At 47.8% G+C, this 70,993-nt stretch overlaps 1 protein-coding gene, 2 long non-coding RNA genes, 1 other non-coding gene and 1 pseudogene across 5 annotated transcripts; 2 read left to right on the top strand and 3 right to left on the bottom strand.

Annotated features, from left to right (window-relative positions):
• Positions 1–5,611: 5,611 nt before the first annotated feature.
• LOC116274640 (putative uncharacterized protein FLJ44672) lies at positions 5,612–6,450 on the bottom strand. Its single transcript, XM_031665872.1, has 2 exons — positions 6,260–6,450; positions 5,612–5,897 (listed from the first exon to the last, which is right to left on the bottom strand). The coding sequence occupies exons 1-2, from the start codon at positions 6,448–6,450 to the stop codon at positions 5,741–5,743; spliced, it is 348 nt and encodes a 115-aa protein (XP_031521732.1). The 3' UTR covers positions 5,612–5,740.
• An 11,041-nt stretch (positions 6,451–17,491) lies between these two features.
• On the bottom strand, positions 17,492–25,637 carry LOC103881295. Of its 2 annotated transcripts, XR_002519842.2 has the most exons (4): positions 25,587–25,637; positions 21,798–21,958; positions 19,869–20,276; positions 17,492–18,604 (listed from the first exon to the last, which is right to left on the bottom strand). It is a non-coding gene; the product is annotated as an uncharacterized LOC103881295 (long non-coding RNA). The 2 variants fall into 2 exon arrangements; XR_642691.4 differs by lacking the exon at positions 19,869–20,276.
• Positions 21,101–21,204, top strand: LOC116274719. Its single transcript, XR_004183501.1, has one exon. It is a non-coding gene; the product is annotated as a U6 spliceosomal RNA (small nuclear RNA).
• A 25,491-nt stretch (positions 25,638–51,128) lies between the features above and the next one.
• On the top strand, positions 51,129–58,047 carry LOC103882782. Its single transcript, XR_644720.1, has 2 exons — positions 51,129–51,286; positions 57,894–58,047. It is a non-coding gene; the product is annotated as an uncharacterized LOC103882782 (long non-coding RNA).
• Positions 58,048–60,236: 2,189 nt separating this feature from the next.
• LOC101003940 lies at positions 60,237–61,938 on the bottom strand (annotated as a pseudogene).
• Positions 61,939–70,993: the final 9,055 nt, after the last annotated feature.

Below are 70,993 nucleotides of genomic sequence, written 5' to 3'. Positions count from 1 at the left end.
GAGAGAGGGAGGCAGGGAGGGACGGACGGAGAGAGAGCAGGAGAGAGGGAAGGAGGGAAAGGAGGGAGAGAGGGAGGGAGGGAGGGACAGAGAGAGAGAGCAGGAGAGAGGGAGGGAGGGAAAGGAGGGAGAGAGGGACGGAGAGAGAGAGGGAGGGAAGGAGGGAAGGAGGAAGGGAGAAAGAAAAGAAAAAGGAATAAACTACTAAGGAAGGCAAGAAAGAAAAGGAAAAAAGAAAGCAAAGAGAAAGAAAAAGAAGAAAGAGAAGAAGGAAGGGAGGGAGGGAGGAAGAAAGAAAGAAAAAGAATGATTGCATGCGGAGATTGAAAAGTACATAGTCAGTAGTCAAAGGACACACCGTACACCTGGATGAACTAATACAGAATGACTGGCCTAGGGCCGACCCTGGCTAAACTGTTGAATTTCAATGATAAAGAAAGTACTCTACTGGCCTTTGAGTAGGAAAATAAAACGTACATGTGAGAAGAACCTCTAGCCAGCCTCAGACCTTCCCATAGCCCCAGCTAGAGCCAGATGACAATAGAGTCAGAACTTAAAGAAAGAACTGAAGAAAAGGAAAATGAATCAAGAATATTCTCCCATGCCAGGTGCGGTGACTCACGCCTGTAATCCCAGCACTTTGAGAGGCTGAGGCAGGAGGATCACCTATGGTCAGAAGTTTGAGACCACCCTGGCCAAGATGGTGAAATCCCATCTCTACTAAAAATACAAAAATTAGCTGGGTGTAGTAGTGTGCGCCTGTAATCCCAGCTACTCAGGAGGTTGAGGCAGCAGAATCGATTGAACCTGGGAGGCAGAGATTGCAGTTAGCGGAGATCGCACCACTGCACTCCAATGTGGGCGACAGAGCAAGACTCTCTCTCTCAAAAAAATAATTAAAAAATAAAAAAGAATGGTCATCCAAAGGCCAGGTGTGGTGGCTCACGCCTATAATCCCAGAACTTTGGGAAGCCCAGGTGGGCAGATCACGAGGTCAGGAGATTGAGACCATCCTGGCTAACACGGTGAAACCCTATCTCTACTAAAAATACAAAAAATTAGCAGGGCGTGGTGGCAGGCTCCTGTAGTCCCAGCTACTAGGGAGGCTGAGGCAGGAAAATGGCGTGAACCCAGGAGGTGGAGATTGCAGTGAGCCAAGATCATGCCACTGCACTCCAGCCTGGGTGACAGAGGGAGACTTCATCTCAAATAAATACATACATACATACATACATACATAAAAAAAAAGAATGGTCATCCAAGTAGAAACCCATTAAACAGAAACCCTCAAATATGGACCATTTCCAAAAATACACCCGCTCTGGGTGAAAATAGAAACTGCAGGTTAAAAAGAATCATGATACTTTTATCTTTTTTCATTTTAATGAATGTTGAATAAAAATACATCACTTGCACATAGGCATTTATCTGAAGTTCAGAAATTCTCTCACCTTAGTTTCTTCAGCTGCTGTTGTATCAAGCAAAATGAAAGTTACATATATTTAAACTAAAACACATATAAAATACATAAAGCTATTTATTTATTATTTATTTATTTATTTAGAGATGGAGTCTCGCTCTGTCGCCAGGCTGAAGTGCAGTGGTGTGATCTCACTCACTGCAACCTCCACCTCCCAGGTTCAAGCGATTCTCCTGCCTCAGCCTCCCAAGTAGCTGGGATTACAGGTGCCCGCCACCACACCCAGCTAATTTTTGTATTTTCAGTAGAGACAGGGTTTCACCGTGTTGGCCAGGATTGTCTCCATCTCCGGACCTCGTGATCCGCCTGCTTCACCCTCCCAAAGTGCTGGGATTACAGGCATGAGCCATAGCGCCTGGCAGTTATTTTTAATCCATTAATCTATCTACTTCGGTAAGTACCTATTTGCACAAAAAGAGGTATGAATTAATTACTGCCTAATTTTTTTTTTGAGACAGAGTCTCTCTCTGTTTTCCAGGCTACAGTGGAATGGTGCGATCTTGGCTCACTGCAACCTCCGCCTCCCAGGCTCAAGCGAGTCTCGTGCCTCAGCCTCTCGAGTAGTTGGGATTACAGGTGCCCAGCACGCCCAGCTAATTTTTGTATTTTTAGTAGAGACGGGGTTTCATCATGTTTGCCAGGCTGGTCTCAAACTCCTGACTTCAAGTAAGCCACCTGCCTTGGCCTCCCAAAGTGCTAAAATTACAAGCATGAGCTATCACGCCTGGCCATACCACCTAATGTTGAGAGTTATTTCTTGGTGGTTGAAAATTTCTTGATTTGTTACTTGCTTCTTTGTAGTTTTCTTTTCTCTCCTCTCTCTCTCTTTCCACCTCCCTCTCTCTGACAAGGTCTCACTCTGTTGCCCAGGCTACAGTCTCAAACTCCTGGGTTTTAGTGATCTACCTGCCTCAGCCTCCCGAGTCGCTGGGACTATAGGTGTGCGTTACCATAACTAGTTTTTAATTTTTTAGAGATGGGATCTTGCTATGTTGCTCATGCTGGTCTCAAACTCCTGGCCTTGAGCAATCCTCCTGCCCTGCCTTCACAAAGTGCTGGGATTACAGGTGTAATCCGGCCTGCTTTGTACTTTTCTATAGGACTTAGATTTTATGAATAATTACAAATAATTTTTATAAAAGCAGTAAACTTTTTAAAATTAAGCAGTGATAAAGAATGAGCTACAGAAAGTAGTATTAGTTCAGCGCCTATTACATACTAGATATTTTGCATATAGTGAATCACCTAATCCACGCATCAAGGCAGGAACTATAATCTTTATTTTTCAGGAGAGAAAACTGAGGCTTACAAGCATTTGTTAATTCTAGAGTTACACAGCTGCTGCCAAAACAAGTTCCCTCTTCCCAGAAGCCTGCCCACTGCTGGTTTCATCAAATTCAACCCCACTACTTCCATCCCCATATCTGTGCGCAAGAATGTATACACACACACACACACACACACACACACACACAAAAACACAAGCACACTTCTGCAATATTTCATCTGCCTAGGCCAGGAATTTACCATGACGAACCAAATGCAATACCTGTTTCCTGACCAAAGCTGTTACTCAATATCTCCATGATTTGAGAAACAGTTTGATTTCAAGCTGACAAGGGTCATACTGAGGTCTTAATAATTACAAAGCATCCTAGTGTATGTGAAAGGATGTGATGTTCAGATATATCCAGCCCTTTGAGATGCTCTGCTGGAAGGTGGTTGAGGTGCAAAGTACTACTGACTCATGGTCATCTTGGTCCATGGTCATTAATAATGATACTTTGTATTTCTTTTGTGTTTGTGCTAAGGGTGGTTTCAAAACCTGGAAGAAGCTTATCAGTTTCTAGGTATTCAAATATCTCTTTTCACAATGTATATGTGTGTGTGTATGCTATGAAAATATATACACACATATATTCACATATGAATAGATAACACACATATACATACATATATAGTTACAGTACACTAATCAAAAAGCAAATTCTTCTTTTTTCTTTCTTCTGGATAGAGTTTAACTCTGTCGCCCAGGCTGGAGTGCAGTGGCACTATCTTGGTTCACTGCCACCTCCACCCCCCCCCCGTGTTCAAGCGATTCTCCTGCCTCAGCCTCCTGAACAGCTGGGATTACACCACACATGGCTAATTTTGGTATTTTTAGTAGATACAGGGTTTCACCATCTTGGCCAGGCTGGTCTTGAACTCCTGACCTCATGATCCACCCACCTCGTCCTCTTAAGAGTGCTGGGATTACAGGCGTGAGCCACTGTGCCCGGCTTAAAGTAAATTCTTAATGATCCATGAAAAGAAAAAGGCAGGCCAGGTGTGGCTCCCACCTGTAATCCCAGCACTGTGGGAAGCTGATGTGGGAGTATCACTTGAGCCCAGGAGTTTGAAACCAGTCTGGGAAACATGGTGAGACTTCCTCTGTAGAACAAATGTAAAAATTACCTGGGCATGACAGCTTATACCTGGGGTCCCATCTACTCAGGAGGCTGAGGTGGGAGGATCACAACTCAAAAAAGCAGTTTGCAGTGAGCTGAGATCACACCACTGCACTCCATCCTGAATGACAAAGCAGTACCTTGCCTCAAAAAAAAAAAGGAAAAAATTGGTATCAAAGAAAAATTTAATGTATCTATATATACATAAATGTATATAGTCATAGTATATTAATCAAAAAGTAAATTCTTAATAGTTCATGACAAGTAAATGGCAGGCCAGGCATGGTGGCTCACGCTTGTAATCTCAGCACTTTGGAAGGCCCAGGCAAAAGGATTGCTTATGTCCAAAAGTTTGGGACCAGCCTGGGCAACCTAGTGAGAACCAACCTCTCAGAAAAAAACAGAAATTAGCCAGGCATATTGGCATGTGCCTGTAGCCTCAGCTACTCAAGATGCTGAGTTGGGAGGATCACTTGAGGCCAAAAGGCCAAGGCTGCAGTGAGCCATAATCACATGACTACACTCCAGCCTGGGTGACAGAGCAAGACCCTAAGGAAAAAAAAAAAAAAAGAAAACTGTAAAAAATATAAAAATAGAAGACATGAAGTGAGAAGCTACCAAGTCCAGGGCAAATATAAAGGGCCCAAGGTTCATTCCAATCCTTACCCCCAGAAGACAAGAAAAGCCATGAAACACTAAATAAAACAGAAATCATTGTGAAACCACACAGGCAGAATTTACTATCGATTTGTCAGAAATCCACTCTTAAGGTTAAAAAAAGAGACGGCTTTTGCTAAATCACTCTGCTGTGAACAAATAAGAGTCCAGGGAAGCTTTAGGCTCCTTGATGCTGTTGACATCAAAGACTTAAAGCTGGATCTGGAAGAGGCAACTGTGAGGCAAGAGCAAAACCAGAAGAGGCCACCATGAGGCAGAAGATGGGCCCTGAGTGGCCACTGTGAGGCAGAAGATGGGCCAGATGAGGCCATGGTGAGGAAGGAGCTGGTGTAAGAGAGACCACAGCGAGACAGGAGCTGGGTTATGGGAGGCAGTCGTGAGGCAGGAGATGGGCCTGGTGAGGCCAGTGTGAGGCAGCAGCTGGGCCTAGAGATGCCAGTGTGAGGCATTAGCTGGGCCTGTTGAGGCTGCCAGGAGGCAGGAAGAAACATGGCTGGGGAAGGCCACCATGATGAAAGAGCTGGGGCTGGAAAGGCCTCTGCAAGGAAACAGGTGGGCCTGGAGAGGCCATTGTCAGGCAGCAACTGGGCCAGTTCAGGCTGCCACGAGGCAGACTGTGGGCCTAGACAGCTTAACTTGAAAAAGTTTCAGGGCTACAAAGGATTCCAGGAGCTGGGCAACAGCTGAGGCCCAAGAGTTTGTTGTGAGGCAGGAACTGGGCCTACAGATGCAGCCAGAGGAAGAGCTGGGACTGGAGACGAGGCCGGGAGGCAGCAGCTGGGACTGGAGAGGCTGATTTGAGGAAGTTCTGGGCCTGAAGAGGCAGCCAAAAGTCAAGACCAAGGTCTGGGGAAAACAGCCGTGAGGCATGAATTGGACCTGGAGAGGCCTCTGGTAGGCAAGAGCAGGACGTGCAGAGGCTGTTCTTAAGCGAGAGCTGGGTCTGTACAGGCCACCGGGAGGCAGAAGGTGGGACTAAAGGGCTTGCCTGGAAAAAGTTTGGGGCCCAGAAAGGCTGGCAGGAGCTGGGTGGGAGCTGAGTCCAAAGAGGTTGTTGTGAGGCAGGAGTTGGGCATGTAGACGCAGCCAGAAGGAAGAACTAGGCCTGGAGAGGCCACCGTAAGAAAGGCAAAGGCTAGGCCTGTAGAGGCCGACTTGAGACTGCAGAGAGGCCGGCAGGAGCATGGCCGGGGAAGGCTGCCAGAAGGCAAGAGCTGGGCCTGGAAAGGCTGCTGCGAGGTAAGAGGTGGGCCTGGACAGCTGAACTGGAGGAGGTTTCGGGCCTACGAAGGCTGCTGGGAGCTGGGCAGGAGTCGAGTCAAAGGAGGCTGTTTGGAGGTAGGAATTGAGTCTACAGGCGCAGCCATGAGAAAAGAGCTGGGCCTGGAGAGAAGGCTGGGAGGCAGCAAGCAACTGGGCTGGGGGAGGCCAACTTGAGGAAGTTCTGGGTCTGGAGAGGCTGCCAGAAGGGAAAAGCTGGGCCTAAAGAGGCCACGGTGAGGCATGAGCTGGGCCTAAAGAGGCCATTGGGACACAGGAGCCGGGTCTGCAGAGGCTGCTGAAAAGCAGGAGGGTGGCCTGGGGAGACCGCGGTGAAGCATGAGATGAGCCTAAAAAGGACCTCGCAGGCGGGAGCTGGGCCTGTCAAGGCTGCTGCGAGGCAGGCACAAACGTGGCCTGGGGAGGCCGATGTGAGGCAAGAGCTGGGCCTGGAGAGGCCCTTGTCAGGCAGGAGCTGGGTCTCCCCAGGCCACCAGGAAGCTGAAGGTGGACCTGGAAGGCCTGACGTAGAGAAGCCTGGGGTCTACAAAGGCTGCCAGGAGCTGGGCCAAATGTGGTTGTCATGTGGCAGGAGGTGGGCCAGCAGACACGGCCGGGAGGGAGAGCCAGGCCTGGAGAGGCCGACTAGAAACAGTTCTGGGCCTGGAGAGGATGCTGAGAGGCAAGAGCCGGGCCTGGAGAGGCCGCCAAAAGGCAGGAGCTTGGCCTGAGGTGGCCACGCTGAGGCAAGAGCTGGGCCTGGAGGCTCCACTGTGAGGCAGAGGCTGTGGTTGTTGGGGCCCCCAACACACACGCACTGGGCCTGGCGAGGATGACTTCAGGACGATTGGAGCCTGCAGAATCCATATCAGGAGGCAATAGCTTGGCCTGTAGAGGCTGAGAAAAGGTAAGCACTTGACCTGCGGAGGCCATGGTCAGGCAACAGCTGGGCCTGGAGGGTCCACTTTGAAGCAGCAGCTCAGCCTGAAGGGGCCTACAACAGGCAGGATCTCGGCCTGTGGAGAGGCATGACCTGATCTTAAACACGCCAGTGTGAGGGATGACCTGGCCCATAGAATCCTGTGTGAGGCCGGATCGTGGCCTGCAGAGTCCAGGAGAGGCATGAGATGGGCCTAAACAGGCCAGTGCAATTGAGCACCTGGGCCTATAGAGGCCAGTGTGAGGCAGGAGCTTGGCCCGGAGAGGCCGCAAGACATATGAGCTTGTCCTAAATAGTCCAGTGTAAGGCAGGAGCTGGGTCTGTCGAGGCTGTCGGGTGGCAGGCTATAACTTGGACTGGGGAAGCTGCTGTGAGGCAAGAGCTGGGCCTGGGGGAGCTGGGAAAAGGCAAGACCTGGGCCTGGAGTGGCCATCGTCAGGCAGTAGCTGGGCCTGTCAAGGCCACTGTGAGGCATGATCTGGGTCTGGAAATCTTGACTTAAAGAAGCTTTACGCCTACAAAGGCTGCCAGGTGCTGGGCAGGAGCTGAGCCAAAATAGGTTGTTGTGAGTCAGGAGTTGGGACTGTAGACACAGCTGGGAGGAAAAACTGGGCCTGGAGAGGGTATAGGGAGGCAGCAACTCCACCTTGAGAGGCCGAACTGAGGAATTTCTGGGCCTGGAGAAGTCACCAAAGGGAAAAGCTGGTCGTAGAAAGTCCATTTTGAGGAATGAGCTGGGCCTCAGGAGGCCATGAGATGCAGGAGCTGGGCCTCTAGAGGCTGCCAAAAGGCAGGAGCTTCACCTGGGGTGGCCGCCTTGAGGCATAAGATGAGCCTAAAGAGGCCACTGGGAGGCAGGAGCTGGGCCTGTCGGAGCCTGCCATGACGCAGGCAGAAACTTGGTGTGGGGAGGCTGCTGTTAAGGCAAGAGTTGGGTCCATCAAGACTACCGCAATGCAGGCAGAAACCTGGCATTGGGAAGCTGCCATGAGGCAAGAGCTGGGCCTGTCAAGGCTGCTGGGAGGCCAAAGGTGGGCCTGGCAAAGTTGACTTTAAGAAGTCTGGAGTTGGGTGTGTCCAGGCCAGTAGGAGGCAGAAGGTGGGCCTAGAGAGTCTGAATTGAGGAATTTTCAGGCCTACAATGGCCGCCGTGAGCTGGACAGGAGCTGGGCAGAAGAGTTTATCTGAGGCAAGTGTTGGGCCTGTAGATGGAGCCAGGAGGAGGAGCTCGACCTGGAGAGGCAGTCATGAGGCAGAAGCTTGGCCTGTATAGGCCGACAGGAGACAGGAACTGGGCCAGGAGTGGCTCACTTGAAGATGATATTGGAGAAAGTGACAGATCATCAGGCATTAGATTCTCACAGGGACAGCGCAACGTAGATCCCTCACATGCACAGTTCACAATGGGGTGCTTGCTTTCATGGGAATCTAATGCTGCTGCTGATCTGAGAGAAGGTGGAGCTCAGGGGAATGTGAGCAATGGGGAGTGGCTGTAAATAAAGATGCAGCTTCCCTCACTCAACACTATTCACCTGCTGTATGGCTCCTTACAGCTCCATGGCTCCACTCAACACCTGCTGTGTGGCTCCTTACAGCTCCGTGGCTCAGGCGTTGGGGGCCCCTGCTCAAGTACATCCAAAAGGACCCTTCTCACAACAGTCTTCATAGTGGTCAAGTGCAGCAGCCACTTAGCTCCCAAGGCATGTGCCTCAGCTGGCATTTCATCACAATCAACAGTAAGTGGTAGCTTGAGTCATTGTGAGGTCACTTCCCGGAAATCACCAGCATCCCATATCCCATTGGCAAGGAGCTCCACACAGTCCCTTGGATAACCAAACCTATGCCCAAATGCCATCTGTGTGGGTCTGTCTCCTGGGACCCTTCCTAGTAGCAACTCTGTATTAGTCAGGGTCCAATCAGGACACGTAAACCACTCAAAAGTCCAAAGTGCTAGAATTTAATACAGAGAATTATTCATTATAACAGGGAAACAGTATGACAGATTGGCTAGCACAAAGTAAAGAGAATTCTAGTGAATGTAGGACTAGCCAAGGTCAGGCATGGTGGCTCATGCCTGAAATTCCAGCAATTTAAGAAGCCAACACAGGAGGACTGCTTGAGGCCAGGAGCTAGAGACCAGCCAGAGCAACACGGTGAGACCCTGTCTCTATCCAAAAAAAGAAAAAAATTAGCTGGGTGTGGTGGTGCACACTTACAATCCCAGCTACTCGGGAAGCTGAAGTGGGAGGGTAGTTTGAGCCTGTGAGGTCAAGGCTGCAGTGAGTCATGATTATGGCACTACAGTCAAGCCTGGGTGACACAGCAAGACCCTGTCTCAAGGAACAAAACAACAACAACAACCATTTACAGACAGAAAAGAAATAGGGCTAATAAGGTATGATGTTGAAATGTGACAAATAAAGTAATATAAGGGCTTTTATCCATTTAAAATCATCAAACAAAAAATAACCTATTAAATTATAATACCCTGTGCTGGCAAAGGTGCAGTGAAATGGGCACTTTCTTATACAATGAGGGGTGTTTAAATTGTGTATGAGCCTTTCAGGGTAAAGCTTTGCAATTTTTTTTTTTTTTTTTGAGATGGAGTTTCACTCTTGTTGCCCAGGCTGGAGTGCAATGGTGCAATCTTGGCTCACCGCAACTTCCACCTCCTAGGTTCAAGCGATTCTCCCGCCTCAGCCTCTGAATAGCTGGAATCACAGGTGTGTGCCATCACACCCAGCTAATTTTGTATTTTTAGTAGCGATGGGGTTTCTCCATGTTGGTCAGGCTGGTCTTGAACTCCAGACCTCAGGTGATCCACCCACTTCAGCCTCCCAAAGTGTTGGGATTACAGGCTTGAGCCACCACGCCTGGCCGACAATTTTTTTTTTTAATAATAGAGACACTGTCTCACCACACTCTCCTCCAAGTCCTGACATCAAGCAATCCTCCTGCCTCAACTTCCCAAAGTGCTGGGATTATACCTGGGAGGCACCCAAAACCTTGTCAATTTACATCAAGGGCAATGAGAATGTCCATTCACCATGACTCACAGTAATCTCACTTCTGGAAATACCTTGGGAGATAACTGAATCTAAACAAAAGGTCATCTGCTCAAACTGAAAATCTGGGAGTAACTGAAGACAGAGTGGTTAAGCGAAATAAGAAACAGTTATAAGAAATTAAACTATCTATGGTATTTACAGGCACCTGGTCAGTTCATGTTAGCTGCTACTTTTTTGTTGTTTACCCAGGCTGGAGTGCAGAGGCCTGATCATGACTCACTGCAGTCTCAGCCTCCCTGGGCTCAAGTGATCCTCCCACAGCAGCCTCCCAAGTAGCTGGGACTACAGGAACATGCCACCACACTAGGCTAATTTATGTATATTTCTGTAGGGATGGTAACTCCCTTGGTTTCTGAGGCCTGTCTCAAACTCTTGGCCTCAAGCCATCCTCCTGCCTCAGCCTCCCAAAGTGTTGTGATTACCAGTGTGAGCCACCACACCTGTCCACCTGCTACTTTTATTATATTATATCACTAAATTCAAAATTATTTGTCATTAAAAATTATCATTTTCAAGGCTGTGGAACAATATGTGTCCTACAGCATAATTGTAAAAACATATACAGTTGTCCCTCGGTATACAGAGAGGATTCGTTCCAGCCCCTCCATCTCTGCATATACCAAAGTCCATGCATACTCATGTTTTGCAGTCAGCCCTTTGGAACCCACGTATAGGAAAAGTCCAAATATTACTTGGGCATCATGGCAAGCACGTACAGTCTCAGTCACTTGAAAGGCTGAGGTGGGAGGCATGCTTGAGCCTGAAAGGTCGAGGATGCAGTCAGCTGTGATAGCACCACTGCCACTCCAGCCTGGACAACAGAGCAAGACCCTGTCTCAGAAAAAAAAAAAAAAGGTTAGAAATTGTAATGACGTCTGTTGGGCAAAATTCCATATAAGCAAAGTATAGATTAATGAAGCAATTGGTGATCAATTAGTACGATTGACTTTCTGGAGTTTCTGACAGTAAAGGTAAGAAAAATGCAAAACACAGAGACAGAGGGTTAGGGAAGGATTCTACGTGTTTAACAGGATGACACTGGCCATGTTCGTGCAGCAGCAGTATGTCACCATATGACAGACCTTGGAGAGAAGTTAGCAGATGAGGAAGTTGATAAAAATGATGAGAGAAGCAAAATACTGATAGCGATAGTGAAGTAAACCACGAAGAATTTCCATAACTGACATCAGCAAAGTGGGAATATTGTACAGTGTGTGTTTAAGTTCCTGTATAACATTGTATTTGCTTTCTGTTTGTTTGTAAGGAATGTATCTACTAAAAGTTCTTATTGCTGTCAAAAGAATATGTGTAAGTCATTAGAACTTATTCTTCTGTTTTTCTACTTTGATCTTCCGGCCATCATCCCATAGCCTTACTTTAGAAATTTTTTATTTTTTTAGAAATTTGAACAAGTGCTTGTTGTGGTGGCTCATACCTCTAGGATGGGAGGCAGGGGTGGAAGGGTCACTCGAGGCCAGGAGTTTGACACCAGCCTGGCCAACAAAGTGAGACCCCATGTCTACAAAACAATTTAAAAATTAGCCAGGTGTCATCATGTATACCTACAGTCCCAGCTACTCAGGAGGCTGAGGCAGAAGGAGCCTTAGCCCCAGAGTTCAAGGCTGCAGTGAGTTGTGATTGCAGCACTGTACTCCAGCTGGGTTGCAGAGGAGACCCCATCTCCTAAAACAAAAAAAACAACAAAAAAAGAAAGAAAATAGGTAAAGTAGCAAGTTGTATGTAGCTTACTCTGAATACGTCTAAACTACATGTTTTCAATCTTTTGGGGTCTAGCATCTCTTTACATTTTTTAACTCTACTGAAGATCTTTTAAGACTTTTTCTTTATATAAATAATTATATTAAAATTAGAAAATAAGACAAAATTTTGAAAATATTATTCATTACATATTAATAAAACCATTTCATGTTGTTATAATGCAGGACAAATTTTTAACATAGATACATTCATTACATATGAATAATAAAACCAGTACATGTTGACGTAAGTACTACTGGTTTTTTTTGGAAACAAAGTCTACTTTCACCCACGCTGGAGTGAAGTGGCACGATCTTGACTCACTGCAACCTCCACCACCTGGGTTCAAGCAATTCTCCTGGCTCAGCCTCCCAAGTAGCTGGGATTACTGGCGCCTACCACCATGCCTGGCTCATTTTTGTGTATTTTTAGTAGAGATGTGGTTTCACCATGTTGGCCAGGCTGGTCTTGAAATCCTGACCTCAGGTGATCACCTCGGTCTCCCAAAGTGCTGAGATTACAGGCGTGAGCCATTGCACCCAAACCAATTAATATAAATGTATTAATGTATATATATTTATATATATATATGTTTTTTGGTTTTTTTTTTTTTTTTTGAGATGGAGTCTCGCTCTGTCCCCCAAGCTGGAGTCTCGCTCTGTCCCCCAAGCTGGAGTGCAGTGGCGCAATCTCGGCTCACTGCAAGCTCCGTCTCCCAGGTTCACGCCATTCTCCTGCCTCAGCCTCCCCAGCAGCTGGGACTACAGACGCCCGCTGCCATTCCCGGATAATTTTTTTGTATTTTTATTAGAGATAGGGTTTCACCGTGTTAGCCAGGATGGTCTAGATCTCCTGACCTCGTGATCTGCCCACCTCGGCCTCCCAACAGATTAATATATTTTTTAAAACACTGATTAGTCAGGCAACAACACTGGGCAGGGGTCTCCTCATTCCCAGCGATGCAAACCCCACTGCACAGCTCCGGGGTTGCAAGGGCTACAGCGCCAAAAGGCTCTAACTTGTGAGTTCATATTTTATTTGTATTCTATTTGTATTGTGAGACAGGGTCCTGCTCTGTCGCCCAGACTGGAATGCAGTTGTGTGTGCACTTATAGCTCACTGCAGCCTCGACCTTCTGGGCTCAAGCCATCTTCCTGCCTCAGCTCCCCACTGACTGGTGCCACAGTTGAGTGCCACCATACCTGGCTATTTTTTTAATTTTTTGTAGAGTGAGGGGTCTTGTTCTGTTGCCCAAGCTGGCCTCAAACGCCTGACCTCAAGAGATCTGCCCACCTCAGCCTCCTGAGTAGCTGGGACTATAAGTACACATCACCATACCTAGCTACATTTATTTAATTTTGAAAAATATTTTTATAGAGAGGAGGTCTTGCTATGTTGCCCAGGCTGGTCTCAAATTCCTGCCCTTAAAAGATACTCCCATCTCTGCCTCCCAAACAACTGTGACTACAGGCATGAGCCACCGCAATGAGCCTGAAGAGATTTCTTTAATCTAGCATCCCATACTTGATAGGATTGAGAAAGGCAGTAGTGTTTTTTAAAATTACTTAATAATTCAGTAAGAATCAATCTCAGCCTTGACCTCTGCCTTCTCTCACATCCAGTCTGTCAGGAAATCCTGTTGACTGTCTTCAACATGTGTTGAAGATCTCCACCCAGCAACCCCCTAGCCTCCTCCCCTGCTTCTCTCCTCTGACCATCTCTCACCACCACTATGACCCTGGTCAGGACCACTATCATCTCCCGCCTGGATGTTGCCGCAGCTTGGCCCCCACGCTTCTACCCAAATCTTCCCACAGTCTTTCTCAACTCAGCAGCCAGAGAATGCTTTTAAATCGGGAGACAGATCATGTCGCCTCTCTGCTCAGAACCCTCCGACAGTTCCCATCTCAGTCAGAGTAAAAGCCAAAGCCCCAGCAATAACCTCCCAGGGCTTACACGATCTGTGCTGATCCCAGCCCAGCAACTCCCTGGCCTCCTGCCCTAATTCTCTCCCTCTCTCCTTCTGCTCCACTGACCTCCTTCCAGAGCCTCAGACACACCTCAGACGTTGTTTCTGCCTACAATCCTCTTCCCTCAGCACCTCGGCCAGCTCCTTCCCCTCCTTCAAGTCTTGGCTTAATTTTCACTTAGGAGGCCATCCCTGACCATTCTATTTAACATTGCCATCTGTCCCCATGCCCACCATGCTCATTTATTCTTTCTTTTCTTTTCTTTTCTTTTTTTTTTTTTTTTTTTTTTTGTGGAGACAAGATCTTACTTTGCCACCAAGGCTGGAGTGCAGTGGTACAATCATAGCTCACTGCCACCTCCAATTCCCAGGCTCAAGCAATCCTCCCACCTCAGCCTCCCTAGTAGCTGGGACTACAGGGGCATGTCGTCATGCCTGCCTGATTTCTTTTATTATTTTATTTTATTTGAAGATGGAGTTTCACTCTTCTTGACCAGACTGGAGTGCAGTGGTGCAATCCTGACTCACTACAACTTCCACCTCCCAGTTTCAAGGATATCTCCTGCCTCAGCCTTCCTAGTAGCTGGGATTACAGGCGCGTGCCACCATACCTGGCTAATTTTTGTATTTTCAGTAGATATGGGGTTTTGCCATGTTGGCCAGGCTGGTCTCAAACTCCTGACAGGTGATCTGCCTGCCTCAGCCTCCCAAAGTGCTGAAATTACAGACGCGAGCCACTGCGCCCAGCCATTTTTAAAATTTTTTTTATAGAGACAGGGTCTCACTATGTTGCCTAGGCTGGTCTTGAACTCCTGGCTTCAAGTGATTCTCCTGCCTGGATTCCTAAAGTGCTGAGATTACAGGCATGAGCCACCATGCCTGGCTTCATGTTTATTTCTTCTTGTGGCTGCAACAAACTTTCCTACATTTAGTGGCTAAAAACACCACAAATCAACCATCTTACAATTCTGGGGGCCAGAAGCCCAAACTAGGTTTATTAAGGCTAAAGTCAAGGTTTCAGCAGGGCTGCATTCCTTCTGGATGCTCTACCATGTTCTCTTGGCTTTTCCAGCTTCTAGAAGCCACCCCCATTTCTTGGATCATGGCCCCTGACTCCATCTTCAAAGCCAGAAGTGAAGCATCTTCAAATCTCCCTCTCTGACCTCGGCTTCCATAACCACCTCTCCTGTTCCAATTCTGACTCTCCTACCCTCTTTCTTTTATAAAGATCCTTGTGATTCACCTGAGGTCAGGAGTTCAAGACCAGCCTGACCAACAGAGAGAAACTCCATCTCTACTAAAAACACAAAAATTAGCCGGGTGTAGTGGCGCATGCCTGTATTCCCAGCTACTCTGGAGGCTGAGGCAGGAGAATTGCTTGAACCCAGGAGGCGGAGGCTGCGGTAAGCCAAGATCGCACCATTGCACTCCAGCCTGGGCAACAAGAGCGAAACTCCGTCTCAAAAAAAAATCCTTGTAATTGCTGGGCATAGTGGCTTCCACACATAATTCCAACACTTGGGGAGGTCAAAGCAGGAGGAAAACTTGAGGCCCAGAGTTTGAAACTAGCCTGGACAACATAGTGAGACCCCCACCTCTAGAAAAAAATAAAAATAAATATCAGCCAGACATGGTGGTATGTGCCTGTACTCCCAGCTACTTGAGAGGCTGACGTGAGATGATCGCTTTAGCCCAGGAGTTTCAGATCAGCCTGGGCGACATAACTAAATTTCACCTCTACAAAAATGAGCTGGGCATGGGTGACATGCATGTGTAGTCCCAGCTACTTGGGAGACTGAGGTGGGAGGATCGCTTGAGCTTAGGAGGTCAAAGCTATAGTGAGCTATGATCATATCACTGCACTCCAGCCTGGATGACACGGGCAGATTTTGTCTCAAGAAAAGAAAATAAAAATATATTTGGTCTCTGTCCCTGGTTCCTGGTACAGAGCTTCTAAAGCTTTTATAAAGACCTCAGTGATAGAGGTGATAGGAGCATCTTTTGTTTTAATATTTGGTCTTGGTCCCAGGTTTCTAACACAAGAGCCTCTAAGAACTCTGGGATCTCTAGCATGATAAGAATGCATTTGGGGATGTTGTCGAGATGAATGGGTGGCTGCAAGCTCCTAGATTTCTTCAGGAGGAGGGCTAATTGCCAGAGGAAGCAACCACATGATTAGAGGCTTGGAACTTTCAGCCTCACCCGCTTAACTCCAGGAGGCAAGTGGGGCTGGAGATTGACTTAATCACCAATAGCCAAGGATTGTATCAATCGTGCTTGCATAATAAAGCCTCCATAAACACCCTGAACAACAGGACTGCAGAGCTTCCGGGTTACTGAACACAGGAGATGCTGGGAGTGTAGCATGTTCAACAGTGCATGTGAGCTCTGTGCCCCCTCCCCACTTACCTTGCCCTGGGCAACCTTTTTTTTTTTTTTTTTTTTTTTTGAGAAAGGGTCTGGCTCTTTTATCCAGGCTAGAGTGCAGTGGCACAGGTTAGAGTGCAGTAGCACAATCTTAGCTCACTGCAACCTAAGCTTCCCCAGTCCCCAGATCAAAACATCCTCCCACCTCAGCTTCCCTAGTAACTGGAACTACAGGTGCACACCACTGTGCACTCGGTTATTTATTTATTTATTTATTGAGACGGAGTCTAGTTCTTAGTAACTGGAACCGAGGAAAGAGAGACCCTCTCATATTGTTTTATACTCAGTACCTGTTTTAAGAAAAAACAAGGAAGTAAAACCAAAGACAGGCAGCCCGGTGCCAGGCCCGAAACCAGGCCTGGGCCTGCCTGGCCTAAACCCAGTAGTTAAAAATCAACTCATAACTTAGAAACCGATGTTATTCATAGATTCCAGACATTGTATAGAAAAACATTGTGAAACTCCCTGCCCTGTTCTGTTTCTCTCTGACCACCGGTGCATGCAGTCCCTGTCACATACCCCCTGCTTGCTCAAATCAGTCATGACCCTTTCATGTGAAATCTTTAGTGCTGTGAGCCTTAAAAGGGACAGAAATTGTGCACTCAGGGAGCTCGGATTTTAAGGCAGTAGCTTGCCGATGCTCCCAGCTGAATAAAGCCCTTCCTTCTACAACTCGGTGTCTGAGAGGTTTTGTCTGCGGCTCGTCCTGCTACAGAACTACAGGTGCACACCACTGCACTCGGTTATTTATTTATTGAGACACAGTCTAGTTCTGTCACCCAGGCTAAAGTGCAGTGATGTGATCTCAGCTCACTGCAACCTCCACCCCCAGGTTCAAGCGATTCTCCTGCCTCAACCTCCTGAGTAGCTGGAATTACAGGTGCGCACCACCACGCCTGGCTAATGTTTGCATTTTTAGTAGACGGGGTTTCACCATGTTGGTCAGACTGGTCTCGAACTCCTGACCTCGTGATTCGTCCACCTTGGCCTCTCAAAGTGCTGGGATTGCAAGGCTTGAGCCACTGTGCTCAGCTTTTTAAAAATATTTTACAGAGACAGGGTTTCACCATGTTGCCCAGGCTGGTCTCAAACCCCTGAGTTTAAGCAATCCTCCCACCTCGGCCTCCCAAGTGTTGGGATTACAGCGTGAGCCACTGCATCTGGCATGTACATCTCTTTCATTGGCTGTTTCTGCAATGCATCCTTTACAATGAACCAGTAATAGGAAATGAACTGGCCCGATGTGGTGGCTCACATCTGTAATCCCAGCACTTCAAAGATGCTGAGGTGGGAGGATTGCTTGGGCCCAGGAATTTGTGGCCAACCTGTGCAACATAACAAGACCCCAACTCTACAAAAAATAAATTAGCCAGATATAATGGTGCAGACGTGTAGTCTCAGCTACTAGGGAGGCTGAGGTGGGAGCACCACTTGAGCCCAGGCAGTCGAGGCTGCAGTGAGCTATGACTGCACCACTGCACAACAGCCTGGGCAACAAAATGAGACCCTGTCTCTCAGAAAAAAAGAAAATAAACTGTTTTTGTGAGTTCTGTAAGCTGTTCTAGCAAATGATTAAACCCAAGAAGGTGGTCATGGGAACCCCTGATTTGTGACAGGTTGGTCAAAAGTACAGGTGACAACCTAGGACTTGCCATTGGCATCTGAAATGAGGGTGGTCTCGTGGGACTGAGCCCCTCATCTGGGGGGTCTGTGCCAACTCCAGGTAGTGTCAGAATAAAATTGTGGGATACCCAGTTAATATCCAGAGCATTGGAGAATTTGGTGTACAAACTCCACACACACATTCAGTCAGAAGTGTGTGAGGAGAGACAAACACGGGCTTTTCTTTCACCTGTCTACCTGCTTAACTGCATAGGAGAGGCAACACGTGGTGCTCATGAACAAAGCAAGCATTAAAGTCAGACCAGACCCAACATTTGACTCAGTCTTAATATCCAGGTGAGCTTGGGCAAATCACTCATTATCCCTAAGTCTTCATCACTTCATTCATAAAATGGGGATAACTGTGGCACCTGCCTGTGATTTTATGAGAACTAATGAAATACTATGCTTGGTGTTAGTGTGATCATTATACCTATTCCAAACTATCTGACAAGGACAGTAATATATGATAACATCAACAGATTAGAAATTGTAATGAGTTCTCTCAGGCAAAATTCCATACAAGCAAATTACTGTCTCTCCAAAGCATTCCCCCCACACTTAATTCATCATTCCCTGAACAAAATGTGCCATCTTCATTGTCCAGGTCTTTACAGTGCTGGTTTCCCTGCCTGAGCAGCTCCCTCCATCCCATCCCAGCCCATTCCCCATCCCTCCACCTCCCCCTTCCCTCCTGACTCTCATACAACTCTTCCTCATCTTTCAGGACCTGGCTTCAATGTCACCTTAACTGGAAGCTTCTCTCACCCTCCGGAAGAGCTTCCCATTGCATGTGATGCATGTACTGTTATTTGACCATTTTTGAGTCATAGGCCAAGTCTTTTTGTACCTGAATAACATGCTGCCCAGTCAGTCTCTCTTCCTGGACTCTGAAGTCTTTCATGGTAGATCCAGCTGGAAATGACAAAAAGACATTCTTTAAAAAAAAAAGGGGGATGATATAAACAGACACAAGTTCTTAAACGTTTTAAACGGTATGTGAAAAGCAAACAAAAATCAAAGGCTTATGGGAAACAGGAAGGAAAGAATTACTGGGAACTTCATCAAGGGTTAATATTTTGTTTGGTTTTTTGTTTGTTTTTTTTTTTGAGACGGAGTCTCGCTCTGTCGCCAGGCTGGAGTGCAGTGGCGCGATCTCGGCTCACTGCAAGCTCCGAATTTCCCAGGTTTACCCCATTCTCCTGCCTCAGCCTCCCGAGTAGCTGGGAGTACAGGCACCCGCCACCACGCCTGGTTAATTTTTTGTACTTTTAGTACAGACGGGGTTTCATCGTGTTACCCAGGATGGTCTCAATCTCCTGACCTTGTGATCTGCCTGCCTCAGCCTCCCAAAGTGCTGGGATTACAGGCATGAGCCACCGTGCCTGGTCTAATTCACTTAAATTATTTTATTTTATTTTATTTATTTTTTGAGACAGAGTCTCATTCTGTTACCTAGGCTGGAGTGCAGTGGTGCAATCAGGGCTCATTGCAGCCTCGACCTCCTGGGTTCAAGTAATCTCACCTAATTTTTATTTGGTTTAAGAAACTCAGTCTTGGTTGAGCATGGTGGCTTACGCCTATAATCTCAACACTTTGGGAGGCTGAGAGGGGTGGATTACTTGAGGCCAGCAGTTTGAGATCAGCCTGGGTAACATATTAAGACCCTGTCTCCACACAAAAAACAGTGAATTTGTGAAAGGCAATTTTTTCCACAGACTGGGGGTGGAGGGAATGATTTCAGGATGATTGAACTGCATTACCTATATTGTGCACTTTATTTCTATTATTATTGCATTGTAATATACAATGAAATAATTCTACAACTCATGATAATGTACAATCAGTGGGATCTCTGAACTTATTTTCCTGCAACTAGAAGGTCCCCCTGGAGCGATGGGAGAAACAGGCACTAGATTCTCATAAGGAGCACGCAACCTAGATCCCTCACATGCACAGTTCACAACAGGGTTCATGCTCCTATGAGAATCTAATGCTGCCGCTGATCTGACAGGCCATGGTGCTCAGGTGGTCATGTGAGCGATGGGAGGGGCTGTAAATACAGATGAAGTTTCCCCTCACTCTCCTGCTGCTCACCTCCGGCTCTGTGGCCCTGTGGTTGGAGACCCTGCTCGACTGCATTCGAAAGTACCCATCCCATACCATTCTTCAGACTCACCTATACTGCCGCAGTCGTCAAGTGTAGCACTCCTTAGCTTGCATGGCATATGCCTCGGCTGGCATTTCATCACAATCAACAGTAAGTGGTAGCTTGAGTCATTATGAGATCACTTCCTAGAAATCACCAGCATCCCATGTCCCACTGGCAAGGAGCTCAGCACCACTCCTTGGATAACCAAACCTATGCCCAAATCCAATCTGTGTGAGTCTATCTCCTGGTATCCTTCCAGGCAACAATTCTGTATTTCTAGGAGTCGAATCAGGAGATGTAAACCACTCAGAGGTTTAAACTGAAATGGGCACAGTGGCTCACACCTGTAATCCCAGCACTTTGGGAGGCCAAGGCGGGTGATCACTTTGAGCTCAGGAGTTTGAGACCAGCCTGGAAAACATGGCGAAACACCGTCTAAACAAAAAAACACAAAAATTAGCCAGGTGTGGTGGCACATACCTGTAATCCTAGTTACTCGGGAGGCTGAGGAAGGAGAATTGCTTGAGCCCGGAAAATTCGGAGGTAGCAGTGAGCAGAGATCGTGCCACTGCACTTTAGCCCGGGTGATCGAGTGCGACCCAGTACCAAAAAAAAAGTAAAAAAAAAATACGTAAATTGAATATAAAAAGTATTAATTATAACAGAGGATCGGCGTAATGAGTGACACACTAGCACAAACTAAAGACAACGCTAGAGAATACAAAACTAGCAGAGGCCAGGCATGGTGGCTCATGCCTGTAATCCCAGAAGTTTGGGAAGCCTAGGCAGGAGGATCGCTTGAGGACAGGAGTTGGAGACCAGCCTGGGCAACGTAGTGAGACCCCGTGTCTACTAAACAAAAGAAAAAAATCAGCCAGGTGTGGTGGTGGTGCACACCTGTAGTTCCAGCTACTTTGGAGTCTGGCATGGGAAGATCCCTTGAACCTGAAAATTCTAGGCTGCAGTGAGTATGGGTGGATTTTGGTGTACACAGAAACGGGGGACCTGGAACTAATCCCCCCCATATACCAAGGGACAAATTATATCTGTTTTTACAATTATACTGTAGGATACATTATGTTCCATGACAATGGTAATTTTTAATGCCAGTTTTTAATTGAGTGGAATTAACATAAAAAATAAAAAAAGTAGCAGCTAATATTTACTGAGCTGTTACTAGGTGCCTATAAATACCACAGATTTTTAAATTCCCCATAACTCTTCCTTATTCCACGTAATCACTCTATCTTAAATTACTCATGCTTGCTTCGGTAGCACATATACTAAAGTTGGAACAATAGAGAGATTGGCATGGCCTCTGTGCAAGAAAGACATGCAAATTTGTGAAGCATTCCTTTTTTTAAAAAAAAAAAGAGAAACAAAATTACACCCGGATTTTCACTGTGTGCATATGACCTTTTGTTTAGGTTGAATTATATCCAAAGATGGTATTTCCAAAAGTGAGATTACTGTGAGTCACAGGGCATGAGCATTCTTATTACACTTGATGTAAATTGTCGAGCTTTCAGGCATGGTGGCTGTCTGCTTATAATTCCAGCACTTTGGGAGGCTGAGGTGGGAGGATTGCTTGTGCCTAGGAAGTTGTGGCTGCAGTGAGCCACAATTGCACCACTGCACTCCAGTCTGGGCAACAGAGTGAGACAGAAGATTGACTTTTTAATAGAATTTTTCTGTTCACTTGAAGATTTGGCCAGGACTGTGCTATATGAAAATTCTTCATAAAATAATCATCTCATCCAATAAATGTTGGAATTGGGAAGAGAAAATGTTTTGGTGACTATTTATTCCTTCACTTGCTGTTATATAAAATATTGCCAGTGGGCATTTAACAACCAAAAGTGTCATCTCAGAGCTACCCACAATGAAAGGTGATGTCTGGGGCCCAGGTGTGTTGAGGTCCCCATGTCTGGGCTATGGGTGCTGAGTGGGACTTACTTGTCCATCCGTTTTCTATATTCCAGCACTGGGAAACTTGGGTTTATCCATCTTGATAAGAGGTCACTTAAATTCCACTTGGCAAGAACCACAAATGGAAGAAAGGCCATGAAACCACAGGCTTGCCCTCGTTCTCAAGGGAATCTTCAGCTTAGCTGGTTCTGTAAAAGAGGAATCACATTGTTGAAAAATCACCGCAGGTCAGCTGAGGTGGTCCATACCTATAATCCCAGCCCATCGGGAAACTAAGGCAGGAGGATCCTGTGAGGCCAGGAGTTCAAGACCAGCCTGGGCAACACAGTGAAATCTCTACAAAAAATTAGAAAATGAGCCGGGTGCGGTGGCACTTTCCTATAGTCCCAGCTACTCTGCAGGCTGAAGTGGGAGGATGAAAGTGGAAGCTGCAGAAGTGGAAGCTACAGTGAGCTCTGATCTCACCACTGCACTCCAGCCTGGGTGACAGAGTGAGACCCTGTCTCAACACACGCACACACACCCCCTTGTCCCAGTCTGCCCAGCCTGGACTAGTGAAAAGTCTTCTGGTTACAGAAGAAGTATGCTCTTTTTTAGGACAGGGAGGGACCAGCAAGCTTGTTCACAGCCTTTCCCTCATCCTCTGCTTAGTTTTCCAAGAACATTTATATGGAAAGGCAGTCTCTAGGGAAAAGACCTAAATCATCAGGTTACCAAAGGAGAAATATGCCTCCTTTGTCAATTAATAAATGGAATGCCCCCTTAAAAACCAGGGAGTTCTGCTACGATGATTGATTCACTCCCTACGACCCTGACCTATGCAGGGAATGTAAAACCCTGGAGTTTGGGGACCTATAATATTGAAGGCCACATTGCAGATGTGGAGACTCTGCCAAAGTACAGCCTTTCCACAAGGCACTACCAAACACCAGCTGGATGTCTCCATGAGGCACCACTGTATCTCTGGCTCTCGTTTCCCCTGGAGATGCTCTATTCCAGCCTTCTCTTACATTTTGTATCCCGCACAGTTCCTGGCATGAGGACTCACAACATAGCAGGCTGCTGAGTTAATGGTGACCTACTGCAGATCCAACTTGAGATTCTGGCAGGGTGCTTTGTGTTTGAGAAATTAAAGAGGGAGAGAATGGACCCAGCCTGCTAGAATATAAAATATTTAAAGAAAAAAAAATTTTAAAGCACACTCCCACCAATGCTGGATCTATTTCTTTCTTGCTTTTTTTTTATTTTTCTGAGATAGGGTCTTGCTCTGTCACTCAGACTGGAGTGCAGTGTCAAGAGCACCGCTTACTGCAGCTTTCAACTCCTGGGCTCGAGCTATCCTCCCACTTCAGCCTTCCGAGTAGCTGGGATTACAGGTGCATGCCACCATGCCTGGCTAATTCTTAATTTTTTTGTAGAGACGGGGTCTCACTATGTGGCCCAGACCGCTCTTGAACTCCTGGGTCAAACTAACCCTCCCGCCTTGGCCTCCCAAAATGCTAGGATTACAGGCTTTAGCCACTGCACTCAGTCTATTTATCTTTCTATAACTCATATATTAAATCTTCCTCCTTAAATCACCTCCTACCCACTGATCTGCAGGGATAGCAAACAGGTCTCAGCAGGTCAGGCAACCTACATGAGGGAATGAGGCCAGAGTAATGTGGGAGACCAGGGGGAACTGCACAAACTGCAAGGTTTTCAAACCTTGCAAACTGCACTTCAATAATTCTTCAACACTGTGATGGTCAAACCAAACACAGAAACAGGAAGCCCAGTTCAGTCGCCAGCAGCCAATGTGGGATATTTGATCTACACGCTACAGGGCAAACTGCTTACGAAGAATGACCTGGTCTCCACCAACCTGCTCTTCAAGTCCAACTGCTCCTGCCCAAGTCCTTACACTCTACTGACATGACCCACATTCACAGTACTCTCCTGACACTTTGCTTGTTCACTCTTTATTTTCCCAATGAATATTTCCTTATCTCTTTTTTTTTTTTTTCCTACTTTTTTTGAGACGGAGTCCCCCTCTGTCAAACAGGCTGAAGTACAGCAGGATGATTATGGCTCACTGCAGCTTCGTTATGGCTCACTGCAGCTTCCATCATCCGGGCTCAAGTGATCCTCCCACCTTAGCCTCCCAAGTAGTTAGGATTACAGCCATGTAACATCGCACCCAGCTAAATTTATTATTTTTTTCTTTTTTTTTTCAGACAGAGTCTGGCTCTGTCGCCCAGGCTGGATGGAGTGCAGTGGCATAATCAAGGCTCATTGCAACCTCTGCCTCCTGGGTTCAAGCGATTCTCTTTCCTCAGCCTCCCGAGTAGCTGGGATTACAGGTGCGTGCCACCATGCCCAACTAATTTTTATATTTCTAGTAGAAACGGGGTTTCACCCTGTTCACCAGGCTGGTCTTGAACTCCTGACCTCAGGTGATCTGCCCACCTCGGCCTCCCAAAGTGCTGGGATTACAGGTGTGAGCCACCGTTCCTGGCAAGTTTATTATTTTTTCTAGAGACAGGGTCTCACTATGTTGCCCAGGCTGGCCTTGAACTCCTGGGCACAAGCAATCCTCTGGCCCCCACCTCCCAAAGAGCTGGGATTACAGGCTTGAGCCAACACATCAGGCCCTAACAAATTTCTGGAGCTCCTACTATATACCAGGCAGTATAACAGGTGCCCAGGAAACAGCAGTGAACAAGGTATAAGAGTTTTTGCCCTTGGCCGGGCACAGTGGCTCACACCTGTAATCCCAGCACTTTGGGAAGCCGAGGCAGGTGGATCACCTGAAGTCAGGAGTTCCAGACCAGCCTGATGAACATGGTGAAACCCTGTCTCTACTAAAAGTACCAAAATTAGCGGGTCATGGTTGTACATGCCTGTAATCCCAGCTACAGCTACTTGGAAGGCGGAGGCAGAAGAATAGCTTGAACCCAGGAGGTGGAGGTTGCAGTGAGCTGAGGTCGTGGCACTGCACTCCAGCCTGGGCAACAAGAGTGAAACTCCTTCTCAAAAAAAAAAGAAAAACAAAAAAACAATTTCTGCCCTCGCAGAGCATATAGGGTAGCAGGAAATTGATAGAGTTTGAATGCTTGTCCTCCAAATCTCATACTGAATTTAAATCCCTAATGTTGAGTGGTGCCTGGTGGGAGGTGTGTGTGGGTCATCAGGGGCAGATCCCTCATAGACTGGGCAGTGCCCTCCCATGGTAATGAGTGAGTTCTCTCTCTACTAGTTCACATGACAGCCAATTGTTTAAAGAGCCTGGCACCTCCTCCTCTCTTCCTTGCTCCCTCTTCTCAACAAGTGACATGCTGGCTCCTCCTCCACCTTCCACCATGAGAGGGAAGCCTCCTGAGGAGTCCTCTCACCAGCGGATGCTGGAACTATGCTCACTCCTGACACTCAGGCTAGAGAGCAGTGGTGTAATTATGGCTCACTGCAACCCTGACCTCCTGGGCTAAAGAGATCTTTTTACCTTAGCCTTTCAAGTAGCTGAAACCACAGGCATGCATCAGTGCACCATCATGCCTGGCTATTTTTTTTATCTTTAGCAGAGACAAGATCTCACCATGTTTCCCAGGCTGATTTCAAGCTTTTGGGCTCAAGCAATCCTCTGCTCAGTATCCCAGTGCTGGGATTACAGGTGTGAGCCCACTGTGCCCGGCCTGGCACCATGCTACTTGTATAGTCTGCAGGACTGTGAGCCAAATAAACTGTTTTCTTTACCTCAGAGCTTCTACCCAGCCTGGGGAGTGTTTCCCTATAGCAATACAAAATGGACTAATCTAGGAATCATAGGCCAACACTTACCAGACTGTGATGAGCACATGACAGAAGTTCAAGTGGGACTGAAGCATCCCAAGGGGGCTTCTTGTTGCATCACAGAGAGTGGGGTGAGACATCTCGGCTAAGGCTGATGAGAGTGAAAAGAGTGATGATATAGGGGGTAGGAGGGTTTCCTGAAGGCCAGTAAAGTCCCCAAAACTGACATTCCGTGTAGCTGGCTGGAGGGTAGGAATATGGGAAAGGTGGTGGGATGGAAGCTGGGAAGGTGTGAGCCAGCTCTTACACCAGGCCCTGTGTGCCGGAGTGGTTTGGAAACTCTGTCATGCAAAGGCAATGGGCAGTCACCAGCAGGTTTTAATCAGAACTATTTTGACCCCAAATTTGCCTTTTAGGAGAATTCCTCTGGCTTCAGTGGACAGGCCGAAGTGAGCAAGCCTAGAAGTCAGGAAAACAACTGGAGGCCCTTACAATAAACCAGTGTAAAAGAGAACAGGGCAGGGCAATGAGTGTCCCTACTTGCATAATCTCGAAACTTGAGAAGTCCAAGGTGGGCGGATGGCTGAGCCCAGGAGTTTGAGACCAGCCAGAGCAGTGTGATGAAACCACATCTCTACAAAACTCAAAAATTAGCTGGGCATGGGCATGGTGGCTCGTACCTGTGGTCCCAGCTACCCCAGAGGCTGAGAAGCCGAGAGGACCAAGCTTGAGTCCAGAAGGTTGAGATTGCAGTGAGCCGAGATCACCCCACTGTGCTCCAGCCTGGGCAAGACAGGGAGACTGTCTCAAAAAAAAAAACAAGGAAAAAAAGGAAAAGATCCCATTCTTCACTTATTAGTGCCCTAACATTCTCAAGAGAACCTTGGTGACACAGTGAATTCAACTGTCATTGTAATTCAGCAACCCACACATTTAAGTTTGTGTTTGATTTCCAATAATATCAGCCCTGTGGATGCAGAAATAAGGAATTGTGTTTGGGCTATCGTAGACTCTCTGGATCTTAGACCATGACTTATGCTGAAGGTAAAGGCTTGAGCTTTTTGTTTCTCTCTGCTTAAGTGCTCAAAGTGCAGCGGTCCCCAATTTTGGGGGACCAGGACCAGTTTTGTGAAGCCAGTTTTCCACAGACTGGGGGCAGCAAAAGGTCAGTTCTGGGACATATCAAGCGTTACATTTGTGTGCACTTTATTTCTATTATTACTACATTGTAACATATATAAAATAATTATATAACACCATAATGTAGAGAATCAGTGGGAGTCCCTGAGCTTGTTTTCCTGCAACTTCAAACCGGTCCCATCTGGGGATGATGGGAGACAGTGACAGATCATCAGGCATTAGATTATCATAAGGACAGAGCAGGTAGGATCCCTAAGCATGCTGCAGTTCACAATAGGGTTTGTGCTCACGTGATAATCTAATGTTGTCGCTGATCTGACAGGAGACAGATCAGGTGGTAATGTGGGGAGTGGCTGTAAATACAGATGAAGCTGCACTTGCCCACCCACTGCTCACCTCCTGCTGTGTGGCCCAATACAGGCCTGTGACCCAGGGATTGAGGGGCCCAGCTCAGATGCATCCAAAGGACCCTTTCCACACCAATCTTCAGAGTGGTCAAGTACAGCAGCCACTTAGCTCCCAAGGCATGTGCCTCAGCTGGCATTTCATCACAATCAACAATAAGTGGTAGCTTGAGTCATTGTGAGGTCACTTCCTGGAACTCACCAGCATCCCATTTCCCCGTGCCCAAGGAGCTCAGCACTGCCCTTGGATAACCAAACCTATGCCCCATCTATGTGGGTCTATCTCCCGGGACCCTTCCTAGCATCAATTCTGTATTTGTCAGAGTCCAAACAGGAGACATAAACCACTCAAAAGTTTAAAGTGTTAAATTTAAAATAAAAAATTATTAATTATAACAGGGCAACAGCATAATGAGAGATTGGCTACCAAAAAGTAAAGAGAACTCTAGAGAATACAGGACTAGCAGAGGTCAGGCACGGTGGCACATGTTTACAATTTCAGCAATTTGGGAAGCCAAGGCAGGAGGATTCTTTGAGGCCAGGAGTTTGAGACCAGCCTGGGAAACACAGTGAGACCCTGTTTCTACCCAAACAAACAAACTAACAACAACAAAAAACCTGGGTGTGGTGGCACATACCTGTAGTTCTAGCTACTTGGGAGGCTGAGGTGCGAGGATTGCTTGAGCCCAGGCGGTCAAGGCTGCAGTGAACCATGATTTTGCCACTGCACTTTAGCCTGGGCAACAGAGGGAGACCCTGTCTCAAAAAAAAAAAAAAAAAAAAAGTATAGGACCAGCTGATAAAACAAGCAGTAACTGTCCCTACTGTCCCAACGCTGAGATCAAGGAAAAGACTCCCCACTAGGGCTGAGATCCAGCCCCCCTTGGAGAGGGCACAGTCATGGGTAATTCAATGGCAGAATTGCTGCATTACCACATGGTGGAAGATGCTAGCAATCTGCCCTCTGGAATTTGCTGAAAATCCGCCCTCTATGATGCTAGATTAAGATATTAACGAACAGTTGTCTCACTACAAAACCACCCAGGCAGGTGCAGAGAAACTGCTGGTCACTGGGTGCTGCTGAGCACCATGCAGGGCAGGGGCCCAGTGCTGCAGATGCTCAGTGCCTGTGGAGATTCGCACACCACAACCAGAAAGAAAAGTCTCTTACAAGGTCCCTCTAGAACCATGTACTGACAACATTTAATCATGTACTAGCTGACGGAGGAAGCATTTAAGGAACCCACATCTATGTTTGCAGATCAAGCAGTGAAGGGTGAATTTGGAACGGATGGGCAGTCATTGGATGGATAGCTGGTACATGACATATTTCCCTCTAGGAAGAAATAAAGGGAAGAGAGAAAAGAGAGAGAGGACGAGGCATGGTGGTTCACACCTATAATCCCAGCAGTGTGGGAGGCCAAGACAGCTGGATCATTTGGGTCCAGGAGTTAGAAACCAGCCTGGGCAACATAGTAAAACCCTGTCTCTACTAAAAATTAAAGAAATTAGCTGAGTGTGGTGGAGTTTGACTGTAGTCCCAACTTCTCAAGAGGCTGAAATAAAAGGATCACGAGTGTCTAGGGGTTCAAGGCTGCAGTGAGCTGTGTTCACACCACTGCACTCCTGCCTAAGTGACAGAGCGAGATCCTGTCTCAAAAAAAGAAATGTTGATGAAAATGTGGAGAAATTGGAACCCACATACATTTCTGGTGGGAACACAAAATGGTGTAACTACTTTAGGTGTTTCTTTTGTTGTCATTTGATTTTATTTATTTATTTATATTTTTACTTTTGTGTGACAGAGTCTCTCTCTGTTGCCCTAGCTGGAATGCAGTGGTGTGATCCTGGCTCACTGCAACCTCCACCTCCTGGGTTCAAAAAATTCCCCTGCCTCAACCTCCCGAGTAGCTGGGATTACAGGCATCTGCCACCATGCCCAGCCAGGCTGGTTTTGAATTCCTGACCTCAAGTTATCCACCCACCTTGGCCTTTCAAAGTGCTGGGATTACAGGCGTGAGCCACCGCACCTGTCTTCTTTCCGTTTTAATTTTTCAAAAACCGAGACAGGGTCTTGCTGTCTTGCCCAAGCTGATGTCTCTTGTAGGCTCAAGTGATCCTCCCACCTCAGCCTCTCATGTAGCTGGGATTGAGGCGTGAGTCATCAGTAACCTGGGACTGGTGTAACCACTTTGGTAAAAACAGTTTCCTGGGTACAAGCTAAATGTATACAGTATCACGAATGTACAATTTCTCTCCTAGGCATATATCCTAGAGTAATAAAAAAATATATGTCCACACAAAATTACAGAAGTATGAATCTTCATAGCAGCATTATTCATAATAATACTACATGGAAATAACTGCCGTTCATCAACTGATGAATAAACAAAATGTGTAATCTCTACCTATGGAGCATTATTCACATAGAAGGAACGAAAATACTGACACATGCAAGTGACAGAAGGAACTCCCTGGAAAATACCTGTGCTAAGAGGAAAAAAAAAGCCAGCCATGCCAAACGATCAAAGTATATTGCAGATAACTATATTTATATAGAAGGTCTAGATTAGGCAAATCTATAGAGAGACAAAAGAGAGATTCAGTGGTCTCCCTGGGAGGCCACAGGGCATGGGGGAGTGGGGTTACCAGCCAGTGGCCAAGAACACAGTGGGCTCCTGCAGTGGCAATGAAAGCTCTAAATGGATTGTGGGTCAAGTGGCTCGCCTGTAATCCTAGAAAAGCATTTCAGAGGCCGAGAAGGGTGGACTTGAGGTCGGCAGTTCAGACCAGCCCTGACCAAATAAAGTGGAGAAACCCTGCCCCTGAATACTAAAATATAAATTAGCCAGGTATGGGTGGCGCGCCCAATCCCAGCCACTGGGAGGCTGAGGCACGAGAACCGGGCTTTGAACCCGGGAGGCGGAGGCCATGAGCTGAGACGCACTGCACTCCTGCGCCTGGGCAAAAAGGGCGTAAACTCCGGCTTCATAAAAAATAAAAAATAAAATGGATTGTGGTAGATAGATCACAGCTCCATGAATATTCTAAAAACCACTGAATTGCATACTTTGATAAATAAATTGCATCGTATGTGAACTACATTTCAATAAAGTTGTTATTTAAAAGAAAGAAAATAGTGAGCTGGACACAGGTGGCCCATGGCTACCTATAAACCCAGCACTTTGGGAGGCTGAGACAGGAGGATCACTTGAGGACAGGAGTTTGAGATCATTCCGGGCAACATAGCACGATCCCATCTCTACAACAAAAAAATAAAAAATTTAGCTTTGCATGGTGGTGTACGTCTGTAGTCCCAGTTACTTGGGAAGCAGAGGCGGGAGTATTGCTTGAGCCCAGGGGTTTGAAGCTACAGCGAGCCATTATCACAACACTGCATTGCAGCCTGAGTGACAGGGCAAGACCCTGTCTCTAAAAAGGAAAGAAAATAAATGCAAGTTTTTATCACTTTGTGAGAGTAACCAAGTTTGTAGAGAAACAGGTAAGAACAAAAGAGCACTGAATGGTGAGAGTGGGAGGCTGGTTAGGCTCATTGCTAGCTAAGGGACTTCTGAAAAATTCATTAGTAAAATCATAGCTCTGAGGGTCCATCAGGCATTCAAATGATAAATGTTAAATCCATTACAAATGCCCATCGTCTTTCTTTACATGCCTTCTAATGAAAAATTCCTAAGTGCCTAAATAGCAAGTGGTCTGAAATGACAGCAGCTGTTTATTAAAGAAATAACATCTCAAATTTTAAAAACCATGAGTCAAATATTATTTTCTTCCTCCCATTTTACAGGTGTGCAACCAAAAGAACAGAGAACTTAAGTAACTTTTTTTTTTTTTTAATTATACTTTAAGTTCTAGGGTACATGTGCACAATGTGCAGGTTTATTACATATGTATACATGTGCCATGTTGGTGTGCTGCACCCATTAACTCATCATTTACATTAGGTATGTCTCCTAATGCTATCCCTCCCCCCTACCCCCTCCCCACAATAGGACCCAGTGTGTGATGCTCCCCTTCCTGTGCTCAAGTGATCTCATTGTTCAATTCCCACCTATGAGTGAGAACATGTGGCATTTGGTTTTCTGTTCTTGCGATAGTTTGCTGAGAATGATGGTTTCCAGCTGTATCCATGTCCCTACAAAGGACACAAACTCATCCTTTTTTATGGCTGCATAATATTCCATGGTGTGTATGTGCCACATTTTCTTAATCCAGTCTGTCACTGATGGACATTTGGGTTGATTCCAAGTCTTTGCTATTGTGAATAGTGCCGCAATAAACATACATGTGCATGTGTCTTTATAGCAGCATGATTTATAATCCTTTGGGTATATCCCCAGTAATGGGATGGCTGGGTCAAATGGTATTTCTAGTTCTAGATCCTTGAGGAATCACCACACTGTTTTCCACAATGGTCGAACCAGTTTACAGTCCCACCAACAGTGTAAAAGTGTTCCTATTTCTCCACATCCTCTCTAGCACCTGTTGTTTCCTGATTTTTTAATGATTGCCATTCTAACTGGTGTGAGATGGTATCTCATTGTGGTTTTGATTTGCTTTTCTCTGATGGTGAGTGCTTAAGTAACTTTTCTAAGTGGCAGAGCACAGATTTAAATCCTATCACTTTGGCCTCAGAGTTTGTGCTTTATTTTACTTTATTATTTTAAAATTCATCGTTTTTAAAACCAAGAGACTTATGCAAAATTCTGCTAGGATTCAAAAAACACCTCTTGCTTTTCCTGACCATGGGTGCAGGCAGGGCTCATGCTGCATTTTCTTTACTTACATGTGTCCTGTTTGGATGGAGACATGATGACAGGAGCTCTCTCGGTCATCGTGTACCAGAAAGGAGAGTGAAGAGAAGCACAGGGAAGCCAGTCTTACCATCTTTGAGCTACTGAACCAATGTCAGCCTCAGCCTACCTGCACAATTATTTTTATGTGAGAAAAACAGGCATCTCCCTATTTTGAAAATCACAGCTAGCTACAGTAGCAAACAATCCTAAAGTTATTCTTCGTAACATTATTCCTACAGCCTCAATCCTTTTAACTCATTATATTAGCTGTTCATTTATCTGTTTTTCCTAACATCTAACTGATAACCAAAAGCTTATGTTATTAAATAAGCTTTGGGTTAACAGGATCAATGAATGAAGAGTTTAAAGATACCCCAAAAAAAGCTCATAGAAGTACCTGCCAAATGTGCCAACTGACTACTATGAACTAATTTACTTTTGAGAAACATGCTGTTTCTTATATGCTACTGACAGTGCCTGTAAAAATGGTGCACATTAACTGGCTGTTGTATTTTCTCCCCAATCTTAATATCTAATATCCACAGACTGAGATTAGGGCACCAGCATATACAATGTACCTTTATACTAGAGTTAGAAGGGGACTGGAAGTGTAGAAATCATAATCTTCTCTATAAAGCTCCTGTCACCTTGGAATTAACCTCTCCTTTATATAGTCTCAACGTTCACCTTGTTCAAATCTTTATAGGTTCAGGTTCAGGTCTCTGTGGTCGCACAGTATGTCTTTTTACCAAAAGGAACACCTCACACACTTTACAAGGAGCTCCTTCAGGAAAGGATGGCACCTCGTGTAGAGGAGAGATCTCTGATCCTTTGATCTTTTCCAAAAGAAGAAAAGGAAAGATTTGAATGTATTTTTATTCTTGGCATTTTTGAACAGAAATGATCAGGTATTAAGTTGCTCAAAGATGCCTACAAGCTTTCATAGGAGAAACATCTAATTCATAACCAAGAGTTTATGTTATTAAGTAAGCTTTCCTTTAATAGGAGCATGAATGAAGAGTTTAAATACTCTAGTCCCCATTTAGTCATCTGGTATATTCTCTGTGAGGTATACTCTCAGTCATCTGGTATCCTCAGTCATCTGGTATACTCTCTGTGAGGTATACTCTTAGTCATCTGGGAACCTCTCTCCGAGTACGCCAGATGATTAAATGGAAATTACTGCACCACTAAACACCAGTACTGCAAACTCTTATTTAAAAAATCGACACCTAGGACATAAAAAAAAGATCCTAGGCTGGGTGCGGCAGCCCACATCTGTAATCCTAGCACTTTGGGAGGCCAAGGCAGGCAGACTGCCTGAGCTCAGGAGTTTGAGACCAGCTTGGGCAACATGGTGAAACCCTATCTCTACTAAAATGCAAAAAATTAGCCGGACATGGCGGTGTGCGCCTGTAGTCCCTGCTACTCGGGAGGCTGAGGCAGGAGAATTGCTTGAACCTGGGAGGCTGAGGCTGCAGTGAGCCAAGATCATGCCACTGCACTCCAGCTTGGGTGACAGAGCGAGACTTTCATCTCCAAATAAAAAACAATGATCCTAATGCAGTTATTTCCTTTTGCATTTATGAGAAGATGGAAGAAACACCCATATTTGATGGTTGGTTGGGAACTGTCTTTGGTATTGTATGAAGTATTTTAATAATGTGAACATGAAAAGATGAGAACCCTGCAGACCCCATGGGCACAGAGAGAAAGAAGTACATTAGAGGGTGTTGTAGGAAATATTTTCATTCCTGGCACTACTTTTTAAACCACCCCTCAACTTTCTTTCCTAAAAAGAATAGAAAAAACAAAGAAGACAAAAGATGAAGAAACATTCCACATGACCCTCTGTACCCTTATTTGTTATAATAAAGTAAAAGCATTTTAGGGATTCTCTTGAGTGCAGTTTATGATGTGATCCATGTTATTTATTTTCTGTTAATGATTTTCAAAATTTCAATTAAAGACATTCAGAAATTTAGCTTTATCACAGGCAGCTGTTCACATGTAAAACTAGTTTGGTTACCTTCATCTGTATAAACATGTAGCTAGTGAACTGACATAACTATTAAACTGGAGAATCAACAGAAACATGCCAAGAACTGGCTCTTACCTTCCACAGTGACCTCAATGTCAGGAAACTTTTCATTACTCTCAGGGCTTCATGGTCTTCCCAGAAACTGCAAAACTGTAAAATAAGCACAGAATTACTTTAGTATACTGTAGGAAAAAATACAGAAGGAGATGCTTTATAAGCGCAGAGTATTAAAATTCATTCACTTTGGCTCTTTTCAAAGTAAACTGCAGAATTAAACTTGTAGTGTAATCCTCCACAGGGGGCTCAACAAAGCCATGGAAACATAAATGAAGTGGGATTGCAAATGTGACACTTCTAATAAAATTTTTTTTAAAGAAAAAGAAGTCCATTAAATAAAATACCTTAAAAAGCCAAGAAACTAACTGCAAGTCCCCCAAAGAGAGTGGTCAATGATTCCGTGTGATTTAAGGAATGCTGAGAAAGAATGTCTTAATGCAGTGAAATATAATACGCAATACAGGTAATCTCTTACCTTTAGTGTTTATTAGCCATTCCAGGAGGCGAGTAGGAAATAACTAGTTCAGGTCTAGAAAGAAAACTAAGAAATGTTACAGTAGCCAGTACAATGGTGCCCTCATAGCCAGTAAAATGGTTGTGATATGACCTCAGGGTCACCTGAGGTCAGGAGTTTGAGACCAGCCTGACCAACTTGGTGAAACACCGTCTCTACAAAAAATACAAAACTTAGCTGGGCATGGTGGTGCATGCCTGTAATCCTAGTTACTTGGGAGGCTGAGGCAGGAGAATCACCTGAACCCAGGAGTCGGAGGTTGCAGTGAGTTGAGATTGTACCATTGCACTCCAGTCTGGGCAACAAGAGTGAAACTCTATCTCAGAAAAAAAGAAAAGGGTACTCAATCATCAATATTTACTTGCTAACAAGATTGACCCAGGAATAACAGAGCAGATAAAACCCAGCAGATTAAACTTCATTCAAGTACTCAGGCATAGTGCGAGCCACCACAGTGCCTCTGAACATCATGGAGGCAGTGGTCACTATTCTCTCACTGATGAAGACAACTGAGTACGGGATGGGGAATGGCAGGGGAAATGGAGAGTGCCAGGACTGCAGCTCAGAGTCAGGCTTTTCCATCAAGGACTTACAGCCACACTTGTCACCTCCAGCTAGAAAAACATTTTAGTATAAATGTCATTTTATTGTTTTAATTCCAGAAATGACTACAGTGGCAAACAGAACTTACATTTTTATTATTGCTGTTGTGGTTGAAGCAGATCTCACTCTGTTACCCAAGCTAGAGTGCAGTGCTGTGATCTCAGCTTACTGCAGCCACTGCCTCCCAGGTTCAAGTGATTCTCCTACTTCAGCCTCCTGAGTAGCTGGCATCACAGGTGCCCACCACCATGCCCGGCTAATTTTTTGTATTTTTATTAGATATGCGGTTTTGCCATGTTTGCCAGGCTGGTCTCGAACTCTGGACCTCAGGTGATCTGCCCGCCTCAGCCTCCCAAAGTGCGGGGATTACAGACGTGAGCCACCACACCTGGCCTAAAACTTACTTTTTAACAACAAACTTGATTTTATTACCCCCATGGACGATCCTTTCCAGTCACGGAATTCCAAACCAGGAGGGCTTCGGAAGGGAATCCCCTCTGGCAAGGCTTCTACATACAGGAACTCGGGGTTTGATTCAAACAGGATATGGTACTTTTACTGTCTCAGTGAGTCCAAGAGCTTGAGCTGAAAGTTCAAGAGAACATAATTTGTGGAAGATAAAATTTGACACAGACCTTCTTTAATTTGTATCTGCATTCTCAGTACATTACAGACAAGTTCCCTACAATCGAGCAATATTCACTTCATATTGAAGGCATTTTGCTTAGGATATTGAGCAAATCTGAAGAAGAAGCCTAAAAAATAGTATTTTTAGGAGGAACATTTTAACACTTTCACTCAAAAGGAGAGTTACGTTATTAACCAAAATGACCTCTGTGTTCTAAGCAGAAATGATCGAAGGCCATTCCATACAGCAGTGGCCCCTGGCAGCCTTTGCATTCTCATCAAGAGGCAGGGTAGCTGTTCAAAGACAGGTGGTGTCTATGATGCAACGAAGCAGCACTCAGTAAGTTCAAGTCATCAGACACAGAGTAGACAGGATTCCTGATAAGGGACAGGAAACGTCAGCAGCAGGTATTGAGATAATAAGCAGGAATGCTCTGGGAATGCTGCGTGCTCCCCACTCCTTACTTCCTTCTCCATGACAGACACACCCAATCAACTGAAACACACTTTCTTGCTGAGTCTGTTCAGAATCGTTCAAGACAGCACTCCAGGAAACCGCTGTCAACAAATCTAAGAATTTGCCACACGTGTGTTAGCCAGATTAGAAGTACAGACAGTGGAATGACACTTCACCCAATGCCGCCCTTCCTCTCCCATCCTGACACATAAGAAAGCTGAATCCAAGAGAAATGAAGTCACCTGCTTGATTTCAATAGCAAGTGTAGTAGTAGAAATAAACCAAAGCCCGGTTTCTGGGACCTTCCTTTTTTAGGTCCTAAACTTGTATAATTCATTCAGACACAACCCTTCATTGATATGTTAAGTTAAAGACCGACAGTAGGGGAAGGACTATGGGTCCCTTCATGTTCATATGAAAGGGCGAGACTCTTATCTCCAAAAAATAAAAAATACAAAAATATTTCAATTAAAAAAAAAGTGTGACGGTTTTTGGCAATGTTTAAATAGAAAATAAGAGTATCCCTTTCAAATAAGCTGACACTTTCTGAACGTGTAATAACCAGGGTCACAGAATCACAGAGGCCAGTGAGAAGATTAAAAAGCACCCCTGTGAGCCCCAGTGACACAAACACCGCCAGGAACATTTCCTGTTCCTGTCCCTCCAACTCATCCACAGCAACATAACGTCGGCAAGTGGCACGATCTGCCTCCCCTACCTCCAGGCAGCCACAGGGAAAGTAGAGAGCAAGGGGACCATTCCCTGTGTCACTGATTAGTGAGGCTCAATGGGAAACACGAAGCATGAGGGGCACCCAAAGGTAGGTGACAAGTTCAGTGTCTCCCCTTTGTCTTCCTGCTTCATGTATTATCTGCATCTTCTGCTCTTTTCATGATAAGGAAGGAAGCAGCAATAGCGTGTCTACTGTGGAAATGTGGGACTACTCATCGGGCATCATGGAACCTAATATAGCAGTTTATACAACCCTGGGAGCTTTCAGAACCTAGTGTCCTAACATGTACATCCAAGTTTTCTAAGGCTCTTGACCAAGTAGTAGACTATGAGCCCCCAGGGGTTCACACAGATTTTCTAGGGTCTTCACACTGCTAACCACAGTCATGGCAACACCTTCATTACCTTTTTAAACATTGTTTTCCCAATTGTCCCCTTAAAATTGGGCAGTTTAGGCTGGGCACGGTGGCTCACACCTGTAATCCCAGCACTTTGGGAGGCCAAAGCAGGCAGATCACTTGAGGTAAGGAGTTTGAGACCAGCCTGGCCAACATGGTAAAACCCTGTCTCTACTACAAAATACAAAAATTAGCTGGGCATGGTGGTGCATGCCTGTAATTCCAGCTGCTCGGGAGGCTGAGGCATAAGAATCCCTTGAACCCAGAAGGCAGACGTTATAGTGAGCCGAGATAGTGCCACTGCACTCCAGCCTGGGCAACAAGAGTGAAACTCCATTTCAAAAAAAAAAAGAAGCAGGCCCAAATCCTTTTTTTTTTTTTTTTTTTTTTTGAGACAAGAGTCTTGCTTTGTTGCCCAGGCTGGAGTGCGGTGGCGTGATCTTGGCTCACTGCAAGTTCTGCCTCCCAAGTTCACACCATTCTCCTGCTTCAGCCTCCCGAGTAGCTGGGACTAGAGGCGCCCACCACCACACCCGGCTAATATTTTGTATTTTTAGTAGAGATGGGGTTTCACCGTGTTAAACAGGATGGTCTCGATCTCCTGACCTTGTGATCTGCCCGCCTTGGCCTCCCAAAGTGCTGGGATTAAAGGTGTGAGCCACTGCGCCCGGCCAGGCCCAAATCTAAAAGTAAAACTTAGCATAGACAATAAAAATGGTGAGAATTCCATTCCCTGGTTACTTACCCCATAGGCTGAAGAGCTGCCTCTGCCTGTAAGGATCAGGGCATTCTGTGTTTGATGGCAGAACCTATGTCAGAATGCAGCACAATCCCTGAAAAGTGAGAAGAACATCAGGGAGAGTTATCCTGACCTTGAGATTGCTTCTCTAGCTCTTTCATTAAAAATATATATATGTAAGAACCAAGAAGGAGATCCCCTCTTGCCACCTCCGTTCTTTGAACTCAGCTACTCAAGGCCCATTTTGTCGAGATCAAGGGCTCCCATGAGTGACTGTGAGGCAGATCTGATCACTCAGAGGGCAAAAGGTAATCTCATAAAACCTGAAGATGTGAAAGGAGAACGTTGCCGCTGCTCAGAAACTCCACTAGCCCATCTTGAAAAGAAATCATCTACGAACAGAGTAATTCCCACTTTCCAATTCTAGGCCTTATAGTTCTGCTGAGTGTCCCTAAACTTTTTTTTCTTTTCTTTTTGAGACAGAGTCTTGCTTTATCCCCCAGGCTGGAGTGCAGTGGTGCACTCTCGGCTCACTGCAACTTCCGCCTCCTGGGATCAAACGATTATCATGTCTCAGCCTCCCAAGTAGGTGGGATTACAGGTACACACCATCACACCCGGCTGATTTTTGTATTTTTAGCAGAGATGGGGTTTCAACATATTGGCCAGGCTGGTCTTGAACTCCTGACCTCAGGTGATCTGCCTGCCTCAGCCGCCCAAAGTGCTGGGATTACAGGCGTGAGCCTCTGTGCCCAGCCTTCTGCTCCTTCTTGTTTTACCCACCTACTGTAAGACAACTAAGCTAAAACACATTTTGTAAGCAAACCAAAAGGAAGCTCTCTAGGTGGTATGGCTACTATACTCAGGATACTTGAACTTTCCTTGACCCAAAAATGGCTATCTGGAAGTCAGCAATCTCAGAGTATATTTCAAATGCAAACTAGAATACATTAGTGTAAACTAAGACAGTCCAGAGCCTTTGCTTGAGTAACATTAGATGCAGCAAAACCATGGGCTTCATGCATGATTGGTATTGTAAGAGAAGCCACAGGGAGAATAAAATATGACACCTTTGGCCAGGCGCAGTGGCTCATGCCTGTAATCCCAACACTGTAGGAGGCCGAGGTGGACAGATCATCTTAGGTTAGGAGTAAGAGACCAGCCTGGCCAACATGGTGAAACCTCATCTCTACTAGAAATACAAAAAGTAGCTAGGCGTGGTGGCAGGCACCTGTGATCCCAGCTGCTTGGGAGGCTGAGGCAGGAGAATCAATTGAACCCAGGAGGTAGAGGTTGCAGTGAGCCAAGATCATGCCACTGCACCCCAGCTTGGGCAACAGAGCAAAAATCCATCTAAAAAAAAAATTAAATAAATAAAATAAAATAAAAAATTTATATATATATTTTTTATATATATTATATATTTTTATTATACATATTATATATATATAAAAAACATCTTCTTGACCTATGACCAAAGTTCCTTCTAAACTCAATTTGGGGCACCATATATCACAAACCAGATGACAAGAAATTAAATAAATTTTAGTCTTTTTCATGCCATCCCAATTATAACTTGATCATTTCACTAACATGTTTCAGCAAATGCTGGAGTTTTTCTCTCTTTAGGAGTCCTCTCTCACTTTACCCTGCTTAATAAAGCACGTCACACACTTAGAAACAGGATGGAGACAGGCCAGCTTCAAGACATGCTGCACAGGGAGAACAGGCTGTCCCAAAAACAGAGGGCTCTACACCCCTCTGAACTTCACAGTAGACCGGCTACACACAAATGCCTGAATGAAGGAAGTCCCTCAAGAAAATGAACAGTTGGTGAGATCAAGACTTCTGGCCCAAAGGGCCTACAGCTGGTCTGACCATTCATCAATCTGAATTTAAACGGAGACACATTGGACTGTGACATGCAATAAAAAACTGAACTAGCAAAGGGTTTTAATTTGGGTTTCCTTTCCACCCTACACAGCTCCAGCAAATGGAGGAGTGAGTGTGCCTGCGGTGCTCCTCACACATCTAGGGTAGTTCCCATTCACAGTGGTCAATCTTTGGGATTTTTCACACATTGCAGGGTCACTGTTGATCTATGCTAACCTAGAATGTCCAGATAAAAGCTCCTGTTTACACACTGGAGAGAAAATTGTCAAATCTGAAAGCCCATGAACTATCCCAGGCAGGGGGAACACATATAGGAAAAAATACAGAATCTGACATGAGAAGCCTAATTTCAGATTGACCTGTACAGCTTTACAATTGTGAGTAATTAACTTACTTTCTCTAGGCTCTGTTATTCTCACATCAATAATGAGAAAAGCGAACTGAAAAGTCTCCCAGATCCCTTCCAATCTTTACATCCTCTGACTTTATGATTAAAAGGTTATTTTAATAAGGCTAAAACTGTGGCTTAACCCCAATGGGAGCCTGCTGGGATTATGCTAAGCAAAACTATTCCACACAGACAGAGCCATTCTGACCACGTGCCTCCCTACAATAGGTATCATACAGATGTGCATACAGATATGCACCAGGTATGAGAAGTCCCTTGTACAGAGGACATTGACTGATTCAATAATAGGCTGATTCAGTCATCCAACCAACAAATATTTACTTAGCACCTTCTAGGTATTTAGGGATACAACAGAACAAAACAGACAAAATCCTGTCCCTAATGGAGCTTACAGTTTAATGAAGGAGAAGGGGGAGTCAAATATCAAGTAGGAAATATGAGTTGAGAATATATTTTATGCAAAGCGGCCTGGAGGCCCTTGATAAGGTGATTTTTGAGCTGAAACCCTAAGCAGTGAGAGAGTGAGCCATGCAGACGCCAGAGGAAGAATGTTCCAGGCAGAGGGAACAGCAAGGCCCAGAGACAGGACAGGGTCAAGCATGCCTGGCATGTTAAAGGAAACACCATAAGCTCAGTGTTTATACAGAGAAGTAAGAGCAGGAGAGTAGCAGGAAGCACAGAGAGACAGGTAGTAGGGGGGCAGATCATGTAGAGACAGAAAGCCACTGGAGAGTTTGAACAGAGGGGTAAACATGATCTAAATTCCACTGTAAAAGGACTGTTCTAGCTGTTGTATTGAGAGTAGACTGGCTGGGCACAGTGGCTCACGCCTGTAATCCCAACACTTCGGGAGGCCGAAGCAGGGGGATCACTCAAGGCCAGGAGTTCATGACCAGCCCAGCCAACATAGTGAAACCCTGCCTCTACTAAAAATACAAAAAATTAGTTGGGCATGGTGGCTAACGCCTGTAGTCCCAGCTACTAAGGAGGCTAAGGCAGGAGAATCGCTTGAACCCGGGAGGTGGAGGTTGCAGAGAGCCGAGATCATGGCATTGCACTCCAGCCTTGGTGACAGAGCAAGACTCCAACTCAAAAAAAAAAAAAAAAAAAAAAAAAGAGCGTAGACTGAAGGAGACAAGCATGGAAACAAGGAAACCAGTTAGGAGACTACTGAGATAATCCAGGTGAGAGATCATGGCAGATAGGTCCAGGGTGGCAGCAGTGAGGAGTGAAGAGGGACAGACTCTGGGATATATTCTAAAGTTGAATCAACAGGACACTGGAGGACAAGACGATCTTGGAAAATCTTGGGACTACTGCAGAATTGAATGAGCTAAATGGCACTGAATTCCAACATCCACTGTGAAATCCTGGGATCAGGGATTTGTTCATCTCTGTCACCCAGCATCCCACCCAGTACTTGGCACATAATGGGGATATAAAAGGTCTTCAGTTCTTTAGTGAATAAATGTGGAACTGAATATATTACAAAGCCAAGAGACCTGCAGTTTCATAGGTCATTAGGAGACCAAAAAGCATCAGGTATTAGACATATTTTACTAGCAATGGATCCCACTCCCCTGAGTGAATCTCTTTTTTTTTTTTTTTTAGAGACAGAGTCTCGCTCTGTCACCCTGGCTGGCAGTGGCACAATGTCAGCTCACTGCAATCTCCATCTCCTGGGTTCAAGCAATTCTCATGCCTCAGCCTCCCGAGTAGCTGGGACTATAGGAACCCACCACCATGCCCAGCTAAATTTTTTTTTTTTTTTGTATTTTAGTAGAGATGGGGTTTCACCATTTTGCTGAGGGTGGTCTCAAACTCCTGAGCTCAGGCAATCCATGTGCCTTGGCCTCCCAAAGAGCTAAGATTTTACAAGCGTGAGCCACTGTGCTCAGCCTGAATCTATTTTTTTAATAAAAAATTTTCCTTTATAACTTATTTCACAGTAGTAAGCGTGAAGCCAACAAACAACTTCACATAATACAGCTGAGAATCTGAACAACTTGGCCATTTCCCTGAGAGGCCAGATGTAGTCACCAATCTCATACCACCTCAGCAACTCCCATCTAAAATACAGGGATAAATGTTACACAAGTAGTAAGCTCATGTTCTTATAAATAGTAAATCATGCACCAGGCACGATGGCTCACACCTGTAATCCCAGCACTTTGGGAGGCAGAGGCAGGTGGATCACCAGAGGTCAGGAGTTCAAGACCAGCCTGGCCAACATGGTTAAAACCCTGACTCTACCAAAAACTACAAAAATTAGCCAGGAGTGGTGGCCCGCACCTGTAATCCCAGCTACTCTGGTGGATCACCAGAGGTCAGGAGTTCAAGACCAGACTGGCCAACATGGTTAAAACCCTGACTCTACCAAAAACTACAAAAATTAGCCAGGAGTGGTGGCCCGCACCTGTAATCCCAGCTACTCAGGAGGCTGAGGCAGGAGAATCACTTGAACTCAGAAGGCAAGGGTTGCAGTAAGCCAAGATCACACCACTGCACTCCAGCCTGGGCAACAGAGCGAGACTGTATCAAAAATAAAAATAAAATAAAATAAAAATAAAGACATATAGGATGTCACTTACATGGACAGGTGTTCAGGGCTTGTGTGGAGGAGCTGTGGATGAAGACGAAAGTCGACCTGGAGACAGTGGAGGCCAACTGGAGTTAATGAATGAGGAAAGGAGAGAAAGAGACAAGGAAAAGGGTAAGGGGAGTGGAAGATTTGCCTCAGTGTGGAGGTCATCTCTGATTGCTGACAAAGGCAGTGGAAAATATTGGAGAAGGTCTTAAAATATTGCTAAAGGTTGGTTTCAGAAAATCTTGTAACATTTCTTTTACTTTAAAAGAAAACATAGCATCTCAAGGGTTTAAGTATGAGATTTTTTTTCCCTCTTTTTCCTGTGTATTTCAGAGTAGTTCAACCATTCAGCCACAGAAAATAATATCAGTATGAACCACATTTGAATACTACCAATAAAGACACAGGACTCTCCTCCTTTGAGGTCGAGCACGTCTATTCACTTGCTGCTCAGCCTCCTCTTCTGCCCACCCTCACCTCCTTTTCTGGCATCTGCTCCTCCCATGGAGGACTCCACACCCTCCTCACAGAGCGAGGTGCCACCTCCCACTGTTTGAGGCCCCACCATGTTCCTGGCTCTACTGCCTTCTTGCGTGTGACATCTACCTTTTACCAAGCTGAGAACATAGTGCACCCATGGTGGGTTTAAGCAGACAGGTCTGATGGCCACAAAATTCTTTTGTCATGTGGTCTGTGAATTGAATTGTCCTGTCCAAAGACTAATGCATGTTCCATGTGCAGGCCAAGTGAGGTTCTATTGGAATGAGGAACCACTAAGCACCTTTAACTCCTTCCAAGATCTTTTATGAGTGGGACAAAATCGAGTGATGCTAGTGACAGGAAGAGTGGAGATTCTCCTTTTGGTGACAGCTGCTGCACTCTCGTGACAATGGCAGGTCTGGCACTTGAAGCACCCAATCCTTGTAGTGTCTTCTACGGCATTTGCACATTCTTTATATAATACAGGCTTCACACCCTCAGTTTCTGCAATCACTGTCACAAATGCCACTAACAAAAGCGGTGACTGCACTCATCACAACCTTGAATTTGAGCTTTGTCTTGAGAAATGAAGGTTTCTACAGGTTTCATCATGTTCAGACTAATCCAAACTGAAGATCTACCTCCAGGAATATTTTTCTTTCTCTGTTACCTCCCTTAGCAAAAAATATGTCTCTTCTAATCTTTGATTCTTCAGCAATGCTTTGATTCTTTGGCTAAATAAAAAGCATGCTGAGGGCCAGTTGTGGTGGTTCACACCTGTAATCCCAGCACTTCACGAGGCTGAGGCAAGTGGATCACAAAGTTTAGAGTTTAAGACCAGCCTAGCCAACATGGTAAAACCCCGTCTCTTCTAGAAATACAAAAATTAGCCAGGCATGGTGGCGTGCACCTGTAATCCCAGGTAATCGGGGGAGCTGAGACAGGAGAATTCCTTGAACTCAGGAGGCGAAGGTTGCAGTGAGCTGTAATCATGCCACTGCACTCCAGCCTGGGCAACAAAGATGGTGCCACTGCACTCCAGCCTGGGTGACAGAGCAAGACTCTCTCTCAAAGAAGAAAAAAAAAGTCAAGAGCATGGGAAGTATTAAAATCAAACATAATCAATGGTCTCCCATCAGAACAGCTCCATTTTTTTTGCTATCATTATGTGTTAATGTCTATTTGCTAAACATTGATATCTGTACTAAAGTTTCAAGTGTACCATATAACACAATAGTGCTGACTTAGTAATATCCTTTGCTGTACACTAAACTTCAGGATCATACTTATATATCACAACAAAACTATCTTTCCCTAAGGTAATTACCATTAATATTGCTTTAAAATTATGAAATGTGAAGATTGTTTTTATAATTTCACAACAGCTGAACATTATTGTCTGTAAACAAAGTAATCTAATAAATCATCATCACAACAAAAGCCCCACAACATAATGTTTCACCTTATAAAAAAGCACTGACATTTATAAAACTGTCATAATCAATTTATAAAACTGTAATAGTAAATTATTTTTACTCAGAATAGTACTAAATTAACAATAAAAATATAGGCCAGGTGTGTGGTGGCTCACGCCTGTAATCCCAGCACTTTCGGAGGCAGGTGGATCACTTGAGGTCAGGAGTTTGAGACTAGCCTGGCCTACATGGCAAAACTCTGTCTCTACTAAAAATACAAAAATTAGCTGGGCGTGGTGGTGCGTGCCTGTAATTCCAGCTACTTGGGAGGCTGAGGCAGCAGAATTTCTTGAACCTGGGAGGCAGAGGTTGCAGTGAGCCTAGATAGTGCCACTGCACTCCAGCCTGGGTGACAGAGTAAGATTCTGCTTCAATCAATCAATAAAAACACATGAAGGAAGCATTTTCTATGTATTTATAAGCCCGGTATTATGTGAAGCACTTTACTATCTTATCAAATCTTCGGGATGGATCTTCAGTTCTCATGAACACAAAACAGGATACTAAGGCTCAGAAAGGAGAAGAGATGTGGCCAGGCTGTGTCCCCAGCGCCTATGATCTCACCACTAGGTTACAGTGCTTCCAAATAGCAAGTGTTATGAGGTTTTTGCTTTAAAATGAACCAATAAAAAACAAAGGCAAAAAAGGTGTACATTATTAAAAACTGGAAGAATCACTAAAAGAACCTTATGTATTTAAGTACATAACTAAAAATATTATGGAAAAGTTATTGAATTAATTAGCAAATTTACTCTAATTCTAGACTTTTATTGAGGGGTAGGTTATATAATTCATGATGAAGAAAAACTGTTCGTTTCAAGTATATTAACATAAATACCATCAATATGGTTTATCATGGTTAAATGGTCACTTAAAGCACTTCAGTTAAAATTCTGCATATCATACAATTCTACAGCTTGCTAGTAGATTGCAAAATAAATAGTCATTCAAATAAAAACAACAAAACACGTGATGTTTTTCACTGGTTGTTGCTATTTTTAGGTGAGCATTTGCTATATACCATCAGAGAGATGATAATAACAAATTGTGAATTTCTTTCATCATTATATAAAGGTGGCTTTAAGATAGAATGGTATAAGGGCAAAGAAGAATTTGAAAACTAACATCAACTCAGCGATGCATCAAGATAAAAGTAGAGACAATAGAGGCATCTTGGTGAACACCGAATTTTTTTTAGACAGAATTTTGCTCTTGTTGCCCAGACAATGAGGCCCTGCCTCGGCCTCCTGAGTAGCTGGGACTACAGGCTGGGACTACATGCCACCATGCCCGGATAATTTTGTGTTTTTAGTAGGGACAGGGTTTCTCCATGTTGGTCAGGCTGGTCTCGAACTCCCACCTCAGGTTATCCGCCTGCCTCAGCCTCCCAAAGTGCTGGGATTACAGGCATGAGCCACCGTGCCTGGCTGAATAACGAATTTAACAAAGCAGACTGAGAGAAGCAATTACCTTAAAAAAAATAATATTTGGCCAGGCGCAGTGGCTCACGCCTATAATCCCAGCACTTGGTGAGGCCAAGGTGGGTCGATCACAAGGTCCAGAATTCAAGACTAGCCTGGCCAAGATCGTGAAACCCCATCTCACCTAAAAATACAAAATTAGTAGGGCATGGTGGTGGGTGCCTGTAATCCTACCTGCTCAATAGGCTGAGGCAGAGAATTGTTTGAACCTGGCAGACAGAGGTTGCAGTGAGCTGAGATCGCGCCACTGCACTCCTGCCTCAGCGACAGAGCAAGACTCCATCTCAAAAAAAAAAAAATACACACACACACACACATAGGGTAAATCCCTAAGATCCAGGGCTTTGCAATAAATATGTAAATAAATCCCAAATATCTATGCTGAAAGTTTAAAAGAAATGCTAATTGATAGAGAAATACAACTTTTCCTTAGCTTTCTAATAATCTAGAAACAAAGAATGTTGCTAATATTTAGACAGACACTACAAAGTACCTTACAAGGAGAGATGTGTAAGGATGGCAGGATTCACCAGCAGCCCTGGGCTTGTCCACAGTATCCCCATTGATGAACAGTAACTCCATTGTGTAAATGGTGATGAACACACTATTACAGGACTTTTCCAGTTTAGACATACCATATTTTCTTTCAAACAATTCTTTGTTTACGTAGATCAGCAATATGATTATTCCATTTTTCTGAAAATCAACCAAAAGTTTATTCTCAATAATACATCCCTATGTCAGAGCAGCAATAACATATAACGACTAATTTTCTATATTTTACATCCTAACAGACCATATCATTTTACTGCTTTCAAAAAAATTTTTTCCCTTTTTGGTAGTTCTTACAATTACTTTGATGGGAGACTATAAGAGAAGTTTTAAAGTTTAGTACCTCTTTTTAGCCTTTTAATTTCTGAAAAGCAAGAGGGCAGAAAAGATCAATCAAATTAAACACAACAGCAGGGAGGCCACAATGAGGAGGTCTCCAAGGGTCTTTTAGCAAACTTCCTAAAACACTTCCTAAAACACTCTCTCAGCTGTGTGGAAATAAGATTTAACAGTTGCAGTGGTGCAGGCTCGTAATCCTAGCACTTCAGGAGCAGAAGCGGGGCAGATCACTTTGAGCTAAGCGCAACATAGCAGAAACCCCCCCCCCCCCCCCCCCCCCCCCGTCCCACCCCCTTCTCTACCAAAAATGCAAAACTTAGCCAGGCCTGGTGGCAAGCGCCTGTAGTCCCAGCTACTTGGGAGGCTGAGACAGGAGAATTGCTTGAACTCAGGAGGCGGATTTTACAGTGGGCCGAGACCGCGCCACTACCAGCCTGGATGACAGAGCAACGCTCTGTCTCAAAAAACAAAAACACAAGGTTAAGAGGGACCTCAGACTTTACAGATACAAGTTTAACAGGGACCCTAAAGCAAAAATCCCCAGCCCTTTTTCTCCCAATCATTGAAACACCAGGAGGGTATAACAGTTCTGCAGCCTAGCTGTAGCAGGCTGATGCCCCCAAGATGCCCATATCCTAATTCCGGGAACCGGTGAACATGACCTTACACAGCAAAAGGGGCTTTGCAAGTATAATGAAGTTAAGGGTCTTTGGCCAGCTTGTCCCCGCAGGGTTTATGTACTCACCTGGATCCTTATAAGAGCAGAGCAGGTGATGGAGAGCGGAGAGAGGTGTAGTGATGAAAGCAGGAAACTCGCCTCACTGGAGAAGGGCAGCACAAGCTGAGGAGAGCAGGCCGCCTCCAGGGCCAGGAAATGGAATCTCCCGCAGAGCCTGGGAAGGCACCGACCCTGCTCCCACCTTGACTCCGTGGGACTGACTGTAGAATTCTGGCCTTCAGAACTGTAAGGGAATACCTCTGTGCTGTTTTAAGCCACTAAGTGTGTGGTAATTTGTTGTAGCAGCAACAGGGAACCAGTATTGTAGTGAAGCCTCAAAACCCACCTGAAGGAGCCAGGCACAGTGGCTCATATCTGTGACACAGTTTCACTCTGTCTCCCAGACCGGAGTGCAGTCGCAAGATCTCTGCTCACTTCAACCTCTGCCTCCCCAGTTCAAACGATTCTCGTGCCTCAATCTCCCGAGTAGCTGGGATTACAGGAGCGTAGCATACCTAGCTAATTTTTGTACTTTTAGTAGAGACAGGGTTTTGCCATGTTGTCCAGGCTGGACTCGAACTCCTGGCCTCAAGTGATCCACCTGTCTCAGCCTCCCAAAGTGCTGGGATTACAGGCGTGAGCCACCGCACCCAGCACTCCTCAAGGTCTTTGATGGTAGGTTTTTCCAGGTGATCAGTCCTTGTCTGGTCTGGCTGTGTCCCACTCTCCCTCTCACCAAGTTGGAACTCCTAGCTAGTTTTCAGAGGAGGAGAGTGTGTACCCCAACCCCAGCTTAGTATGGTTCAGATCTGCATTTAACTCACGAAGCCTGGCTGCTCCCCAGGCCCTGGAGAAAAAAAAGGCTCTCGCTGCGGGTATGATACAGGACGGGCCTGTCCCCAGAACCCTGTGAGACAGAAGCCCAATGTCCCACCAGGTTGGCAGGGCTGGGGAAGGGAAAGTGTTATGGCAGCCACAAGACTAAAAAGAGGCAGCAAAGGGAGCAGGACAGCGCTCCCGTGGAACTCATGCCGCTGCCTGAGTGAGGTGAGGGAGGAGTGCACCCAGTGATGTCAGGGGCTCCAGAGGCGCGGTTCCAGCGCGGCTTTTCCCCTCGCTTCTTGCCATGTTATTCTAATCCCCTCCGGGTGAGCTGCCCACTTTGTACCCAGGGTTGCCGCTGGGGCCTGTACCCAAAAGCAGCCCCCCATGGCCATGGCCCCAGGAGTGGGGCAGAGCAGGGAGGAGTCCTGGACACAGGAGACACAGGGGCAGGAGGAAATGGGCCTCAAACTCCAGGAGGGGGCCCTTCTCATGGGTCCTGCTTATTGGCCTCTCCTCCCTTACCCCTGGGCTGATCACCCTGGGAAGAACTAAGCAAAGGCTTCTCACTCTCAGGTCCGAGAGGTTCAATTACCGGGTCCTTAGGGAGGTGCGAGCCCCTGAAACGATGCAAGGTGCCCGGCCTAATTTTTATATTTTTAGTAGAGATGGGGTTTCACTATGTTGGCCAGGCTGGTCTCGAGTTCCCGACTTCAAGTGATCGGAATGCCTCGGGCACACAAAATGTTGGAATTACAGGCGCGAGCCAACAAGCCGGGCCAGCCCTATTTATTTAAGCCTGTACATTTTGCACTTGTTAAAGTATTTGAACATACAATTATCATGTTTTCTTTAAGCAGTCCCTCCCTGTTGCACACTTGGATGGTTTATTTTTTTAGACAGGGTTTACCTCAGTCTGGCAGGATGCAGTGCCCTGATGGGATCATAGCTCATTGCAGCCTTGAACCTTGGGGTTCAAGTATCTGGGAAGCTGAGGTGTGACTACAGAGAAGGGGTCGTGCCATGTTGCCCAGGCTGCTCTTTAACTCCTGGCCTGAATGAAGGGTTCCTTCCGCCTCGGCCGCGTCCGGACAGTTTTCTAGTTTTGACCCACAGAAACACTGAGCTGTGTCGGAGTTTGTCAACTACCCTTCTCCAGCCAGCAACACACAGAACATGGCGGGGAAGTTCGCGGTTAGGGGGTCCATTCCGACAGCGGGGAAGCTCGCGGTTACCGGGCTCCACTCCAAGAAAACCACAGCCCAGCTCCAGGCACCGTGGCGTCACCGTGACGTCGCAGAAGGCCGGCGCTCTCACGTCGTCACAGAGGCCCTGTGACGTCACAGAGACCCGCCCCCTCCTGTGGAATCAATCGGAAGTCGAGGCGCGGCGGCTGGGTGTTCCAGGAGCGCCCATGCGCAGACGCGTGGCCACAGGCTGCCGGTCAGTGTTCGCAGGCTGTGTGTTAGGGCACGCAGGCTCCTACTTGGCCGCCGACACCAATAACCTACAAGGAGGAGCTTTACCACTGACTGTACTACTGCTACCTGCGCGACTTGCCAGCCTGCGGCGTAGGGCGCAGCAAGGGCCTGACGCTGAGCGAGCAGGCGCTACGCACCAAGCGGCTATCGCCTGGCGGGCACAAGCACAAAATCGGGCGGAAGCTCCTCAGTGGCCACCGCAAGCCCGCTAGCTTCGGCTGCAGCCCTTGCCACACACTCGCGTCACCTGAGCCTGTGTAGGTGCGCCTCCCAACACTTCCCCCAGCCAAGTCCCGGGGACGCCAGCAGCGTCCCCCGCCGCCGGGCGCCGCGCAGGATCGGCCAGGTCTGAGGCTGCCCTGCATTAGGGAGCTGCCTTGACCTCTGATGGCCGTTGCAACAACATCAAAGCCTTTGGAACTTTGTAGGGGGATACAAGGGGCTAGGAAACCAAGAAAACATCTTTTTAAAAATATAAGCGATCGGGCCGGGCGTGGTGGCTCACACCTGTAATCCCAGCACTTTGGGAGGCCGAGGTGGGCGGATCCCTTGAGCTCAGGAGTTCCAGACTAGCTTGGGCAACATGGTGAAATTCTGTCTCTACAAAAATACAAAAAATTAGCTGGGCATGGTGGCGCGTGCTTGTAGTCCCCGCTACTTGCAAGGCTGAGGCGGGAGGATCGCTTGAGCCCAGGAGGTGGAGGCTGCAGTGTGCCATGATCTTGCCACTGCACTCTAGCCTGGTTAACAGAGGAAGACACTGTGTCAAAAAAAGAAAAAAGAAAAAGTAACTGATCTGTGTTTTTGTCTGATTTCCTACCGGATACCGAAGGACCTGTTCAAAGTATTTTCTGTAACTCCAACTGTAACTTGGTTCTAGGAGGAGAGAATCCTTGTTTGGTCAACAGAATTTTTCACTGTCACTGAAGTTTACTGCTTCAGTATCTTTTCCTTACTAATTGATTGTTAATTAAGTAGTGTCCAAGTGAGTAGCCTTTTTAGGGTTTATTAATTAAAAGAGAGCAGCGAAAGTGGCATTTTAACTCTTCCGGGTTTTTTTTTTTTTTTTGCAGTTACTGTGGTAACTCTTTTCAAGTTCACAAATGATTTATTCTTAGCTGTAAAGAGGTCAGAAATGTAAGTGGGGAGAGACCAAAGATAGGAATATGTGTAAGATTTCTACCTAAATGTTGGCCGGGCACAGTAGCTTACGCCTGTAATCCCAGCACTTTGGGAGACCGAGGTGGTCTCGCCTGAAGTCAGGAGTTCAAGACCAGCCTGGCAAACATGACCAAACCCCGTCTCTACTAAAAACACAAAAATTAGATGGGCATGGTGCTGGGCGCCTTTAGTCCCAGCTACTTGGGAGGCTGAGGCAGGAGAATCGTTTGAACCTGGGAGGCCAAGGTTGTGGTGAGTGGAGATCATGCCACTGTGCTACAGCCTGGGCAACATCCAAAAAAAAAAGATTTCTACCTAAATGTCACAGACTGCTCTGAACGTTAATATTTGGTATTCTGATGTATATTGCACAGTGTGTCAACCTCAAATAATCAAAAGGGTCAGAATCTAAAGGGAGTTTATTCATGCAGAGAGTTTAAGGAGGGTCACCTGGGAAGCACAGATACCCAAGAGTGGAAGACAGTGTTCCAAGGCTTAGAAGTCTGGGATCACTTGCATAGACAAAGTTTAGGGAAGCTTAGCAGAATTTCAGCATCTCTCCGTGTAAGGCTTAATACATACTTAAAACAATCTGATTGGTCCGGGTGGTCTTTCTTTCACTCTGTCACCCACGCGGGAGTGCAGTGGTGCAGTCGCCACTCATCACAGCCTCAGCCTCCCTGGCTCAAGCGATCCTCCCACCTCGGCATCCCTAGTAGCTGGGACTAGAGGCATGCACCAACACACCTGACTAATTTTTGTATTTTCTGTAGAGACAGGGTTTCACCACGTTGCCCAGGCCAGTCTGAAATTCGTGGGCTTAAACAGTCTGCTCACCTCTGCCTCCGAAAGTACTGGAATTACAGGCATGAGCGACGGTGCCCAGATAGGGTGGTCTTTTTTTCTGGGAAGAGTGTATTTTACCGTCTACACTGAAGATGTAAGTCATGGGGTCTTTTGTGCCATCTGGTGTGAGTTAGGTACAGAACAATAAAGGAGGCAGTTAATCTGTAACAAAGATGAGTGATTGGAAGGAGAGGAGGACTAGTCTCTGGTCTCTCATAGTCATTTACAGAATGAAAATAAGGAAGGAATAAATTATAATTTGAGAAGCAGAAGTCACAAACATGCTATGTGACTCTGTCAGGGTGTAACTTCCCTCTTGGCATGATAAATTTATAGAGGGTCCTGAAACTTTTTTTAATTTTATAGTTGCTAGGTTCTCTGCACTGTTGATCCCACAACAATTCTTCGAGGTAGATGCTACTATCCACTTTTTGTTTGTTTGTTTTTGAGACAGAGTCTTGCTCTGTAATCCAGGCTGGAGTGCAGTGGCGTGATCTCGGCTCACTGCAACCTCTGCCTCCTGGGTTCAAGCAATTCTGCAACCTTAGCCTCCCCAGTAGCTGGGATTACAGATGCACACTACCACGCCTGGCTAATTTTTGTGTTTTTAATAGAGACCTGGTTTTACCTTGTTGACCAGGCTGGCCTCGAACTCTTGACCTCAGATGATCCACCCGCCTCGGCCTCCCAAAGTGCTGGGACTACAAGCATGAGCCACCACGCCCTGCCCACATTTTAGAAAATGAATTCTAAGGCACAGAGAGTTCAAGTACCTTTCCAAAGATGACACAGCTAATTAGACAGCAGACTAGGTGACCTGACCCCAGGATTTTGCCCTTGACCTCGACACTACCTTGTTGAGCACAGCAGTAAATATGTCATACATAGCTTTATCCAGAATTTTCCTGTTGGTTGTGGTAAACCATGTTTTGTTGTTTTGAGACAGGGTCTTCTGTTGCCCAGGCTGCTGGTGTGCAGTGACACAAACATGGCTCACTGCAGCCTCAACCTCCTGGGCTCAGGCAATCCATTTCAGCTTCCGAAAGTGCTCGGATTACAGGAATGAGCCATAATGCCTGGCCTCACGCTATATTTTAATGCTTTTTTCGAAAATGAAAACTTTTGGCCGGGCACAGTGGCTTACGCCTGTAATCCCAGCACTTTGGGAGGCCGAGGCGGGCAGATCACGAGGTCAGGAGATTCAGACCATCCTAGCTAACATGGTGAAACCCCATTTCTACTAAAAAATACAAAAAATTAGCCAGGTGTAGTGGCAGGTGCCTCAAGTCCCAGCTACTCGGGAGGCTGAGGCAGGAGAATGGTGTGAACCCAGGAGGTGGAGCTTGCAGTGAGCCAAGATCATGCCACTGCACTCCAGCCTGGGCTACAGAGTGAGACTCCGTCTCAGAAAAAGAAAATGGAAACTTTTACCAGTGATTCCCTTCCTTCAAACTAATGTATAAGTGATAAGAAAATGATGCTGTTCTGTTTTGTTTTCTTTTTGCATGTTTTTTGTTTTTTGTTTTTTGGTTTTTTTTTGAGACAAGGTCTTGCTCTGTTTCCCAGGCTGAAGTGAGGTGATGCAATCATGGCTCACTGCAGCCCGGACCTCCCAGACTCAAGCAATCCTTCCCCCAGCCTCCCAAGTAGCTAAGACTACAAGTGTGTGCTACCACAGTTGGCTAATTTTTGTATTTTTTGTAGAGACAGGGTTTCACCATGTTGCCCAGGCTGGTCTCAAACTCCTGGGCTCAGCTATCCTCCACCCTTGGCCTCCCAAAGTGCTGGGATTACAGGCTTGAGCCACTGTACCTGGCTGATGCTGTTCTTTTCAAATGCATTTTTACTTTTTTTTTTTTTTTTTTTTTTTGAGATGGAATCTCACTCTGTCTGCCCTGCTGGAGTGCAGTGGTGCGATCTTGGCTCACTGCAGCCTGGTCTTGAACTCTTGACCTCAGATGACCCACCTGCCTCGGCATCCCAAAGTGCTGGGATTACCAGTGTGATCCACCACACATGGCAATTTTGCTCGTTTTAGGTACTAGAACTTGTTAATTTAAAAAAAAAAAAAAAAGTGTTTTTTTTTTTTTTTTTTTGAGCTGGAGTGCAGTGGCATGATCTCGGCTCACTGCCACCTCCGCCTTTTGGGTTCAAGCGATCCTCCTGCCTCAGCCTCTCGAGTAGCTGGGACTACAGGCACATGCCACCATGCCCAGCTAATTTTTGTATTTTTAGTAGAGACAGGGTTTCATCATGTTGGCCAGGATGGTCTCGATCTCTTGACCTCGTGATTCACCCACCTCAGCCTCCCCAAATGCTAGATTACAGGCATGAGCCACTGCGCCCGGCCAAAAAAAAATTTTTTTTGAGACAAAGTCTCATTCTGTCATGCAGGCTGGAGTACAGTGGCACAATCACAGCTCACTTGCAGCCTAGACTTCCTGGACTCAGGTGATTCTCCCACCATAGTCTCCCAAGTATCTCGGACTACAGGTGCACGCCACCACACCCGGCTAATTTTTGTGTGTTTGTTTGTTTTTTGAGATACAGTCTCGCTCTGTTGCCCAGGCTGGAGTGCAGTGGCGCGATCTCAGCTCACCGTATTAGCCAGGATTGTCTTCATCTCCTGACCTCGTGATCCGCCCACCTCGGCCTCCCAAAGTGCTAGGATTACAGGTGTGAGCCACCGAGCCCGGCCCACACCCAGCTAATTTTTTTTTTTTGTATTTTGTAGAGAAGGTGTTTTGCCACATTACCCAGGCTGGTCTCAAAACTCATGGGCTCAAGCGATCTTCCAGCCTCAGCCTCCTAAAGTGCTAGGATTGCAGGCATGAGGCACTGCTCCTGGCCTTTTTTTTTTTTTTTGAGACGGAGCCTTGCTCTGTCTCCCAGGCTGCAGTGCAGTGGCCAGATCTCAGCTCACTGCAAGCTCCGCCTCCCGGGTTCACACCATTCTCCTGCCTCAGCCTCCCGAGTAGCTGGGACTACAGGTTCCTGCCACCTCGCCCGGCTAGTTTTTCATATTTTTAGTAGAGACGGGGTTTCACCGTGTTAGCCAGGATGGTCTCGATCTCCTGACCTCGTGATCCGCCCGTCTCGGCCTCCCAAAGTGCTGGGATTACAGGCTTGAGCCATCGCGCCCGGCCGCTCCTGGCCTTTTTAATTCAATTTAAATTATAAATGTGATCGCTATAGAAATATGTGTATTATTTATCTGCTGCTATGTAACAAATTACTCCAGACCTAGTGGCTTCAAAGTAAATACTTAGGGCCAGGCACAGTGGCTCATACCTGTAATCCCAACATTTTGGGAGGCCGAGGTAGGTAGATCGCTTGAGTCAGCAGTTTAAGATCAGCCTGGGCAACATAATGAGACTCCATCTCTACAGAAAATGCAAACATTAGTCATGCATGGTGGTGCACACCTGTGGTCCCAGCTACTCAGGAGGCTGATGCAGGAGAATCGCTTGAGCCCAGGAGGGAGAGGTTGCAGTGAGCCAAGATCACACCACCGCACTCCAGCTGGGGTGACAGAGTGAGACTCTGTCTCACAAAGACATAAATAAAATACTTAGGATCTCCATTTCTGTGGGTCAAGAATTCAGGAGTGACAGAGCTGGGTCATTTGGGCTCAGGGTGTCTCATGACATTGCAGTCAAGCTGTCCACTGAGACTGTAGTCACCTAAAGCCTGTTTCCAAGATGGCTCGCTCATGTGACTGCTGACCGGAGGCCTCAGTTCCTGTCACATGAGCCTCTCTACAGGCTACTTAGGTGTCATGGTGTGACAGCTGGCTTTCCCAAGTGAGCAATCAAAGAGTGAGCAAGAGGAAGCCACAGTACCTTTTATGATGTAGTTTGCAAAGTTGCAAGCCATCACTTTTGCTTTTTCCCATCTGTCAAAAGGGAATCATGTAACCCAGCCCACACTCAAGGGGATAGGAACTGGGCTCTGCCTTTTGAAGAGAGTATCAGAGAATTTGTGGACGTATTTTAAATGACCATACTATGTTTAATTATTGCAAGTACGGTCACTGTAGAAAAATTGGAAAATAGGGACAAGCAAAAAAACAAATCACTTGTAATTCCATGACTCAATGGATAGCATTACTAGTTGGGTGTATATAATTCCAATATTCAAAATACATATTTTCTCAAAATATAAACGCACTGTATATACTGTGGTGTAATCTCTTTCACTTAACGTATTTTCTCAAAATATAAACACACTGTATATACTGTGGTGTAATCTGCTCTTTCACTTAATGCATTATAAAAAATACCTTTCGTGTCAAATATTCTTTTTTTTTTTTTTTTGAGACGGGGCTTCGTTCTTGTCACCCAGGCTAGAGTGCAATGGTGTAATCTCCGCTCACTGCAACCTCTGCCTCATGGGTTCAAGTGATTCTCCTGCCTCAGCCTCCCAAGTAGCTGGGATTGCAAGCATGCGCCACCACATCGAGCTAATTTTTTGTGTTTTTAGTAGACACAGGATTTCACCATGTTGGCTAGGCTAGTCTCAGACTCTTGACCTCAAGTGATCACCCACCTCGGCCTCCCAAAGTGCTGGAATTACAGGCATGAGCCACCGCACTTAGCCCCTCATAACATTTTTTAATGGCTGCATACATTTCATCATATGTATGTATCATAACTGATTTAATGAATTCTGTTATAGGACACTTAGTTTGTTTACAGGTTTTCCCTGTTTTATACATTTTGTTAAATGAACATCCCTACAACACATTTATTTGTACAATCATGACTGTTTCTTAAATCCCTGGAAGCGAAATTTTTGCAACACAGTTTGCATAATTTTAAACTTCAAATGCCTGTTACCTAATTTGAGCAGAATTTTTACTGCAATAATCAAGAGTCCATTTGGCCAAATTCCTTATCTATGACAACACCTGCGAAAGTTCAAATATTGATAACTGTAAGTGAATTTGTTGAGAGTGACTGAAATCACTATGGAATGAGAAGTTGCTATAAAAATTTTACTAAAGAGTGAACTGGCCGGGCGCAGGGGCTCACGCCTGTAATCCTAGCACTTTGGGAGACCAAGGTGAGCAGATTGCCTGAGCTCAGGAGTTTGAGACCAGCCTGGACAACACAGTGAAATCCCATCTGTGCTAAAAGTACAAAATTAGCCAGGCGTCGTGGTGGGCACCTTTAATCCCAGCTACTCAGGAGGCTGAGGCAGGAGAATCACTTGAGCCCAGGAAGTGGAGGTTGCAGTGAGCCGAGATCGCACCACTACACTCCAGCCTGGGCGACAGAGTGAGACTCTGTCTCAAAAAGATAAAATAGGGAGATGCGAGTGTGTTAGCACCAGCACCAACACACTACCAAACAGTTTTCCAAAGTGGGGGCACCAGTGTAAACTCCCATTAGAGCTGTATGGATTTCTCTTACAGCACGTCCTCTAAATCTTCGGCACTGTTAGTGTTTCCAGCTTTAGGATTTTCGGTGACTCTGGAGAGGGATCTCATAGTGGGTTTTTGTTTTTTGTTTTTGTTTTTGGGTTTTGGGTTTTTTTTTTTTCTTAACAAAATATATTCCAATTTAAAACAGAATTCATTTCAGGAGGAAGATATGAAAAGTCAACTTCCATCAGTGTCTGGATTAAGGATCAGGGCCAGTGGCCATGGGAGGTGACACTGAGCCGCTCCTCAGCCCCTCCTGCCGTCCCCCAACGTGCACGACACATACATTTCAAACAGTAAAAGGTTTAAAAACAGCATTGTATAGAATATTCTTTTTTAAATAAGGTTGAAATTATCTGAAATCAGGACAGTGTAATATACAAGTATCACTGGGTCCCATCTGCCAGGCCAGCCGCAGGATCTGCTGCCACCACTGGGGACATTGGCAAGGGAATGCCCCTCTAGGGGAGCCGGGGGACCCAGGGCATGGGTCTTGCGGTGGCCAGGGGCTGCTGCCGCCTGGGCGTGACATGGTCAGAGAAGGTGGTCAGCACTCACGAGAAAGCATTGGCAGGTGAGATTCACCAAGGTAAAAACATACACCCACACGTGGTCCCACACATGACACGGGTGGGGGTCGGCTGCCCGTTCCCCGACCTGAGGGTGTCACACTGGTGCGAGAACCACTGCCTGGGACTCTACTGGGGCAGACACCCCTACCCCAGGCCTGTAACACCCACCTCTGCTTTTTTGAGGGGTCAAGGGATCAGGCACTCAGACCCAGAGGACCCAGGCCAAACGGTTTGGTGGCCTCAACCTGGCTCTGGGATGCTTGGCACAGCCCCCTCCCCTGGAAGGGCTAATACTAAGCACCCCAGCCTGCATGCTGGGCGATTCCACCCTTGTGCCAGGTCCAGGTCCCCTTGTGCGATCTGGGCCCTCAGAGATGCCACAAGTCTAGGCCCCCTAGAGGGGTCCGCTGCTGGCAGTGGATACACTGGCCCCGCCAGGAGTGGCACCATCTGCTCCCCCAGGGCACGGCCGGGCCCCAGCACTCACCATGGGGGTTTCTGGCGCCAACCCTCTTAAGTAGACACTTGGCACAAAAAAAGGACGCTTCTGGGAGAGACAAAAGCGGAAAAGTGGCGAGGGGCGCGGGGACGCTGCCCGGTTTCCCAGTGGGGCTGATCACCAGAAATGTACCTGTCCCCTCCACGGGGCTCCCCCTCTTCTCCCGCCAGAAGCCAGCAGACAGCCCTGCGCAGAAGAAGACCCGGGCAGGCGTGACAGTGGCAGGCGGGAACTGCTGGTCGGGGTGGTCTTATTTGGGGGCTGTTTCTTTCTTTTTTTTGAGATGGAGTCTGCTCTGTCGCCCAGGCTGGAGTGCAGTGGCGCGATCTCGGCTCACTGCAAACTCCGCCTCCCGGGTTTACACCATTCTCCTGCCTCAGCCTCCCGAGTAGCTGGGACTACAGGCACCTGCCACCTCGCCCGGCTAGTTTTTTGTATTTTTTAGTAGAGACAGGGTTTCACCGTGTTATCCAGGATGGTCTCGATCTCCTGACCTCGTGCCTCGGCCTCCCAAAGTGCTAGGATTACAGGCTTGAGCCACCGCGCCCGACTGGGGCTGTTTCTTTTATAATCTGTCAAGGCCACAAGCAGCCGTCCAGGGTCCCAGAATCGCAGTGGGCGAGGGCAGCACGGGCGATCCATCCTGGGGACAGCTGTGCGAAGCCCAGACCCACAGAGTGCTGCAGTGATCAGTCAACAGCAGGCGAAAGAGCCACCTCCCCAAAAACAGTCCCCTCGTTCCCCACCTTCCAAGTCTCTGGGGGAGAACCAGTCTGGGTGCCTCAGTGCCTAAAGGGGCCCCGGGAGGCGGTCCCCCAGGCTGTGGCTCAGTGCGCAGCCGTGGCCTGGCGGGCTCCCCATCAGACCGTGGCTGTGGCCAGCCAGGCCTGGAAGCTGCCAGGGCCGGTGCCTGCTGCCACCTTCCACGCGGCCCTGGCCAAAGTGCCAGTGCTGGCTTCCCGCTCCTCGGGGGCGGACACAAGTACTTGGTACAAGGCCGGAGCTGCGGGCCAAGTCCCTCTCTCTACCTCTCCGGTACACACCTCAGAATATGCTGTAAAAGTCCGCACCCCACCCTCACTGTTTCCAAATTGGGGACAACACAAAGCAGAACAAAACGAAAAGAAATGGCCCCATCCAAGTGGCCTTTCTCTGAGTGTTACTGGGGACCATCCTTCTAGCCTCCAAGTCCACATGGGCTCCAGTGGGGTGCACTCCAGCTGGGGCAGGGTGGCCGTGCAGCCCTCTGGAGCCCCTGGGCAGCCTGGAGTGGCCAATGTCGCCCCTGGAGGCACAACCCAGAGGAGCCCCGAGCCCCCATGACTCCAGCCCAGGGACCCTTCCCAGCCTCTGCAGAGGGATGGGGTACCTGGCCAGAATAGAGGACCCTGGGCGTTTCTTCAACCTGTGAGGTCAGGCGTTCTTTTTACTCAAAAAAAAAAAAAAAAAAAAAAGTTTAGGCACTTCCCAGGGTGGGCGACTGAGGGAGTCCCCCAGCCCCTCTTCGGGAGTCCAGTGGGCAAAACACAGCATTGAGTTGTCAAGAGGCCAGGCGCACTGGGCGTCAATAACTTTAAAAAGGGGAAAAAATGTTAGTCCCCGAGTCTCCAGGCCTTTCGTGCTGAAGAAGAAAAGAAGCGGGGAAGAGAAAGAAAAAGCACGTGGGTTTGGAAGGACAGTCGCCGGAGGCTGCTGGAGTGGGCACCCCCATGCTGGCTGGCAAGGGGCTCCGTGAGGCCCAGAGTCGCTGGGGACACGGGGCACTCGTGTGTTTTATGTTTCGCTGGGTTTTTTTTTTTTTTTTTTTAGAAAAAAGCGAGCCATAAGCCAAGGCCGGAAAAAGGCTGCCTTTGCCCGTTGACAAAAGGTGAGAAGGCGCGCGAGGTGTTCGGAGAAATATACATCCCCTGACAACTATGAAATAAAAACCATTTGTTAAAAATATTTAAAACAAACAAACAAACAAAAACAAAATAACTCGGCAGGCAGAGGCCCCGGCCCGGGGTCAGCAGCGCCACCCGGCGGCAGCCGCGGGCTCGGTGTGAAGGAAAGTTTGTCCGGGCCCTTGTCTCCGTCCCGTCTCCCTGGGCCTGGGCGCTTTCAGACCGGGTTGTGCTCCTTGAGGTTGAGCTGCAGGATGGTGCCCTTCACGGCCGCGAGCACGAAGCGGATGTTCTTCGTGTAGATGATCTTGTCGCCGTCGGGGTTCGTGTCCACGAACAGCTTCAGGATGAACTCCCGCGCCGCTGGGCGTCCCGCTGGGGCCCGTCGAGCTCGGGGATGGAGCCCACCAGGTGCGAGTACAGGATACTGTCCTCCAGCAGGTCCTTCTTGTTGAGGAAGAGGATGATGGAGTTCTGGAACCAGGGATAGTTGACGATGGTCCGGAACAGGGCTTTGCTCTCCTCCACCCGGTTCTCCTTGTCCGACTCCGCCAGGACTTGGTCGTATTCACTGAGGGCGACGACAAACAGGATGGACGTCAGGTTCCCAAAGCAGTGGATCCGCTTCCTGGAGCCGACCGCTGTCCCCCCACCTTCCACCATCCTGAAGATAAGGCTCTCCAGGTCGAAAGATGCCGGTGGTGGGCACGCGGCCCCGCAGCGCGTCCTGCGGGGTGGGCAGGTGGCCCGAGGCGGCCCTGCGGGCAGCGTCCGTCAGGCAGTACTTGGCCGGGTCCGAGAGCTGGCACTGGCGCCTGCGGTCGCAGCACTCCTGGATGCCGGGGTCCGTCCCACAGGGTCCTGATGGCGCTGACGTACCAGTGCTCGAAGGTGGTCACCGTCTCCACGTCCGCCTCCCGGATCAGGAGCCACTGGCCTTGTTCTGCTCCTCCTTGTGGAGGATCTTCAGCGTCTCCACGGCCCGGATCGTGGCCTGGATGGCGGTGAAGATGTTGTGGTAGACGAGCTTGGTGAAGCCGCGCTTGGCCTCCTCCCAGTAGCAGGCGCCCTGGACGATGCGCGTCTGTTTGAAGAAGATGCTCTTCCCGCTCTCGCCCCTGCGGAGCAGCAGCAGCTTGAGCTGGCGCCGGGCGTCGCGCTCGTCCCCCGCATCTGCTTCTGGATCTCGGCGTTGAGCCGCTCCTTCACCTCATCGCTCAGGCAACGTGCCATCACGGACTCCAGAGTCATCGTCCCGGCCCGGCCGCCGCCCACCGGCCCCCGCCCGCCCTGCCCCGCCTCGGCCGCTGCCTGCGAGCCGCCGGGTCCCCGCTGGGGCAGCGCCAACCGCGGACTCCCGCGCTGCCGCTTAGCCTGCGCTGCCGCCGCAGCCACCGCCAACCGCAGCCTCTGCAGCCGAGCGACAGCGCCCGAGTTGGGGTTTTTTTTTTTGTTTTTTGTTTTTTGTTTTGAGACGGAGTCTCACTCTGTTGCCCAGGCTGGAGTGCAGTGGCGCGATCTCGGCTCACTGCAACCTCTGCCTCCTGGGTTCCAGCGATTCTCCTGCCTCAGCCTCCCAAGTAACTGGGATTACAGACGCCTGCCACCACACCTGGCTAATTTTTTTGTATGTTGTTTAGGAGAGACAGCGTTTCACCGTATTAGCCAGGATGATCTCGATCTCCTGACCTCGTGATCCGCCCGCCTAGGCCTCCCAAAGTGCTGGGGTTACAGGCGTGAGCCACCGTGCCTGGCCAATCTGAAACCTTTTCTAGCTCCTGAGACTGTGGTTCAAGGCAGGGCTATGCTTCCCCCTCCCAGCCCTGGCCCTGTGACCCCAGCTGTGCGCCTGGCACTGTACAGAAGCCTAAGAGATGCCCACTGCCAGAGCGGGAACCAAATCCTCATCTACTGGGGACCCAGGGGGTGCCCTCCCTGAGAGTTTGGCCTTTGGGCTCACTCCCAGGCAGAGACTCCTCGGTTCAGCTGCTTGATTACCCCTGTGACAGAGAGCTCATTACCTCTCTAGGCTTATTACCTCTCCAGAGAGCTCATTACCTCTGCACTCCATGGCCCACCCTGCCATCCCCTGACAGCCCCGCTCTGGCCAGCATGATTTTCCCAGTGTCCTCTACCCACCACAAACCCCAGCCCCCCAACAGGCTTGCTCTAAGGGGACAAGTTGTGCTGCAGATGGGGCCTTAAGAAGCAGTGCTCTATGATAAAGAAGGTTGACTCATGTCTGGCAGGGCTTTCTGGAGTCTGTGGAGCTAAAGACATTAGCAGAATACAAAGCTGGGCTTGGTCACTGGCACTCCTGACTGCAGTGACACAGCAGCTCTCAGATGTGAGCCGTAGATCTCAGACCTTTCCAGAAGCTCAGAGTTCTTGCTATGTAGTGGACTGTTTCTACTCCTTTTCTTTTCTTTTCTTTTTTCTTTTCTTTTCTTTTCTTTTCTTTTCCTTTCCTTTATTTTCTTTTATTTTCTTTCATTTTGAGACACAGTCTTACTCTGTTACCCAGGCTGGAGTGCAGTGGCGCTATCTCAGCTCACTGCAACCTCTGCCTCCTGGGTTCAAGCAATTCCCCTCCCTCAGCCTCCCAAGTAGCTGGGATTATGGGCACCTGCCGTCATGCCCAGCTAATTTTTGTACTTTTAGTAGAGACAGGTTTCACCATGTTGGCCAGTCTGGTCTCAGACTCTTGACCTCAAGTGATCCATCCTCCTTGGCCTCCCAAAGTGCTGGGATTACAGGAGTGAGCTACTGCACTAGACCTCGTTTCTACACTTTAAACCAGCTCCACGGGAGGCTCCCTGAGGCCACCTGCTCCAATCCCAGGTAGTGACAATCATGCAATGTCCTGGGAGCAGGAGTGAGATATCAGACAGTTGTGTTCAGGACTGGGCAGGTCTCATGCCCAGCTGGATCCTTCAAGCCCAGCGCAGCCCCCCAGATTCCACATGTGGGGCAGCAGGGACTCCAGGCCTGAACTGTGCGGACCCAGGAGGGTCCATTACAGGGATAGGCAGACCAAGGCCCAGAGGGGAGGGCTGGGCAGTCCCACAGATGCTTGGAGGGACCTCTGTGATAGCCCCACTTGTGTTTTCCAGGCCCGAGCTGCTCAGTGAGGGAATCCAAGAGCCCATCGTGGAGAGTCAAGGTACCCAGCGTGGGATCGCAGGCTGTGGTGTGGGCGGGCAAGGGAGGGCCCCAAGGGCTTCTGCCACCAGCCCCTCCTCCTGCTGCCTCTGTCCTGCTCCCATCCTGGCCCTGGCATTCTCCCCACACCCCCGCACTGGGTTTCCCCTAACGATGCCATCTTGGGTCCCAGGAACTGCCTCCTCACTTGGCTTCTCTCCCCCTGCCCTGCCCCCAGAGAGGGACTCCGGGGACCCTCTGGTGGACGAGAACCTGAAGAGACAGGGCTTTCAAGGTAAGGTTGAGCTCAGGGGGAGGTCTGTTGTCCCAGCACCATGACCTTGACCTGGTTTGGGTTTGGAGGGCCAGGCTGGAAGTGGGGAGGAGCTGGCCCCCAACCTCAGGGCCTAAGGAACCAGGCAAGCCAGGTTGGCAGCCCAGGCCCGGCTGTACCCTGCCAGCTCTGTGTTAGAGACTCCAGGGGACAGGGGGTGCCTACAGGTGGATGGTGGGGGGAACTTGGGGAATGGGAAGGTATAGGGCCCAGGAGCCTGCCTCCCCCCCCCCCCCCCTTCCCCCCCCCCCCCCGGCCCCCGCCATCCCCACTGAGGTAGCTGACATGCCCACTCCTTATTCAGCAATCAGCTGTGGTCTTAGTGCTTTGAAATCAGAATAGGAGCCAGGTGCCGCACCTCACGCCTGTAATTCCAGCACTTGGGGAGGTCAAGGAGGGAGGATGGCTTGAGGCCAGGAGTTCGAGACCAGCCTGGGCAACATAGAATCTGTCTCTATATCTATTTTTAAGAAAAGAAATCAGAAGCCGAGTGCAGTGGCTCGCGCCTGTAATCCTAGCACTTTGGGAGGCCGAGACGGGCAGATCACTTGAGGCCAGGAGATCAAGACCAGCCTGGCCAACATGGCGAAACCCCGTGTCTACCAAAAATATATAAGAATTAGTCGGGCAAGTTGGTGTGCACTTGTGATCCCAGCTACTTGGGAGGCTGAGGCAGGAGAATCGCTTGAACCTCAGAGGCGGAGGTTGCAGTGAGCCGAGATCGTGCCACTGCACTTCAGCCTAGGCAACAGAGCAAGACCCTGTCTCAAAAAAAAAGAGAGAGGGAAAGAGAGAAATGGTGGTCTTGGATCCTTCCAGCGCATGCTGACACTTTGTTTGTTTGTTTGTTTGTTTAGATGGAGTTCTACTGTTGTCGCCCAGGCTGGAGTGCAATGGCACAATCTCGGCCCACTGCAACCTCTGCCTCCTGGGTTCAAGCGATTCTCCTGCCTCAGCCTCCTGAGTAGCTGGGATTACAGGCATATGCCACCACACCCGGCTAATTTTTGTATTTTTTTGGTATAGATGGGGTTTCACCATGTTGGACAAGCTGGTCTCGAATTCGTGACTTCAGATGATCTGCCGGCCTCAGCCTGCCAAAGTGTTGGGATTACAGGTGTGAGCCACTGCGCCCAGCTTTTTGTTTTTGTTTTTTCTGAGACAGAGTCTTGCTCTGTCATCCAGGCTGGAGTGCAGTGATGCAGTCTCGGCTCACTACAACCTCCACCTCCCAGGTTCAAGGGATTACCTTGCCTCACCCTCCCGAGTAGCTGGGATTACAGGTATGTACCACCATGCCCGGCTAATTTTTGTAGTTTTAGTAGAGATGGGGTTTCACCATGTTGGCCCAGCTGGTCTCCAACTCCTGCCCTCAGGTGATCCTCCCGCCTCGGCCTCCCAAAGTGCTGGCATTACAGGCATGAGCCGTCGCGCCTGGCCACACTTGGGGGGTTTTAATGGGTGAGGGTGGCTCGGTGGCTTATGCCTGTAATCCCAGCTGAGGCAGGTGGATCACTTGAGCTCAGGGGTTTGCTGCCAGCCTGGGCAACATGGCAAAACCCTATCTCTACCAAAAACACAAAGAATAAATTAGCCAGGCGCAGTGGCACATGGCTGTGGTCCCAGCTACTCAGGAGGCTGAGGCAGGAGAATCACTTGAGCCTGGGAGGTGGAGGTTGCATTGGGAGCTGCCAGGCCCGTCCGCTGTGTCTGTGGGGACTGCCCGTCCTCCACTGTCTGCTAGATCAGCTGGGCTTCCATTCCTTCCTTGTCTCCAGCCCCCCAGTGACTTCATGAAGCCCCCGTCCCCTGCTCGCCAGCCCGGGGCACAGGACTCCGCACTCCATGGTGCCCCTCCCCTCCGGGGCTTATTTATTGGTTTGGTGGTTTTCAAATGTCAACAATTAACTTAATTTCCAAGTCATCACTGTTGTGGTAACAGTGCATGTCCTTCTGGAAAACACACATCTCCATCAAGACATTGGTGCTGAAGGACCTGAGGGGCCCACTCCAAAGATCCGTTAATTGTCAGAGAAGGAGTTCCCCATAATTAGAAAATCATCTTCCTTAAAAGTCACCAAATGCCTTTTCACTGAACAGCCCAAACCCATAATCGTTTTGCGCTTTGCAGAAAATTACGACGCGAGGCTCTCACGGATCTACATCGGCCACACGCTAAGGGAGCAGGTCCAGGAGCTTTTCAATAAGAAATACGGTAAGCAGCGCAGAACCCCCGGGGAGGGACACGCAGCTGCTGTGGGCAGAGAAATGGGAGGTTTCCCAGTTCCAGTCAAGGGCATTTCTGGGGAAACGATCCACCCCTTTACGTGTATGTCTTGAGCATTTACTATGTGCCAGGCACTATCTCAGCCACTGGAGAGACTGCCGTGAGTAAAACAGACACAGTCCCTGTACTCATGAGCCTTGCAGACCAATGAGGTGAGACACACTTTCAACTACTACACACAGAATTTAATAGACAGGGGCCTGGCTCGGTGGCTCATGCCTGTAATCTCAGCACTTTTGGAGGCTGAGGCAGGCAGATCACTTGAGCTCAGGAGTTCAAGGCCAGCCCAGGCAACATGGCGAAACCCCATCTGTACCAAAAATACAAAAAAGAAATTAGCCAGGTGCAGTGGTGCACACCTGTGGTCCCAGTTACTCAGGAGGCTGAGGCAGGAGAATCACTTGAGCCTGTGAGGTGGAGGTTGCAGTGACCTGAGATCGTGCCATTCCACTCCAACCTGGGCAACAAAAGCAGAACTCTGTCTCAAAAAAACAAAAGGAGCATATGACATAGGAAATTACATTGGTGTATTTTTCTTTCTTTTTTGAGATAGGTTTCACCATGTCATCACCCGATCATGGTTCACATACCCTCAAACTCCCAGCTTTAAGCAATCCCCTCCCAGTACTGCTAGCCTCCTGGGTATGGTTGGAACTACAGGAGGCATGCACCAGCGCCCAGCCATTTTTAGAAATTTTGGTAGAGGAGCAGGATTCTGCTCAGCCCAAGATGATCTCTGAACTCTTAGATCTAAGTGATCTCCTGCCTTGGCCTCCCAAAATTGCTGGATTACTGCATGAGCCACCATGCTGGCCTTTTTTTAATGTTCTGATCAAATAGCTCAGATTGTAATGCCTATACCTTTCCACGGTGCTACCCGAGACCTTTCTCGTGCCATTCACTCTCCTGCACGCATGTCTTTCCATTCACACCCCTGCAATCCCATGTACACACACCCCACGCTGCCTCTCACTCCTGATGGGCAGGACCCTGCCTCTCACCCACAGGGGAAGTCTTGGGTATCAAGTACCCGGTCCAGGTCCCCTACAAGCGGATCAAGAGTAACCCCGCTCCGTGATCATTGAGGGGCTGCCCCCGGGAATTCCGTTCCGAAAGCCCTGCACCTTCGGCTCCCAGAACCTGGAGAGGATTCTTGCCGTGGCCGACAAGATCAAGTTCACAGTCACCAGGTACTCAGGGGAAAGGATGAGGGTGAAGAGGCGGGACTAGCTCAGATGGAGGCTTATACCTGCGAATCCTTAGCCTTTCCCTAGGTCCTGCTCTCCCTACTGGACAATGTGGCTCTCCTGGCACCATCCTGGGTCCTGGGGGTGGCCAGAAAGGGACTGCAGGCCAGCCCGAGTGCAGGGAACCCTTCAGAAGTGGGACTGGTCACCCCACCATGGCAAGGGTAGCCTTCAAGGGCATCTTCAACCTGTTCAGCCACACCCGCTCACTGCACCCCCAGCCCCCGGGAAAGGCATTCAGCCCCCATCAGAGGGATTTGCCCAAGGTCCCAGGGCCAGCCAGGGCAGAGCCTGCACAAGGCCCAGGTCTGCGTCCTGCAGAGTGACACTGCCAATGCCAGCACCCTGCCACATTGTCTCAGTGTCCTGCACACACAGAACCCCAGGGCAGCTTGTTAAAATGCAGATTCTGCTGCCGTAGGTCTGGGGTGCTCCCAGGAGAGACCGAGGCCACTGCATCCCAGGGGTGTCTTCCTCATCCTCCAGGCCCTCCCCATGACACCCCTGCCTCTGTTTCTCTTCTAGGCCTTTCCAAGGACTCATCCCAAAGCCTGCTAAGAGGCACTGGCTGTGGAGGGGCACTGGGAATAGGGCCCAGTCATGGTGCTGGGGGCTGGAGCTAAGCCTGCTGTGGGGCACAGGTTCTGGGGGCTGGGAACAGAAGCCAAGCCCCTGCCTTTCTTTTTTTTTTTCTGCGGCAGAGTTCTTTTCTGTCAACCAGGCTGGAGAGCAGCGGTGTGATCTCAGCTCACTGTAACCTCCACCTCCCGGATTCAAGCGATTCTCCTGCCTCAGCCTCCTGAGTAGCTGGGATTACAGGCAACTGTCACCACGCCTGGCTATTTTTTGTATTTTTAGTAGAGACAGGGTTTCACCATGTTGGCCAGGCTGGTTTCCAACTCCTGACCTCAAGTGATCCACCTACCTCAGCCTCCCAAAGTGTTGGGATTACAGGTGTGCGCCACCGTGCCCGGCCTAGGCCCCTGCCCTTCTGTTTAGCCACCTCACCTGGGCGCCTGACCCAGGTAGATGGAGGAAGGCTAAGCTTGAATGTGGCCCCACATCCTGGGGAAGAGAAAGGAGTGGTGGTACCAGTGATTTCTAAGTTTTACCCAGTCTGGGTTCAGGAGGGAGGGGTCAGGCCAGGTCAGTGTGCCCACTCCTGATAAAGGGGGTCTGGTTGACCTTAGTGAATAGATGAGGTTTTCGGTGAGTGGGTTCCTAACCACAGATGGAGGGGTGTCTCCATGGGAACTGCAAGCGTGGTGGTAAGATGTGGGGGGTGTCTACCCCGCCTTCAACAGTGCAGTGCCTCTCCTGACCCTTTTTTTGTGTTTTATATGTGTGTGTGTGTGTGTGTATATATATATATATTTTTTTTTTTCTTTTTTTTTTGAGACCAAGTCTCACTTTGTTGCCCAGGCTGGAGTACAGTGGCACAATCTCCGCTCACTGCAACCTCCATCTCCCAGGTTCAAACGATTCTCCTGCCTCAGCCTCCCGAGTAGCTGGGATTATAGGCACATGCCACCACGGCCGGCTAATTTTTGTATTTTTAGTAGAGATGGGGTTTCACCATGTTGGCAAGGCTGGTATCAAACTCCTGGCCTCAAGTGATCCTCCTGCCTTGGCCTCCCAAAGTGCTGGTATGACAGGCATAAGCCACCATGCCCAGCCTCCTGACCCTTTTTAAGCCACCCATCCACCTCCATGTCCACCATGGGTTGTGCCCTGGCCTCCCAAACCCAGATTTGCAGAGGCTGTCCCTGCAGGGAAACATGCCACGTGGTGAGCACTAAGGACTGGCCAGAGCCTCCAGGGTGGGCCAGGCATTGTGGCTCACACCTGTAATCCCAGCACTTTGGGAGGCCAAGGCAGGAGGATCACTTGAGGTCAGGAGTTCGAGACCAGCCTGACCAACATGGTAAAACCCCGTGTCTACTTATAATCCAAAAATTAGCCAGGCGTGGTGGTACGCAGCTGTAATCCCAGCTACTTGGGAGGCTGAGGCAGGAGAATCACTTGAACCCAGGAGGCAGAGGTTGCAGTGAGCCAAGATCGCACCACTGCACTCCAGCCTGGGCAACAGGGCGAGACTCTGTCTCAAAAAAAAAAAAAGTACTTAGGGTACAGTGATGTGGCGGCTGCCGACAGGCCATGGGAACCCCCAGAAGGGGGATCAGGAGGGTGAGGGGTAGTTGGAGAGGGCTTCCTGGAGTAAGGAAGGCTGTGCTTGGGCCTCAGGGGAAGATGGGACTTTGAGAGGCAGAGAGGAGGGTGGGCTGTGTTTGGCGGGGTGAACGGCAGGGGTTGGGGGGTCACTGGATGCCAGAAGTGTGTTTCTGGAGCTCTCAGAGGGGCAGAATGGTCAGGTGATGTTGGAAAGGTAGAGACAGTAGAAGCTGCAGCAGCACAATGCAGTGAGTGTGGCTCTGGTGGGCACCCAGCTGAGAGGTCACTGGGTTTCTGGCCCTGCACTGGGTGCTGTATGCGGGTGCCTTTCACACGTATTTCAGGAGGTCCTGCTGGGGCAAGGCGCCATTCTAGGAACCAGGGTTACAGCGGAGTGCAGACAGAGGAGGCATCTCATTTAGGCTTCACACCTAGGAGGTAGACGCTAGAGCCCACCTTACAGAGGGGGAAACTGAGGCTCAGTGTGAGTGACGTGTTAATACTGTGTGTCCCAGGGCTAGCAGGTGGCCATGGCCCCAGCCCTCAGGGATGGCATTGGCACCCAAGCCAGGTAGCCGCCTGGAGAACCAGCTCCACACTTACTCATGCCTCTAGTCATGCTGGGCTGGGAACATGCCCAGGCTCCTGGGAGTCTCCAAGGGTTCACCAGAGGTCACAGAGGGCTACTCCTGCACAAGCATGGGCTTTTCTCAAGCCCTCCCTTGCACGGTCCCCAAAGCCTGGCCTGGGCCAGCACCGGCAGTTCCAAGGTGAATTGGAGTGGAAGCTGGGGTCTGCTGGGGGAGGCAGAGGCAATAGCAGGCCCCTTCATCTGGAGGCAGGTGTCCCAGGGCAGGTGGAGGGGTGGCACATAGTCTGTAGAGAGGCAGGTGGCTGGGGCAGTGCCCAGGAGTCAGCCTTCAGGGTCCCAGGCAGCATATGGGCCATGGGAAAGCGCCGTCTCGTTCAAGTGCCTGTACCCACCTGACTAGCTGTGGGAATCTGAGCCTTCACTTCCTTATCACTAAGACAGACAAGTACACCTGCCTCGCCATGTGATCTGAATATGGAAAAAGACGGGCAGTGCCAGGTGAGCTGGGAAGACTGTTTTCCCCCAGTTGCCTT

This window comes from Papio anubis, chromosome 4, assembly GCF_008728515.1.
Source record: "Papio anubis isolate 15944 chromosome 4, Panubis1.0, whole genome shotgun sequence".
Taxonomy (NCBI): Eukaryota; Metazoa; Chordata; class Mammalia; order Primates; family Cercopithecidae; genus Papio; species Papio anubis.
This window is presented reverse-complemented; position numbering and strand designations above follow the sequence as displayed.

What these genes read in the sequence shown, in the direction of transcription:
- LOC116274640 (XM_031665872.1), bottom strand. Translation starts at nt 6,450, where the DNA reads ATGACAACCACATTTGGCCCAGCTCCTGGCAGCCTTTGTAGACCCCAG. An exon ending in ACGTTTGTGCCTGCCTCGCA is followed by an intron (nt 5,898 to 6,259) that starts GCAGCCTTGACA and finishes AGCTCCCAGCAG; the next exon opens with CCTTCGTAGGCCCGAAACCT.